The sequence below is a fragment of the Leopardus geoffroyi genome, chromosome D3 (genome assembly GCF_018350155.1).
Source record: "Leopardus geoffroyi isolate Oge1 chromosome D3, O.geoffroyi_Oge1_pat1.0, whole genome shotgun sequence".
NCBI lineage: Eukaryota > Metazoa > Chordata > Mammalia > Carnivora > Felidae > Leopardus > Leopardus geoffroyi.
The window spans coordinates 88,750,356-88,822,444 of NC_059339.1; the positions used below are offsets into that span (position 1 = coordinate 88,750,356).

Consider the following 72,089-nt stretch of genomic DNA (forward strand, 5'->3'; position numbering starts at 1 on the left):
ACAGACATAGAGGAAGACGTCAGTGGCTGTGAACAAGGGGGAATCTGGTCTAGACATGGAATGCATCTTCAACCCCACGTGTATCGTCCTCGCTTCATGTGTCAGACGATGCAGACGCCCTTTTATCTTATAAGGTTCCTTCCAGCTCTTGTATTTTACAATGACATGACTGGTCTTGTCTGCTCATACTAGATTATTCGAGGCATAGGATACAAAAGAAAGAATCCAGGTAATAAGCCCAGTTTCTAGAATCAGACTCAAATCGTCAACAAAGCTATATATTCTTAGCTGCTCAATTAAATGTTCTAAGTTCTTTATGTTCATCGAACCCAAAGAAAGACCCAAGGTCAGAGGGTGATACGGTCTGAACTAAATGAGAGGAGTTGCCTTGGCAGTAAATCAATGCATCCAGGAGAAAGAAAGTAAGCAGGTTATTGTACGGTTGCCCAATTCAGTGCGCTAAACCAAAACAGCAAAACCCCCCACCACAGCCACACAGCAAAGGTGACACAAAGCAGGTGTCCTTGCCTAAGGGCACAGTGCACACCATGTGAATAGGCCATGTGGAAATCAGATGGCAACGGACACTTGACATTTGCTAAACATAACCAAGAACAAGGTAATTAATTTTTTCTAAATTTAATTGTGAGCTGACTACTTCAGAGGGAAACACATTGCTCATACACACTGCTGTGTCTCTGCTTATGATTTTAGAAATATTGTTAATGGTCTTTGCTTTTTAATTAACTTTTGGTCTGATAGCTGAAAGCAAAAATAATATATTGGTCTTTTAGAGTCTCAGGTCATACTTGTTTTGATCTTATCGTTATCAATTTGTTTATTTGATTTACCATTTTCCCTGGGTGGTTGACGTACTTGCTTTTCCAATACCTACAATACTGTGAAGTAAGAAAGAATATTCTCTTTTCCCTTTTCATAAATCAAGAGTATTTACTGGTTTTCATATCAGCTTGGGCTGTCATAGCAAAATATCACAGACTGGGTGGCTCTAACAATGCAATTTTTCTCACATTTCTGCAGGCTATAAGTCCAAGGTCAAGATGCCAACATATTCTGTTTTTGATGAGAGCTCTTTTCCTGGCTTGCAGATGGCCACCTTTTCCCTGTGTTATCACATGATATTTCCCCTCTATGTTCATGTGGAGAGAGAGTGATGTCTCTTCTTCTTCTCAAAAAGACACCAAATCTATGGGATTAGGGACTATACTTATGACCTCATTTAACCTTAATTACCTCCATAAAGCCCAACTCTAAATCCAGTGCCATTGGAATCTGGAGCCTAAACATGAATGTTAGGAAGACAGAATTCAGTCTATACCAACTCTACAATGAAATATTTACACGATTCAAACTTCTCAAAACTCAGTGAAAATTTATGAGGTCCCTTGTTTAGGTAAATGGCATGGAAATTCCACAGGCTTAAACTCTGGGTCAAAAATCCCCTTCAATTAATCTTGTAAGCCTGTTGTGATTAACGTGTGTATCTTATGGCATTAAAATGTCTAAAAGAAAAACAAATTAGCACAATTTATAAATTCACCTTATAAAATGAAAGAATCATTCACCATAAAGGAGTACCTCGTGTGTGAATGTAGAACCAAGTAACAAAGAGATGTATACAATAGTTAGCTTAGGCACCAAGAAGGGTGGCAGATGGCTTTGGCGAAGAGAAATGAAGGGCTGTTTACAGTGACACTGAGGGGGCAATTCTCCCAATTTATTGTGTCTCTTTGCACAGTGACAGAATAGAAAATAGATCAATACAACAGAATGAACATGCAGAAATGGATCTCTACAAGGAGAGTCAACTGATCTTTGGCCAAGGGACCAAAGCAACACCATGGCACAAAGAGAGTGTTTTCAACAAATGGTGTTGAACAACTGGATATCCACATTCAATCAATCAGTCAATCAATCAATACATCAACGTAAGCACAGACCTTGTGCCTTTCACAAAAATTAACTCAAATGGGCCACAGACCCAAATGTCACACACAAAACTATATAGCTTCTAGAGAATAAGACAGGAGAAAACCTAGATGACCTTGGTAGGGTGGCTGAGATTTTGGATACAATAACAAAGGCATGAGTCCTGAAAGAAAGAAAGAAGGTGCACATCATTAAAATAAAACTTCTGTTCTGTGAAAAACAACATCAAGAGAACAGGAAAACAAACCGTCAATGGAGAGAAACTATTGCAAAAAACACATCTGAAAAAAGTCTGTCATCCAAAACATACAATGAACTCTTCAAACTAAACAATAAGCGAACAAACAACTTGATTAAGAAAATAAACAGATGGTTCAATAGACCCCTCAGCAGAGATGATGGACGGGGAGGAAGTATACGAACAAATACTCAGCATCATAGGTCGTTATGGGATTCCAAATTAAAACCTCAGAATACCACTACAGACTTTAATTAATGACCCAACTCTGGACCGCTGACAATGGCCAATACTGGCCCCAGTAGGAGCAAGAGGAATTCACATTTATTGTGGCTGGGGCTGCAAAATTGTGCAGCCACTTTGGAAGGAACTTTGACAGTTTCTTATAAGATGAAACGTATTCTTCCCATGCTTTCCAGCAATTGTGCTCGTTGGTATTTCCTCAAATGAATGGAAAACCTGTGTCCACACAGATACCTTCGTATCGATGCTCATAGCAGCTTTATTAATAACTGACAAAAGTTAAAAGCAACCAAGATGTGTTTCAGGAGGTGAACGGATAAATAAACTGTGGTCCATCCAGTCAATGGGATATTTTTTGCACTAAAAGGAAATGAGCTAGTTAAGCCATGAAAAAAAGGAGGAACTTTAAATGTGTATTATTACGACGTGAAAGAAACCAATCTGAAAAGGCCACCTCTTATGTGATTCCAACTCGATAACATTCTGCAAAGGGCAAAAATATCCCTCATTCACATTTTGGGGCTTTGGGGAGGACTTACCCCCTCGTTTATTGAAGATACCCTCAGCTTTTTTGTTTTCACTATGTTAACTGTTTCTTTTTTCTATTTTGAATAAATAAGTAGACAGTGAAAAAATATATGTATATGTATGTTAATACATACGTGTTTGTATATATATGTGTTCCTGCCAAGATTTGTTGTTTGACGACCGCAGATCTCAGAGCCTTCACGCCTTTTCTCTAGCATGCAACTCTGAATCTGAGCATCTGAGCGAGTGGCACTGCACTAACAAGGTCACTAATAGGGCCGGAACGTCCCCTCAGCCTGAGTACACCTTGCACGGGCTTCTTCCTGTCTCCAGCCCAGACTTCCCTCTCTTTAGAGCATTTCCTCTGGAAATCTTGCAATTGTCAATTCTTTGCTCCTTGAGATGGAAGTCTCCCAGCCTCCTGCCAGTTTTATAAGCCAGGCATGTCATGGTCAGGGCCCTGGGAGCAATCCCCTTGAAATGTAAGCATCTAGAAAGATAATCCCCTCCTTGCCCAGTCACTGTGGCAGGGTGGAACCCCCACAGTGGTGAGTACCAATCAGCAGAGCCGGCCGCTAGCACTCCCCAGCCTCCCCTCGAAGTCCCGCTCAACTGGTTCACCTGCTCATCCCGATCGCTTGCTCGCTGGTTCACCCTCCCACCTTCTCCTTCAGGGGAGCTGAGTTCAGTCTCTCTCCGCTGTTGCAATAGCCTTGAATAAAGTCTTCCTTGCCTGTTTAACTTGTCCGGAACAATTTTCCTTCCACAAAGAAGATCCTTCACAGGTTTTAAAAAGCGTAACGTGGAGGACTTTTATCTCTGCCTGGCCCTAAAGGAATGATTTTGCTTTCATGAATTTCTAGTTCATAAGGTCATTTTCAGAAGATTAAAGGAAAGTTTTCCTTGAATTTGGCAGCTTGTGTTTCTCTTGGATAAAGACCACACCAAAGACTTAATTCTCTCAGACTCTTTTTTTTTTTTTTTTTTAATTTTTTTTTTCAACGTTTATTTATTTTTGGGACAGAGAGAGACAGAGCATGAACGGGGGAGGGACAGAGAGAGAGGGAGACACAGAATCGGAAACAGGCTCCAGGCTCTGAGCCATCAGCCCAGAGCCCGACGCGGGGCTCGAACTCACGGACCGCGAGATCGTGACCTGGCTGAAGTCGGACGCTTAACCGACTGCGCCACCCAGGCGCCCCTGAATTCTCTCAGACTCTTAAGTCCACTTACAGTGTCAGGGTGAATCATGTGCCAAAATGACTACAAACTATACTAGATGGGCCACAACTTCGTGTTTTTGGAAGTGAAATATCTTAATGAGATTGAGTTGAACTGTGGGTCAGGATATAAAGTGATTCAATTCTTTAAGTTGTTGTGCCCACACCTAAGCAATCCCTTTCACGTATGTCTTGAATTTTTAACGTACTCGCAGGATCAGCCAACAATATCAGTAGTACAAAAGGCACGCACACACTCTGAAATAAAATGAAAAGTGTGCTTACAGAGTTTCCATCTGACTTTTGGAAATCTTTTATGAGTACCAATCACGGGATCACACCTGGCAGACAATTTTATCTAAATTAGCTTTCCAAGCCCATCTTGACAAAAATAACTGCTTTATAGCTTTAGAAGAAAATAGGCTGCAGGGCACCTGGGTGGCTCAGGCTGTCAAGCATCTGACTCTTGATTTTAGCTCAGGTCACGATCTCATGGCTCGTGAGGTCAGGCTTCATGTCTGGCTCTGTGCTCACAGCACAGAGCCCGCTTAGGATTCTCTCACTTCCTCTCTCTCTGCCCCTATGCGGCTCATGTGCTCTCTCTCTCTCTCTCTCTCTCTGTCTCTTAAAATAAATAAATAAAATAAACTCAAAAAAAAAGAAGGAGGTATGTTGCAATTGCTATTTTAATGTAAAAACTAAGAGAAACTCCATTTGGAAGGCAGGTGCTAGGTAAAGCAGGAAGTGATCCATTTTTCTCTCCTTTTCTTCCTTACTTGCCAGAACTTTCTCAGAGTAGCTGCTTCATCTCACAACTGCTCTACACATTTAGACAAGTGAGTCCTCTCAAACTGTGGGTGAGTGTATGTGATTCCGTGGCCAACTTTGTACAACACATCGGATTTCCCTAAATTTATTTATGATGTGGTCAGACAATTGTTTCCTTTTTAAAGGGAGGCAGTAGGGGTGACAGAGCCAGCAGCCACTTTCATTTGGGGAATGTAATAAAAGAGACTGTAGAAGGGCTTCTGCATCTCATTATCAAACATTCTACTAAAGTAGTTCTTTATAATGGAAAAAAAAGGAGTCTTTCTCCTGACACTATCCAAAGCACCATGCTGTTCATTAAAAGGGCTGAACAGAGAGGTCTCACATCTTTATTCAAAACCAACATCAGACAAGTCTTTAAAAAAATTATTAGAGCCCTCTTTGTGACCAATGCTACCTCGTTTCTTTAACCTCGTCCTCTGGCTGTGCACAGGTCCCTCCAAAGGGAACACATTCAATTCCTCTTACTACAAATGAAGGACTTTCTGCCGTGTCCCATGAATATTAACCAGTCAGTGAACACTGGCGGTCTGGAAGTGTGTGCTGACTTTATTTCTTTTCACTTCCAAAAGAAGCAAATCCATTAAAAAGAGACACCCCAAAACGCCAGACTAGGGCATCTGGGCTCAGGAACACAAATGATGAGAGCTGTAAAAAGAGAATTAAAAAGAGGTGTAGAAACTAAACATATTCTAATCTTGCCCGGCTGTGATGAGAACAAGGTGTCAGGTGACAGGAGGGGTCAGGCCAAACTCATCGCTCATAACAAAGTAATGCCGCTCTTTTCCAGTTCTGACAATGAGACGGTCTCTTAATAAACAGTTGAAATTAACAATGCCATTTTCAGACTCGCCGGAGGGTGGATAATCAAGTTCATTTTCACCCAGGTGAAGCAGCCAGTCCCCTTGGCCTTTTCCCCGATGCCTAGAACAACAATCCATGTCCGTGAATATAAAAGCAGCTGAAGATAACATATTCCATGTAATTACCATTGAAACTGCTGAAAACCCCACCTGGGAAAGGTTTACACCCAGAAAAAGACTACAAAGTGATCGCATGCTGCTAGCAGCAATAATCTGGAGCTCCACTGTTAAATTTAGAGAAATGTCAAGGCACAGGGTCCATGCATAATGAGAGAAAAATCCGACTAAGAGCTGGTTGGTTTTTAATACTCTGTGCTAGTGTGGACACATCTGGGGCGGAGATTTGTCTTTCAAATTCTGCTGGCTTGTAGGCTGTGCGTGGGGGCAGTAACGTGGACTCTAAAACACAGCAGGCCCGGGATCAAAGACTGATCACCACCCCCTCTCCCTTATTAACTGAACAAACAACTTACTTCACCTTTCTGTGAGTCGGTTTCCCTGTCAAGGAACAAGGCATAGGAACAGTTTGCTTCTGGCAGGATTGCTGAGATGAAATGACTTCCTAAATGTGTAGCTCTTACAAAGATGCCTGGAACGTTTTAGCACCCCATAAACTGTAGCTATTCTTTCGATTAGCTTGGGTCTACAAGGACACATGTTCTTGCCCTCTTCTTTACTTTTGATTATATAAGTAACAACCATTGCAAAAAAATAATAATGATGCAAGCGAGTAAAAAGAAAATAAAACCACCCCACATCCCACCATCCAAAATATACAGTGTTGTGGAATGTTCCTGTCACTGTATTCTTTTTCATTACCACTACCCCCTCTCATTGATTTGGGAGGGAGGGGCTTCTGTACGTATTGTCCTGCCTACAAGCAAATGCCCTGCCTTCCAAGATGCTCAACGTTAGCGGCTAAGAAAGACTGCTTCATGTATATTATGTGTGAATACATGAATGCAAACATACATACATCCATACCTGAACTATTAAGTTAGGGAAGAGCGGCATGGAGAAAAATGCCCAGTAGGTGAACCGTGAATGATGAAAAGTGATATTTTCAGTAGGGTGGTCAGGGAAATGCTTTCCGTGGTGATCTTAGAACAGAGACCAGAATGGAGTGAGAAGGACTATCATGTCGACAATCTATGGAAGGAATTCTCCGGGCAGAGGAAACTCGGGGTGGAAAAGTGTGTCTGCATGCTTCTTGTATTTTCGGTGCAGGACAATCGATGTGCCTGGAATTGTGTAAGATGGGAGGAAAGGAGAGATGCACTTTGGAAGGGTCAGTGAGCAGATCATGTTTGGCTGGATTGTAGCCCCTCTGTCGGGACGGGGAATTTTATTTTAACAGAAGAGATAGCATTGGTGGGTTTAGAGTAGGAGAATGAACCTATTTATCAAGAGTTAACAATAATATCCTGCATGTCCTTTATACTCCAAGGGTGGACAGAAGCATGCACGTAGTTAGTCATCGAAACGGAGGCAAAGGAGTGTTCTATGAAGAACATAAATTATGAAACGAATATAGTTACGAAACTAGTCTGAGACGAGGTATAAGGTGGAAGTTTCCTGAGCACTCGGGACCCAATACCTAGATAAGCCAATTAGCCTGTGACTTTCACCACAGGACGTCCTTTCACGAACTTGTGGCAATTGGAGTGACAGGAGAGGCAATGAGGCTCTACAGGCATGGTTTCGCTTACCTGATTAAGCCAGGGGAAGAGTAGCAAGATAGTATGACCCAGATGTCCTCAAGCAGACAAGCTCAATATATACACACATCCAAACTTCATCCCTTAGGACAAACGAGACCATCTGTTGTCACGGACCCTCTGTTCATTCTTCCTTTTATAGTATTATTTTTTATTTATTATTTCGTTTTGTATGCATGTACTTTGGTGATTATACAAGGGTAGCTGATGCTCACAAAAGCATGCACTTATTGTTGTGATAAACACTGCCAACTGGATGATTTTCACTCCTACTTAATTTCCTACTCCTTCTATGTAAATATTGTTGATCATTACTAATCAATGAGACACGTGTCACGTTTTATGTTGTTTTTAAAACTTTTTTTCCACATTTATTTATTTTTGAGAGACAGAGAGAGACAAAGCAGGAGGAGGGGAGGGGCAGAGAGAGAGGGAGACACAGAATCCGAAGCTGGCTCCAGGCTCTGAGCTGTCTGCACAGAGCCCGACGCGGGGCTTGAACCCACAAACCGTGAGATCATGACGCGGCCCGAAGTCAGACACTGAACTGACTGAGCCACCCAGGTGCCCCAAACATGTCACATTTTCAACTATTTATTTACCTTTATTTTTAAGTTTGGCTAAGACAACATGCCTCTAGACACTGTATTTGTTCACTTCTGAAGGGCCTGCTCCACTCCTGTCTTATTGACATTTACACAATATTGGCTGCTTATTTCCTTTTGACATCTCAGGGACCATTTGGTTATTGTAGTTAGTATTCTGCATATTGATGGCCTCAACATTGACTTGTGCTCAGAAAGCCTGTCCTCTATCTCATGATTATATAAATATATATTCTTTCATATTTTATTTTTTTAAACTTTATTTTATTTTTTTAATCTTTATTTTATTTTTGAGAGAGAGAGAGAGAGAGAGAGAGAGAGAGTGAGAGGAGGAGGAGCAGAGAGAGAGTTGAGACCCTGACTCGGAAACAGGCTCCAGGCTCCAAGCTGACAGCACAGAGCCCGACTCGGGGCTTGAACTCATGAACTGCGAGATCGTGACCTGAGCCCAAGTTGGATGCTTAACCGACTGAGCCACCCAGCTGCCCCTGTGTTCTTTCATAATTTAAAATGTTTTTCTCAAGTTACCTTTGCATTTAGGTCTTGAACCAGTTGGAAATCTTTTGTCTTATGATATAATGTTGGGATCTGGCTTTTCTTAATTACCGCCTTCGAACACATGGTTTCCCGGGCTAGTGGTGTTTCTGGGGCTCCCTAGCTCCCTGACCTCCAGTCTTTAGTGTCCCTCTCCAGGCAAGTGTTGGAGAAACCTGACACCCAGTTCCCCAGGCCTTTGGTGGCCCAGCTTCCTCAGACACCCTGTGTCTTCTTTTTTTTCAAGAGGTATCTTTATTATTATTATTATTATTTGAGAGAGAGAGTGCAAGTGGTGGAGAGGGGCAGAGGGAGAGAGAGAGAGAGAGAGAGAGAATTTTAAGCAGCCTCCATGCTTGGCACGGGGCTTGATGCAGAGCTTGATCCCATGACCTTGAGATCATGACCTGAGCTGAAATCAAGAGTCAGATTGCTTAACTGACGGATCCACCCAGGCGCCTCTATTTTTACCATTTCTGAGAAGTTACGTAGCCATTGTTGTTATCACTCCCATAGTTATGAGGAAAACGATGTCTTCTTTACTCTTCAGGGATTCATGATGATTTTACCAAATGTGTATGTCTACTTGAGATAGTACCTTTGTATCATGTTCTTCCCGTAGATCTGTGCCTTCTACGCTCCAAGTTTGGGGGCACCTGGGTGGCTCCGTCGGTTAAGCATCTGACTCTTGATTTTGGCTCAGGTCATGATTTTGTAGTTTGTGGATTCAACCCCCCCCCCCCATTGGGTTCTGTGCCGACAGTGCAGATCCTGCTTGGGATTCTCTCTCTCTCTCTCTCTTTCCCTCTCTCTGGACCCCTCCCCTCTGCTCTCTCTCTCTCTCTCTCAAAATAAGTAAATAAATATTTTTAAAAATTAAAAAAGTAACTCCAAGTTTAGGCCTAGCTTCATACTTAAGAGTGGTCCTGGGCTTCAAGGAAAATCAGGGATGCGTCTGAGCCTTACTTCCAGGTCCCCCAACTGTCTGCATCATTGTCATTCTGATGGTCAGGAGGCCTCTGTGCCCACAGCTCACCGAAGGCCGGTATTCCAAAGTAATGGAGAATTTTATGGAACCTGCAACACCATCTGCATTCTACCATAACCCTAATTATCAAGTATTCACTAACCGGAGGTGGTAATAACCAGCATACTGACGAAGAACCTGGGAGTCTGAATGTTCCGGAAACTTACCTAAGTTTCAAAAATAAATAAAGATCATTGTCTGGATTTGGAACCGTATCTGTCTGGGTCAAGATTGTACATTCTTTTTTTTTTTTTTTTTTTTGCTGGATTACTCTGCTAATTCATTATCTGTAAATGGTCGTCTGGCACACTGCCCATTGCGTCACCTGATGACATCTATGTGACCAAGTGCGGCCAAAAAAAGGGCTCTGTCTCTGAAGAAACAAGTGTGCTGTTTCCTTTCTGATGAGCTGTGGGCCCCTCACATAGCCTTTCGTTCTGCTCTAGCTATTGAAGCTCTTAGAGTCATAGTTCATGTTTACCGGGGCAGCCAAATTAACCTTTCCTTGAGGCATATTTGGTTTCTCTTTCTTTCCTTGATTGAAATTTCTATTTTCGTTTAATTTTTAATAAGTTAACATTCATGCACGTGAGCTTTGCTCTAAATTACCTCAAGTCATTTGGAGAGTGGAATGATGTAAGTAAAGAAAATAAAGAAAAAAAATGTTCTTTATTTTCAATAAAGAAAATAAAATCTATACAGTTGTGGCTTTCTCAGAATGTCACGTAACCGCAACAACACAACTCATATCGAGCCTTGAAATACATCAGTAAGGCGAAGGAAATAACAAAAATCCTCCTGCGTTAAAAATATGGAATTGCCATACAACACGTAACCAACGTGCTTTGCATCGTATACACAGGCTCCAAACCAATGGGGGGAAAAAAGCACTTCTTGGAGTCGGACTAAAGGGAAAACTGATAGAGGAAGAGGAAAGCTGACGAAATGGCCATGTTGGGTTGTGGAGTTCAGGTATGCATATGCATGCATGTGCATAGGGGTATGTACATGTGTGTGCACGCATGTGCGTGCATGAGTGTGCGTGTGCATGCATGTGTGTGAATGTGTGCATGTGCATGCAGGTGTGCATATTGGATTCATTCTTAGTCGTCAAGAATGCTGATTGTTCACATCCGCTACGACACGAGAAGACATCTTGGGTTCATAGGAGGCCAGGACTAGAAACAAATTTTCTGGTCTATTAAACCTGCATTTTTTTTTTAATTTACCATTTTTAAAATTCATGACCAGCGTGATCAGGGAAACCCTAAGCTGAAAAATGAACCCAAACATCAAACTCATATTGGTAATGTTTCTGAAGTAACCTGATGAAACCACCTTGGTGGTATAAACTTTTAAGGTAGGTTGCTGAATGTTTGATGGAAAAACCCTCCTGAAGATGAAGCCACGATCCAAAGTATAATTCACATAATGAGGTGATTTCCCAATAAGTGTGAGCAGCAGGCATATTAAAAGATGGAATCAAACCCGAATAACTTCAGATGACAAAAACTTTTATGGGATATCCATAAAGTGTCATCTAAATGATTACAGCTAAAAAAATAAATAAATCAAGCATGCAAGAAATTTACAAGACTCAAAGAAATAGAATCAGTAAGCTCAAAATAAAAGAAACATAGTAACTAGGGATAAAAAAATGTAGTCGGAAATAAAAAAATCCATCAAAAGATAATAAAAAATAGATTATATAATATATAGTACAAATAAAACTTTCACATCAATAGAAGGCAACGTGAATACAAAAATTTAAATAATTAAATAGAAAACAGGAAATGGGACTAAGATGAAAAGAGAAAAACTTCTGTAAATGAAAAGCACAAGAAAAAAATATATATATATGAAAATAAATTATACCGGGAAACTGTAAATATAAACTGATTAAACTCCTATTGAACATATAAAAATAAAGATTTTTCGTATTGGATTTTGTTTTTAAAAAATCAAATTAGGGGCACCTGGGTGGCGCAGTCGGTTAAGCGTCCGACTTCAGCCAGGTCACGATCTCGCGGTCCGTGAGTTCGAGCCCCGCGTCGGGCTCTGGGCTGATGGCTCAGAGCCTGGAGCCTGTTTCTGATTCTGTGTCTCCCTCTCTCTCTGCCCCTCCCCCGTTCATGCTCTGTCTCTCTCTGTCCCAAAAATAAATAAACGTTGAAAAAAAAAATCAAATTATATGCCATTTAAAAGACATCTCAAATTTAAAGACACAGGTAATCAGGAAAACACCAACCAAAAGGAAGCTGGGTGGCTCTGGTAAATACGAGTCAGGGGGAAAGCATTAGCACCTATAGCCCAACTCTGGACCCTTCTTCCTACTCAATGGCTGGCTGGTGACAGCATGACTCAGCAAGAACACAGTGGTCAATACACTCTGTGTGACCTTGAGATCCTGGACCAAAATTTCTCCCAATACTGTTCCAGACAGTGCTCTCGGATTTAGTGTGTATGCTGCACCCTAGATGACGGTGCCTCATCCAAGCTGGCATGTTCGGTGTGCCTCCAACTGCCATTTTAATGCTTGACCAGTGAGCTACATCCTGAGGATGCGTCACGGGATGTGATCAGCAGATCCCACGATCCCGAGCCACTTCTTCACATCCTTCTCTCTGAAGGTGTCCCCTGAGCAGACGCACATGGTGCGGGGTGGGTTTCATGTCTGTGGATCAGACAACGTCAGCCTTCAGTTAGTTGACTGGCTACCTAGCCATACAAAGGTTCCGTGGGCAGGAAAGGCAAAACTATACCCAGGATAGGTATCTCTTCCTCTGATGATGCACCATCAGCTTTTCTAGGATGGAAGGGGTCCAAGTCATCAACTTTCTTTTAAGAAGCTGGTTGGTATCCTTGAGGATACAACTGCCTGTTGTTGACCGTGGACGTTTCAGAGGCTGCGGGAGTGAGCTTGCCTGTTACCAACCTCCATCTCTGCCATTGTGGCCAGCCCATTCCAGCTGGCAGCACCGGGGGAGTTGATGGGAAGGCTGGATGATGTCACATGGCTGAATCACTGGTCTGATTGTTTAGCTGTTCAGTGACTCTCCCAAGGGGCATGTCTCTAGAGGGCGTTGGATAGGGCTTGTGACACCAAAGTCCTCACTCTGGTGCTGACGCCCAGGTGTTCACCAACATGTCCTTCCTCCAGACTCCCTTATCTAAGATCTGCCGGTCCTTGTTCTCCCAGGTCCCTGGCCAGCCATAATAGATAAAAATGAACGGCCATGAGCCCAAATGGGAAGGGAGAAGATTTTTGAAACATTATACAACTGAATAAAAATAAATATGCACGTAGTATGAGGAGGCATTGCTAATAGAGATACATACAGATGTACTATTTGTTATAATCATACAACAGAATATAACGCCAACAGGGCGCCCGGGTGGCTCAGTCAGTTGAGTATCCGACTTTGGCTCGGGTCGTGATCTCACTGTTTGTGGGTTCGAGCCCCGCGTCGGGCTGTGTGCTGACACCTTGGAGCCTGGTGCCCGCTTCGGATTCTGTGTCTCCCTCGCTCTCTACCCCTCCCCCCCACTTGCACGCTGCCTCTCCCTCTCTCAAAAATGAATACACACTAAAAAAAAAATAAAAACAAAGAATATAATGCCAACAACAACTTTTGCTAGAAAGGGAAAAATAGTAAATACTTTAGACTCTGTAGGCCTTGAAGTCTCTGTCACAGCTATTCAACTCTGCCTTGGAACAGTGGTGCCAAGAAACCACAGACAGTAAGGGAGTGAATGACAGTGACCGCGTCCCACAAAACAGGACAGAGGCAAACTTAGCCTTCAGGCCACACCGTTAAGTAAACGACTCAATTCTCAAAATGATCCGTAACTTATTTAAAGTTTAAAAAGGAAAAACCCCAAGTATTTTAACATATTCAAAGATTTTTAAATGCAGAAAAACACCCCGTAAACTCACCCACAGGTATTTAAAAATAAAAACAAATATTCACAAGAACTTGGAGGAGAAAATGTATGGCATATCTACTCACAATATCCCCCAAAGGATCAACAGCCAGGAGTCCGTCAATGGCAGAATCGGGAAACAATGTGATATATTCATACTATGGAATTATTGCTATACAGCAAAAACAAATAAATCGCAACATGAATAACTGTCAAAAACATTCTGGTAAGTAACAGAAGCCTTATAAAACTATGGTATGTAGACTGCATACTTTTGTTTATGTAAAGTTCTAGGACAAGTGTCACTAATTTATGGTACAAAAAGATGGAAATAATGGCTGTATCTCAGTGGGTGAATGTGGCCACTGACTAAAAGTAGATGCCAGGGGTGATAGAGATGTTCTTTTTTAAAACACATTCTGTTTTTTATTCTTTATTAAAGATTTCATTTTATTTTTATGTTTATTTCTTTTTGAGAGATCGAGAGAAAGAGTGGAATGGGGCAGAGAGAGAGGGAGACAGATAATTCCAAGCAGGGTCTGTGCTGACAACAGAGAGCCCAATGTGGGGCTCGAACCCACAACCCATGAGATCATGACCTGAGCTGATGTCGGCTGCTTAACCAACTGAGCGACCCAGGTGCTCTCAAGATTTTATTTTTACGTAATCTCTATACTTAACCTGGGGCTCGAACTCACAACCCTGTGATCAAGAATCATATGCTCCACTGACTGAACCAGACAGGTGCCCCTATTGATGCTCTTTATCTGAATAGGGTTTTGAGTTACACAGGTATATAGATGCCAAAATTCATCAAAAGGTAAATTTAAATTGTGTGCATTTTATTGTTTTTCCCCTCGAAAGGAAAAAAGTGTAAGCAAGTATTGAGCCCTAGGTTATACGCTTACTAAAATGTTTGGGGGTGTACTTACTGATGTCTGCAACTTACCTTGAAATACATCAGAAAATACAGTAAGTCGATGAATGGATAGACCGATGTGTAGTTGGATACATATATGATAAAGAAAATTTTAGAAACATAGTAGTCATAAAATCTAGATGGTTTGTGTATGTGCATTCACTAAAATTATTTTAATGTTTATGTGGGTCGAAAATGTTCATAGTAAGATATTAGGAGAAAAATAAATAGGTATTATGAGCATCTTATTCAAGATAATGATATTTGCCATCATGGTTTTGCTTCTGCTTCCTAAATTATATTTTTGAGGAAATATTAATGCATCAACAGTGAATTCATAGAACAATGATATGAACCTATAATTTTTACATTTAGCTAAATTTCCATCAATATATTCAAAATAAACTTGCCTACAATTTATTGTCCATTGACTATTAATCTCTTATTCATGGGTTATGCATAGATTCCAGAAAGAGTCTGTTAATTCATCTGTATTTTAAAGCATTTTTTCCTAGTATTTTTTCCCTAGAGTTTTTTCCTAATACATAAATGCATTATGCATTTTCTTATAGTCATATATACCAAATTTATTATTATACTGACCTCTAACATAGTTCGTTGCTCTACTATAATAAGCTTGCTCATGTTATCCCTGTGAAGTACATAATAGATTCTACAATGGCCTTTAATAAAAGCATTTATCTAAATACGACTTACTAAAATATTTATATAGGTTTTGTAATCAAAGTAGTGATGGAAACATTTCTAGCAATGAGGTTGATGTATGTTTAAAAAAATCACAATCGTTTAACTTATAATTTGGGTAGACTATTTATTTTTTTTCCTTTTTCTTGACACTGAAGTTCTCTAGAATTTGAAACTTCAAATTTTCTAAATTTAAATATATCTAGAGCATTTTAGAATAATGAGAGAAGGGTTGGTTTTTTTTTTTTAGCAACACAAGTTAAGATCTAACCTTAAAATGACACTGTATCTATTTTTTTATTCAAACCTTTCTCAATGTTGATTTATTATTTAGAGAGAGAGACCCCAAGCAGGGGAGGGGCAGAGAGAGAGGGAGACGCAGAATCCGAGGCAGGCTCCAGGCTCTGAGCTGTCAGCAAAGAGCCCGACGTGGGGCTCCAACTCGTGAACTGCCAGATCATGATCTGAGCCCAAGTCAGACGCTTAACTGACTGAGCCACCCGGGCGCCCAGACACTGTATCTAATTTAATATCATCTATTGGTTTATATTCTTCTAGATGCTTAAGGTGTTATTGAATTTGATAACTTCATATTAATTACTGTATTTCATTGGGTCCCCCTTCCAAAGTCACGTGTTGAAGTTCTACCCCTACCCAGAGTACTTCAGAGGGTGACTCTGCTTGTGGGATAGTAGGGTCTCTAAAGAAGTAATAAATAAAATGAGGTCATTCGGGTCAGCTCTGATGTGACCGGTGTCCTTAAAGAAGAGTAGCTTAGGACCCAGACACACACCCAGGGAAGACCACGTAAAGACACCGGGAGAGAGGAGCCATCTAGCATCTGGAGAGGAGCTTCAGAAGAAACCAATTGTGGGGCACCTGTGTGGCACGGGCGGGTGAGCGTCCAACTTCTCTCGGGTCATGATCTCGCAGTCACGGGATGGTACCCTGCGTGGGGCTCCATGCTGACGGCCAGAGCCTTCTTGGGATTCCCTCTCTCCCTCTCTCTCTCTGCCCCTCCCCCACTCAATAAGTAAGTAAACATAAAAAAGCAATTATCCCGAAGAATGAAAAGCTCTTAAAATGTTTTGGATTTTTCTCAAATTGGAATAGATCTCTTTTGCTTGGGAGAAGTTGAAAGTATCTATTTGGAGAAGATACAGTTGGAAATGGGATCAATACAGGGCCGTTTCAGAGGCTCACCCGGGACTACGGATAGAACGAGTTAAAACAGGACACGGAATTGCAATGTGCATTTGTTGGTTTTTCTTCGGGTATGTGATTTCAGTTGTAGAATATTAAAGATTAGCTTCACAAATAGAATAAGGAGCAATATTGTGTAAACTCCTACCATCCCAATGGGTGTCGCGTCTGGATGTCAAAATATCTAGTGACAACATCCTATGCAAATTGAAAAGGTTCCATAAATCAAACGGCTTAGATGGAATGAAAAAAAATGTAGTCTGAAAAAAAATGGGTTCAATTACTCACACGGATCCTATAGATGCATGTGAATAGCTTGCATAAAATTATTTTGTGTAAAAGTGGACATATGTTATATCTCTAAATTAATATGCCATTTATATAATATGGTAATTAAGTGCACACAACAAAATTAATAAGCCTTAAAATTAGACATTCATCTATTTCCTCTGCACCCTGAGAATTGAGAGTCAAGTTCACCAAAAACCTTCTGTGTATTAGTGTAGATACGGTGTAAGCATTTGAAATAAACCTGCTAAAATACACATAAATGTATATTTACGCTAAACATCTGTCATTCTAAATAATCTGATGCATTCTTTCACCTTTGTAACCAAGGAACTTGTTCTGGTTATTTTTTCAAAGGGAAGATAGTGAAATGTTTGAGGAACAAAAAATTAAAAGTGCCTGAGAACAGCGTAACCTATGCGATTGTAAATCCTTGCCCCCCACCCCCTCAAGTCTGCAATTCCCGTGAGCTTTGCAATGGCCACAAGCAGTGCTAGCTTTCCCCTTGTGCCAGTCTAGACATAAGTGACTTCACTTTCCGCTCCTGGCTTGCTAGTGTAGCACAAAGGTAATGGGGAGAATTAATGGATGGATAGTCTGCCGTTTCCGCTCTTTGCTTTGCTCTGCACACTTTCCCCTTTCCCCCTAGACTTTGAAATCCCCTGACTCAGGAAAGGGAGGATGTGGCAGGAACAAAAGGCAAAACAGGAGTTAGTGCTCCTGTTTTGAGGTTTCAAAAGTCAAGGGCGTGACCAAACCAACAGCTCTGAAGGCCAACTAACTCCTTAGGAGCCCTGGCCCCTCGCTAACCAACAGGGACAAGGGATCAAATGCTCTCTGCTGGGGAGAACAACAGTGAACAGCTATCAAGGATGCCAAGAAGTTAGCTCCTCTGAGAAGGGACTTGGGGTCCTAAGAGTCATGCCCCGGGCTGAGCTGGGGAGGAATGATAAAAGTAGCCGAGAAAGTTGGTCATCTAAGGTCACGCTGAAGGCTTGTCATTTTTCTTTGCTGACCTTTGGGAGAGTGAGTGGTGACTGTCCTTCACGTCATCCCAGCAGCCTGCAGTGGCAGTGGGACTCAAGACGTGTCACTGCCTTCCGCCAGCAGGAATCCAAGAGTGACACAAGCATGGCTGGGGCTCAAGGCAGAGCCCACGAGGCCCCCCAGGGGGTGGACACAGACTCCATGGATCCACTAACAGAAAATTGTGCGATGCAACAGTGTTACAGGTTGAGCAGAGGAGGGGATTAGGACCACACCAGCGAAAGGGCAGTGAGACAAACTCCACTTTGCGCCGCCCCCCCTCCAAAAAATAGACGGACAAACAAAACAAAGTTGGATCTAAACCATAAAACGGATCCAGACAACCTTGAAGTTATCGGAAGCAAGAACCACAGACCCAAGGGTCAGCCCATCATCGTGCCACAGTCTTTTGGACTCCCTTTCCTTGACTAACTGCTCAGTAGCTGCACACAGATTGTGCAATGCGTGTGGCTGGCGTCTCCCCCCACCGGGAAGCCACCGCCAACTGGGACACGCCCCTACTGAGACTAACCTGGCCGCTCTGATCATGTCTCATTGGTGAAGAGTAGCACCGCTCTTGTTGAAGAGAAATATCAGAACGCTTATGCTCACGGGAAAACTGCAACAGAAAGGTTGTATCACGTTGTTCAGATACTAATGCTGGGTGTTAATTATTTGGCTGCCGGACCACAGACCAAGGCAAGGCCATTTGTAAACGTGCAACTATTAAGTAGCAAGGTTATTTATACACACACAAACCCAGTCCACCTAAACACACATCAATCAGGCAATTTATTAAAGCAGTTACTTGGTAGGCTTCTTAGAAAATTCTGCATTTGGGGCACCGGGTGGCCCAGTGAGTTAAGCGTACGATTTCGGCTCAGGTCATGATCTCACAGTTCCTGGGTTCAAGCCCTGGGTTGGGCTGTGCACTGACAGCTCAGAGTCTGGAGCCTGCTTCAGATTCTGTCTCTGAGTCTCTCTTCCCCTCCCCTGCTTGTGTGCGTTCTGTCTCAAAAATATGTAAACATTAATAAAAAAAAAAAAAAAAGTAGAACCATCTAGCACGGCTTAGCATGCCCTGCCTGTTAACCCCTGTCCGGCCTTAACTCAGACCACTTGCTCATGGGTCTCTGTCCTCCCCAAATATTGGCCTTTTTTTTTTCTCTAAGTTTCTCCAAAGTCCACTGTTCTTTCCTATTTGCTCTATCTGCCAGAATCATCGAGCTCTTTCACAGGTGCCTTCCTTTCCTTTTGTGGATCCTGGACGAACCTCACTTGTATCTTCTCTTTGCCCCTCCACGTCCCCATCCCCGACTGTCTCACACGCCACCACCATTCACTCCATCCCCAACACCTGACCAGTTTACACACTCCCACGGCAGCTGGTAATCATTTTCACAGAACAAAGCCGACGTTGAGATCATTGTGTTTGCAGAATCGTTACTTGTTTAATATCTATTATCTTCTCTGTAATTCGGAAGATTCTTCATGGATCTTAGGGTTTATTTTGTTACCATTATTTCTAAGCGTTGGACATCTGATAGATGCTCAGTGAATATTTTTCCACATTGTCTTAGTTTGGGCTTCTGTAGTAAATGACCATAGACTCTCTGGAGACTTGAGGTCCAAGATCAAGGAGCTGTCAGCTCCACTGTCCGGCGAGGGCTCTCTCCCTGGCAGGCGGACAACCGTCTTCTCCTTGTACCCTCACCTGACGGGGGTCGGAGACAGATCGTCACTCTCACGTCGCTTCTTATAATGTTGCAGGGCTTTGTTACCTCAATGGCCGGAGTTTGTGGTGTCTGCACTTCGAAGAACAAAGAGGTGGACAAAAAACGAGCACCGGGCAAAAGTTACTAGAGTCTAAGATTAGAAAGTAAGAGTAGTAGGAAAGCTCTCTTTGCAGAGAGGTGACTGCCTGTGACAGTAAGCAGGGGTCTTGGCTTCATTAGATTTTGGTCGGGCCTCATTCCTTCTCAGGATCTACCCCTTTTGGCTGGAAAACTCTAGGTGCTGGGTTGTCCTTTCCTGATCGGCTCGACTCCATTGTGTGAGGAATCAGACCATGGTCGTGCCGTCCCTCCTATAACATAAGTGTTATGGGTTTCTTTTTTTTAGTTAGGTATTTTGATTGTCACATTCCTGAGGGGCACTGGAGAGGGAAGAGGGGGTGTCTGTCACATTCTTAAGTGGGACCTTACGCCCGAGGGGTTTCACTGTGGCCAGATGCTCCCAGCATTGTTCCAACGTGTGCGTTTTTCCCACTCAGGGACCTCAGGCCCTAACATTTCCCTCCCTCCCTATTTTATCCTACATTTTCCCCATCACAAGAAGGGCGCTATCCTCAGGTTTCAATCACCTCTGGGAGGTCTCACCTTCAAGTACCACCACATTGGGGATTTAGGCTTCGATACATGAATTTTGGAAGGAGAACACATTTAGTCTATAGCACGTATAGAGTCAACATGGCAACATAGTCAACATAGTCAAATGGCAAATACTACTAAAAATCTTAGATGTCTCCATAAATCTCTGAGCTTCTTAGGCCACATGGATGATTATTGTAAAAGCACTTTGAACTGTGAAAATCTGACCAAGGGAACTGTAGAGCGAATAAAGCATAGGTGGAAAGAAACCACAGGAGTGTCCTCCATCGGGCCTCTCATCCTCTCCGCCACCAAAGGTTCTGGATGTCAGCGAGCCTCAAACATCTCACACCACCCAGGGTCAATGAAAGAGCCAGTAGGTCTATCCTGCCTTTGGTTATTGAGAATGGCAATGACCTTCATTGTTAACACAGGGAAACCCAAGTGCCAAGACAAGGCCCGGACATCATCCTCAGGTGAGGAAAAGAGAAACGTGTAACATTCTGGAAATACTCTTTAGGATTCAAATACTCTTTAGGATTGAAGTAGCTAAGAACTCAATTTTATAATTTAAACCTAGAAATTCATCCTGTCATCTAATTTTTGCCAAATGCTTTTTATGTCTCCCCCCCATAAGGATCATTCTGTTCTTACTTTCTGAATACCTAACATTGGTGGTTCATGTATTCATTTATGTTTACATGATTTTCCCCTTGGAGTTTACCCTCAATTATCCATAGTATTGGCCTATCACATTAGGTTTATAGTTGCAGATAAGTGGCAATGATACTTTCGATAAAATAAAATAAAATAAAATAAAATAAAATAAGACAACTGAAGCTGCCTAGTATGATTTCATATCAAGAAACAAATATTGATTAACATGCCTTTTATCCATACCTTGTTCATCTTAAAGAAGGTGCAGGAGAGGGAGTGCCCAAAATAGGAGAGGAAAATTAGAAGAAACAACCTTATGGGTTTAAAAGAAATACACAAGCAATGCATAGACTGATGTGGAAATGTTGGGGTTCAGGAGCGAATGGTCAAGAAAGAATCCTTGAGATGTCTTCGGTATAAAATTGTGGTTTTATTAAAGCACAGGCACAGGACCCGTGGGCAGAAAGAGCAGCACTGGGTTTGTGAAGAGTGGCTGATTATATACCTTCAGGTTGGGAGTGGGGTAGGGACAGCGTAAGTCTCTAAGGAACTTGTAAGCAAGATTTCCGGGACCTTGAAGGGCTAGCTGTTGTTAGGAAAAGGTCATTTATTACTGTCTAATAAAACCTCAGTCATGAGACTCTTCAGATGTCTGTCAGTGGGACATATATTTGGAGGAGGGGGGTAGAGATAAAGGAAGTTTCCAAGGGAATTTTCATATGTTAAAGGATACTTCCAGGATCCTGGAGGTCAGGATAACGTTAAGCTAAGATTGCCTTTTTCCCGTAGCAAAGTATTAACGTTGGAGGCCATTGAGTTCCTAGAGGAAGGTCACCGCCTGTCTCAAATACTTGTCAATGAGCTGTAAGTTGTAAGGAAATATAATTTTTTTCTTTTGCCTTCGTTCCCCACATCATAGACAATGCACAGTTTCCTGGGACTATATTTTGTGCCCCTCTTTAACATTTTTAACATCACTGTCTTGCATTTATGTATGTTTTCTCGAGCGTTCATGACAGTTCTGGCCACCTCTTGCCCCAAGGTCACCTTTTCTGGAACTATAATCTAATCTTCTTAGTGTCTCATCGATTTATTAATTCACAAAAATCAACCCAGCTTTCAGACCACCATTTTTGTAACAAGGCAATAGATCATTTCAGGCAAGGGTGTGTTGTCCTATGATGCAACACAAAGGGCAGTGAGAAGTCAAATTTGTCTAAGGCAAGATTACCACAGAGCACTTGTGTTAAATCCCCTCTCCTGCCCACGGCCATTTGTGTTTAACAAAAGAACACTTCTTAGGTAATAACAATATTTAAAATAAGGCCATTGTCATCTTGTTTGTTGTTTATTTCATTGACAAATCCACTCTCCAGAGGTCAAGGAATTACCTCAGAGGGTGGCATTGAGACTATAATGGTCTGTTCCATTTTAAAAGCATTTGAAAACACCCAAAGGAGCTACAGAAATATAAAATATTATTCTTGTAAAGCCATTTTTATCATTCCACACTCACTGCAAAGGTAACCATGGAAGTCAGACTAATGCCAAAGGCAAGATAAACCTCACTTGAACAGGCAAGAGTTTCTGCATGAAAGACTAATTGGAAAAGGCCAACAAATCAAATATTCAAGCAGGCAGGAGGCAACCACAAAAGAGAGGAAGGGACAGGGAAGAGAAATTAAGAGATTAAGACAATTGGGAACATTGTTAAATGTAGCTCAGGGTGAAACCAACCATACATTTCACAGACATGCCTTTGTGTACATGAGGCCAAGTGTGGAAAGGGTTTTTACATAAAGGAATGGATAATGGGAGGCTTGCTTATTGTTGTTTGAGTTAGCTTCGTGTGCTACACGCTGGTTGCCATTGGTCCTTTGGACCCTATAGTCAAGAGTGATGGGGTTTGGGGAGTCATGGTGGGGTCCAGAGCCAATGGTCAAGAAAGAATTCTTAAGCCTTCTTCGGTGCAAAAAGGTGATATTATTAAAGCATGAGGACTTCACCCGTGGGCAGGAAGAGCTACCCTGGACCTTGAACAGAGACTGATTATACACTGTGGAGTTGGGGGAGGTAACATCAAGGGCAAGTCTTCAAAGGGATTTTCATATGCCAAAGAAGATTCACAGGAAACCGGAGGCCTGGCTATTGTCAAGCTCAGGTTCTTTTTCCTTCTAGCAAAGCATTAACATTAAGACAATAGGGAGTTCTGGAGAAATGTTCTACTCTGCCAGCCTCAAGTATCTGTCAATGGGCTGCAGGTTACAAGGAAATTTAATTTTATCTGCCATTTCCTTCTGCCTTTGTTTCCCACATCAAAAAGGAGCACACATTCCCAGGATCCAGGGAGCACTGGCCTAGCCAACTCTTCCCACATCTCTCCAACAAAGACAAACGCAAAATCGTCATCACCTTGTCCTAGAGAAGATCTGGCAGTGGGGTCGAAATGCTTTCCTCACCCTTGGACTTAAACTCGTAGTCGAAATACCATGCTTCTTGTGCTCTGAGCAGACAAATACACAATGGAACTTGGCACATAGTGACCGAAAATGAAATGGGAACCATTCTGTTGGTGTGACACAGTGATAACAAAATACGCCTGGAAAAAGACAGTGGTAAATGCCTCATGACAGGAAAGCATTCTTTGTAAACCTTGAATTGACTTATTTTTTTTTTTTTTTGTCTCATTCCAAGAAAGGGGAAAAGTAAAAATGCTGTGATTAAGGGCTCAGTAGTGGGCGGTAGATAAATAACATCCAGAAGGATGTACTAATGATGGGGTCTTAAAATAAGTAAAGGCAATTTTTTGTTGGCCAGAAGCCACAGCCTATAATTTATTTCATTCTAACAAAACACCGTGTGGCATGATTCATTAAGAACAGGGAGAAGGAGATGTGACGTCAGAAAGTATTCACGCTGAACATTAACCCCGAAGCTGATTGTTTGACGGAAAATCACTCGAATCGTGCCACAACCATTTCTATTTGAAGCCACTGGCTGAATTCAGAGCAAGGCTGCTGTCACTTCCTTGCTTCTTGAATAGGAATAAAAAGACACATTCAAAAATTAACTCTAGACAACACTCTGTTACAATAACTGACACCTTCTGGCCATTGACCCTCAGATGTTGTGCTTCTTAGTAAATTTCCGAGGTTTCTTCCACATGTTAGTGGATTCTGTAAAAATTTCTTTAGGTTACATTGAGGTTTTAGAAGGTCTCCAGGAGAACAGTATCTGTGTATATTTGTCTCAATTTGCATGTGATGCGTGTGTTTTAATGTCACCACTCAACACCAAAATACCAACTTGGTGTTTATGAATGCTAATATTATTATGAGCGCTAATAGTAAATAAACTGTATTATTAAGTGACATGAACTTTAAAATGATTTCCAACCAAAACAAATGTGTGCTTTTCATCCTATCCTTCCCGTTGACCAGGTCCCCCAAGAATCTGCATAAAGTGCTCTTGACCTTCCAGCGTACGACACCACCTCTTTGTCGCTCTTCTTTCTGGGAGTAGTAATCCCTGGAGCTTTTTATAGAATGGATAGTCCTGGAAAACTGTTTTATTTAGATTTGTCATCTTAAACGTAAACAATGGTTTCTCGGCACTGCTCACTTTGTGACCACTCCACTCTTACCAAAGTTTTCTACTTACATATGTGAAATACACAGCGTAGAACAGGTTAAGTTTTGATAATATTGAATTTAGTCTGTCGGTCAACTTAGGTGCAGGTGAGAGCAGAGGCTGAAGAAGCTCAGAATATTTTGAGAACACTGTTGTTCATTCAGACCTAAATCAGATTCCTAATGTCGGCCTCCATTCATTCATCACTTTACGAAATATTCACTGGAGGCCCAGGTGTTCCAGGGATCGTGTCATTGCTCAATGGGCAAAGACACAGACACAGACAATAACAAACTATTATTTTATTTTTGTCTTTTTTTTAATTTTTTTAAGTTTATTTATTCATTTTGAGAGAGAGGGCACAAGCAGGGCAAGGGCAGAGAGAAGGAGAGACAGAATCCCAAGCAGGCTCCATACTATCATTGAAGAACCCGATATGGGGCTTGAACTCATGAACTGTGAGATCATGACCTGAGCCCACATCAAGAGTTGGACACTTAACCAACTGCACCACCCAGGCATCCCTATTTTGTCTTTCTTTATTCAGCTTCCTGTATCTGAGTTATTTTGTAGGAAATTACACAGGCAAAATGAGGTAAAGCAAAAATCGTCACTAATGGCTTTAACTTAAGAGACAAGGATCAATATGGTCTACAAAGTTTTTTAGGTGTTGGGGGAAAAAAATCTCAATAGTTTCTGATATGAGGGGGAAAATATCAGATTTGATATTATTTTGTAACATCTTAGTTATAAAATGGCAGTGAGTCTTTATTTCACTAAAGTTTGACAGTCTTCTTAAATGTATCTTGAATTAATACCAATAAGCAAAAAAAAAAAAAAATCCTTGTGCTATTTAGTACTTACTTATACTTGGCTATAATAGTATACTATAGTAATTTTGAAATAATTGAATTATTTTTCAATAGGTCTTTTTATGTGAATCTTGTGCTGGGACATACAAAAAAAAAAAAAACTTAAAAAATTTCAGCTACCAAAAATAACTTGATTTGTTGTTAACTGCCTACTTAAAATATATCAGACTATTTGCAAATACTTTGAAGAAAGAAATTCTATGTTCTGGGTAACATTTCTCCTGTTGTTGAATTTTCTGTTATTTTCTGGGAAGCACCAAACCCTATTTAAAGGAATTAATTACAGCTTGTATTTTTTTTAAAGGCTTAAAGAAATGCTTTAACTTACATTCTTAAGATTTCAGGGAAATGCTCAAAAAGTAAGATTGGCCTATAAGCCAATATATCAAGTAACCTACAGTCCAATGATGACAATACGAAATCAGTCCCTCCCTGTTGAATCACGTAAGTGGAACCTGGGCAAAATGTAAAGGGAATGTGAGCATTGGGTAAAACGTGCACTTTGGGGGCGCCTGGGTGGCGCAGTTGGTTAAGCGTCCGACTTCAGCCAGGTCACGATCTCGCGGTCCGTGAGTTCGAGCCCCGCGTCGGGCTCTGGGCTGATGGCTCAGAGCCTGGAGCCTGTTTCCGATTCTGTGTCTCCCTCTCTCTCTGCCCCTCCCCCGTTCATGCTCTGTCTCTCTCTGTCCCAAAAATAAATAAAAAAAAACGTTGAAAAAAAAAATTAAAAAAAAAAAAACAAAAAAACGTGCACTTTGACAGCCATGATTTCAGTCTGCATGTCCACAGAATGTGCTGACAGCGGGTGAGAATCAATAATAAGAAAAATATTTCAGAATTTGCAAACACCTTAGCACTGTCGACACATGAGCTGGTTTGATTCCTGCCAAACAGCATCACAGAAGGCGTTATCACAGCGCTATGGGCTGAAGGTGTGCGTCCCTTCCCAAATGTGTATGGTGAAGGCCTAATGTAATGGTTTCAGGAGATGAGGCCGTTGAGAGTCAGTCACGCCATGAGGGTGGAGCCCCCACAAGGGGACTGTGTCCTCATAGGAAGAGGAAGTGAGCTTGCCCTCTGTCTCCGCCATGTAAGGACACGACCAGAAGATGGCTGCCTGCAAACTGGAACCCAGTTCTCCCCACACGTAGCTGTCAGCACCTTGATCTTGGACTTCTGAGCCTCCAGAACCATGAAAAATAAATGTTCATTGTTTAAGCCGCCAGGTCTATGGTATCTGGTTACAGGAGTCTAAACTAAGACCTGTGATTTAGCCAAAGTGTTCGTGTCATCAATTATTCCAAGAGCTTCATGACATTTAGACTTCCTGTTCTTCGGAATCTGGGCCGACTTCAAGTGTCTCCTTCTACCTGCTCTGGATACATTTTGTGTCATAGTCAGTGATTCCCCTTTCCTAAATTACTTAAATTTTCTGTTAAAACAATTTTCAATAAAAACAATCTGTGAAATGGAGAATAAAATGCTTTCATATCTGATACCAAGAACAATAAAAATAAAGCTGTTTTTATACGGTAGAAAATTTCTTAGGATGGCAAGTTCCCCTATAACAGAAGCTGAATGTCATCTTATATAACTGGGGTAAATTATGCTTAATTCATGATAGACAAAAATACTCACACTTTGATCTGTCCACATCAGTTTAACACCATTGATTTATTTTAGCACCTTTGTGAAAAACATGAGTCTTCCAGTGAAAAGACATGGCATATTTGTTTTATTTAGAGTAACGATTATGACAGAGAGCAGAAGATTGTATGCGTTATTTTATAAACAAAAAAGTATGTAATTAAATATAAGTGTTATGGGGGCGCCTGGGTGGCGCAGTCGGTTAAGCGTCCGACTTCAGCCAGGTCACGATCTCGCGGTCCGTGAGTTCGAGCCCCGCGTCGGGCTCTGGGCTGATGGCTCAGAGCCTGGAGCCTGTTTCCGATTCTGTGTCTCCCTCTCTCTCTGCCCCTCCCCCGTTCATGCTCTGTCTCTCTCTGTCCCAAAAATAAATAATAAACGTTGAAAAAAAAATTTTAAAAAAATAAATATAAGTGTTATGTATTTATTACGTAGAAACTTACATATGTTAGTTTTCTTTGTGTTACTTTGAGCTGTAATTTATCATTTATACAAAATTCTCATATTTTAATATAGTTTCATAAATTTAGTAAGTATATATAGTTATGAACCCATCACCCAACCAACAGTGCCAGATCCCTAAAAATTCTTTTCCTTCCCCTCTGCATTGGTCGTTCTCCTTCCCTGCTCTCTGGCCCTGAGAAATCACTGATCTCTTTCTATCAAAACAGTTTTTCCTCTTTCAGAATTTCATAAAACTGGAATCAGAGAATATGGAGTCTTTTGTGTTCAGCTACTTTATTCACTTGTGGTTTCATATATTAATATGTTCCATTTCATTGCTAATTGGTATTCTGTATTATGAGATTCTAATAATTTGCTTATAAATTCACCAATTGGTGGTCGTTTAATTTTTTTTCTGTTTTTTATCTTGTGAATAATGTTGATGTAACATTCATATGGAAGCTTTTCCGTGGACGTATATTTTGTTTCCTCTTTTCTCTTGGGTAAGTAGTTAAAAGTGGGACTGGGGGGGGCAGAGGATGCATCCCGGTGGTTCTCTAAGAAAGGAACCCCCAAATGGTGTTAAATAGGCAGTGCTAGTACTGGGTACATTACCTGTGTGAAGGAAAAGAGGCAGAAAAGCAACAGGGAGAGAGCTTGAGAGACATCTGAACGCAACAGAAGATTGCACCAAAGTGAAGGAGAGAGGTGATATGATTTGGCACAGCCCAAATGCTTAACCAAGCCATTGGTGAGTTCCCGGCCAGTCTGCTGGGGATGGGTATGCCTGGTAACCCTGCCAGGCTCTGTCACCGGCTGGGAGCAGCTGTGGCACAAACACAGTGGTGGAAATGAATGCACAGTAAGGAGGCAGTTGGCCAACTTCGCTCCCTGTCACTGGAAGTCTTGAGAGGTTCACTCTTATGGCTCCCACGCGTGAAAAATCGTATTACTATAGGCTCTCATTTCCACTAGCAATATATGCGGGCTCCAAGTAATACGCGGGCTCCCATGCGGGCTGCATATCCTCACTGATCCTGGGTATGTGTGCCTTTTTTGCTTTCCCATTTTTGTTGGTTTCTAGAGGTGCCTGACTGTGGGTTTGGTTTTCATTTCTCTGATTATTCCATACGTTGCACACCTTTACACATGTTTCTTGGATCCTTGTGGATCTTCTTTTATGAAGCGTCAGGCCACCTGACATGCCTGTCATCGTTATTGCAAGAGTTCTTTGCATATTCTGGAAACAGTGTATTGTCAAATTAAAATGAGTCACTAAACACATATGGTTAGAATTTCTATTTTCCCGGGGCGCCTGGGTGGCGCAGTCGGTTAAGCGTCCGACTTCAGCCAGGTCACGATCTCGCGGTCCGCGAGTTCGAGCCCCACGTCGGGCTCTGGGCTGATGGCTCAGAGCCTGGAGCCTGTTTCCGATTCTGTGTCTCCCTCTCTCTCTGCCCCTCCCCCGGTCATGCTCTGTCTCTCTCTGTCCCAAAAATAAATAAACGTTGAAAAAAAAAAAAAGAATTTCTATTTTCCCAATATCAATAAATGCAAAACCCTCCTGAATCACTGTAATACTTTACACTGTAAAGGACAGCAAATCACAAGGCAAAAGTTTGAGACCCACCGACTTAAGCTGATGTAATAGTTATATAATTCGTAAGCATCTGGAAATATTTTTTAAACATAGTTAATAGAATTTGTTTTTTCTTTTTGATGACTGGATTGGGGATAGGAAAGAAAGAGAGGCTTAAACGATAACTCCACAAAGCTGGTCTGAGCCACGGCAAAGAAGGAAGGAGTCTTCCTGAGAAGGCAGAAGAGGGAGGGTTGACATATGTGTGAGGAGTGGTGTTGGGTTTTGACATGTTAAATTTAAGACAAAGATTTGATATCCAAGTGGGGAGTTTCAGCATGCCCTTGGATATAATAGTCTGATGTTCAGACAAATAACTTGCACTGACTTCTAAATTTGAAAGTTGTCAGCAGATTGGTATTTAAACAAGGAGTACCTTCGTTCATCTTGGGGAGGATATAGTTGAATTCCATAAACACAAAAATGCAGTATCCCCACCTTCACACCATGGATTGCTTACAAGTGCTTTATCTACAACGTTCCAGTGGTTAGGCTTCAGGTTGATTTCTTTTCCTCTCTCTCTCTTTCTCTCTCTGTCTCTCATGCCATAAGACCTGTTCTTCTATCATGATCCCTCTTTGGAAATGCAACCATTGCAAGTTAGGCTCAAATTTATTTTCATTTCTCCATAAGTCAAGTTCTGTTTTTCTGGGTCCTGGGGCAAGTCATAGAACTGGGTTACACTTCTGGGTGAGCTCAGTCTTAGATTTTTATCAAATTAAAGTAATTATCCACAGACATACAACATATATAAACATATGTGTATTTATTATGTATACATACACACACTATTTGTATAAACATATCTTATATGTGTATATGATTTGTTATGTATCTAGTTAGCCACTGAAAGTTCTGATTTATGTGGAAACATTTTTATGAAAAATAGGAACGATTCTGCTTCTCTCTGCTCGCGTCTTTCTGTATAAATATATTTTTAATTATTCCAGGCATGAATTGTAAGGTTTTTAAAGATGTCTAAAGGAACACTTTAAAAACCCTTCTAATGTTTAATGAAGTTCATTTTCTGCAGTCTTTAGACTTTGATTTAAGCTAATTTTCTCTTATTCCCTCAAATACTATCAATAATGTTAAAACTGTTATTAACAAATATATAATTATATTTCATAACCTAAAAATTGTATGTTTTTTCATTTCTTATCTAGGCTGAGCAGCTCTATTTTTTTATTATTCTTCATAAGTGTGATTCTCGGATAAGACTTTCTTCAGTGTCTTCTCAAAACCTATCCATCTTCCTTAGTCTATCTTTGTCTATAAAGATTACAATTGAAGTGTTGATATCTGCTGAGCCCAAAGAAATTGCATTTCTCCTACAGCAATAGGGATTCTTTACAATGTAATTTTCTCCTCATTGTAATTCATAAGGAATTCACTAAGTTTAAAACACTTAAAGATGTCCTTTTGAAAATATGCAAGATTGGCACTATCGTAAGAGTTTCAGAATTAAAAATATATATATATATAGATATATAGATATATATCTATATATATATATATATATATATAGGTATATATATATATATATAGGTATATATATATATAAAATAAAACTCACACTTAGCCAGGCTATTCCTTATTGAAAAGTTGTTCTCCCACTCCTAGACTAAAACCATGCAGTGTTTTGGTTTTAAAGCAGAGCGGAAAGGGGCGCCCGGGTGGCTCAGTCAGTTAAGCATCCCACTTTGGCTCAGGTCATGATCTCACAGTTCGTGAGTTCGAGCCCCATGTCAGGCTCTGGGCTGTCAGCACGGAGCCTGCTTCGGATTCTGTGTCTCCCTCTCTCTCTGCCCCTCCCCCGCTCTCACTCTGTCTCTCAAAAATAAGTTAAGTAAACATTAAAAACAAACAAAAAAAATTAAAGCAGAGTGGATGGATGAGAGATTTAAATATAAAAAAGACTTGGAACTGTAAAAATCCTGGGAGAAAATATAGAGAAAAGGTTTCTTGACCTCGGTCTCACCAGTGATCTCTTGGGTAAGGCACCAAAAGTGCAAACAACAGAAGCAAATCTAGACAAGTGGGACTACTTCAAACTAAAGAGCTTGTGCACAGAAAAAGAAACAACAAAATGAAAAAGCAACACACAGAATGGGGGAGAATATTTGCAAGTCAAATGTCAGATAAAGGGTTAACATTCAAAATATATAAGGAACACTTACAACTCAGTAGCAAAAAAAAAAAAAAAAGAAATTGAGAAACCAAATAATCCAAGTAACCAACGGGCAAAGCACTTGAACAGACACTTCTCCAAAGAAAAGACACAAATGTCCAACAGTTCTCTGTAAAGATCATCAGCATCACTACTCATCAGAGAAATGCAAATCTAAACCACAATGATGTATCCCCTCACAGCAGTTAGAATGGCTTACCATCAAGAAGACAAAAGATAAAAAGCCTCGGTGAGGATGTGGAGAAATCGGACTCCTATATTGCTGGTAGGAATGTAAAATGGCGTCACAATGGAAACACCGCAGTCTGGAGGTTCCTCAAAACATTCAAAGCACAACAACCGTATGATCCGGCAGTTCCACTTCTGGGTATATACCCCAAAGAATTGAAATCAGGATCTTAAAGGGTTACCTCCACTCCTGTGTTCACTGCAGCATTATTCACAATGGCCATGTTATAATGAACCCAAATGCTCACCGACAGGTGAATAGAGAAGGGAAATGTGGTGTATACCCACAATGGAATATTACTCAGCGTGGGACGGTAAGAACATTCTGCTGTTTGTGAAAACACGGATGAACCTGGAGGACATTTGCTAAATGAAACAAGTCGGTCACAGGACGATGAATACCACACGACTCCATTTATATGAGGTACGTAAGAGAGTCAAATTCACGGAAGCCAAGAATAAAATGGTGGTCATTACAAGGTGAAGAGTAGGAGAAATGAGTTGTTATTCAGTGGGTGTAAAGTTTCAGTTATACAAAATGGATTACTTTTAGAGCTGTGCTGTGTAGCATATCGCATTCAGTGAAAAGTACTGTGTTGTGGACTTACAATTTTGCAAAGGCGGTAGATCTCACGTTAAGTGTTTTCACCACAAAAACCAATAGGCAAACAAAAAACCCCTCAAAGACACAAGGAAGCTTTTAGCAGTGATGGATAGGTCTATTACCTTGATAGAGATGATTTCACGAGGGTGTACATGTGTCCAAAGCAGTCAAATTGGACACATTAAATATGTAACTTTTCTGGTATATTAATTATACTTCAATAAAATGGTTGCAAACAACAGCACACACACACACAAAAGCAGAGTGTCCGCATACACAATTCATATTCCATTCCTATGAAGCACATCCTCCTTCTCAGGTCTAAAACTCTTCAGGAGGACTGTCCTGTGTCCATGCCACATTGGGCCCCAAAAGACAAGACAGTGCCCTGACGTTGTCCCAAGTTGGGGTCTGTGTATGCGGCTGGTCTGGAGAGAGGTATATAAGTCTCTTTGCCTAGAACTTCCTCAAAATGAAATACCTGTAGACCACCTCCAGTCAACGCAATCCACATTTAGCTCTAGATGGTGATTTAAACCCCATGTTACTTTTTATTTACCACTTCGGTTGTATTGTTCTATGGAAATCTTGTTAAAGGAAATGATTGGTTCCCCAAACCAGCCTAAAAGAGTAGTTACCCTGTCACATATCCTTTTCAATCCTGGCAACAGAACACCCGCCTTCATGACCCACATAGCCAAGAGGAAAAAGATAGAACTTACATCAAGGGTTGTGAAATCCATAAATAGTTTTAGAGAATTTGGGGTTCTTTGACATCTTCCTCCATGCCAGTGCTGGTTTTCCAACACCACCATGTAAACACCCAAAGGCATGTTTCTACATCAAGAAATGGATGCTGTTCTCAGGCCAGTTAGTCTTGCAATAAGTGATAAATTGTTCTTATACTGTAAACCAAGACCACAAAATTCAAATGTTTACACATGATTCAGGCTAAGATTTCAAACGTCTCCCCTTAATGAGAACATATGCGGACACAAATTTTCTGCAAATCTGTAAAGAAAACATACATGAAATGCACAGAAGTGACTGCTGACAGGTGGGGAGGCACCCAGATGCACCTACATAATTCATAATATCATGTCTTGGATTTATTCCTATTCAATCCCACTGCATTTTATAACTTTTTTGGGGGGGGGAGGGGGATCTTGAACTGCTATGAAGAAGGGTTTCATAAGCCTTTCGATATTGTTAAACGGCTGTTATTCCAATCCACATCACTCAATTTTTTTCAAGACTTGCATTGTTCTTGACTATTGTTTTCCTTTCTCACAGGGAACCAAATCCTTCAGTGCCCCGAGGCACTGGAAAAAAAAAAAAAAGCCTGATACATGGCTTTGTTTATTTAACAATTTCAGTTAATTAAAAAAAAAAAAAAGAAAAAGAAAAAGCGAAAGAAGAGTGGAATGCTTTATGTTAATGTTCAGACTAATTATTTGACTCAATGATTCAGCGCACATTCACCAGTGAGGCTTCCAGAGAGGTAAGCAGCTGTGAAAGAACTCACCAGATTCCAAACTGGAAAGGCAAGTGGAGAATTTTCTCCCTTTGAGAGATTTGGAATCTGCAAACTGGGGCAGTCAAGTCTGACCACGACCATACTGAATGTTGCTCTTTGGTCTTCCGTGTGTGTGTGTGTGTGTGTGTGTGTGTGTGTGTGTGTAACTGAGGCAATGCTCAAACATCAGCTGACCATGAGGTAAACGCTTTGATGCTCAGGCTCTTGCGTGGCATCCCTTACGCAAAGACCCCTGTGAGGACATATAACATTGCTTGAGTGACATGTAAAATATCAAGCCGTCTGCAGTATAAAATACTGTTTCCATTAAAAATAGGTAAATTTTCAATAATAATAGGTACATCCTTAAAACCTTACAATTTTTTTTCAGTTAACTTAAAATATACCTTTCCCCCCCCCTAAAATGTGTTTCATGAGTACTGCATACTCTATTACCCAGGGCATGTCCGGACTTTTTTTCACTTTCTTGGGTTTCTGTTATTTTTCCCCTAGAGAGATATGTGCGATCCTTTGTAATAAAAATAATCAATCTATTGTGGCCAAGGCAATTACAGAACGTGAAGGAGATCAATCAAAAGCTTAGCGGCAGTGAATACTGATGAGTGTGTGTGTGTGTGTGTGTGTGTGCGCGTGTGTGCGCGCGCGTGTTGCACAAGCTCACGTGCGTCTTCAGTAGCAAAATGTCTATAAAGCTCAAGGAAAGGATGACATAAATGCCATCTAAAGTCGATGTGCTCCAAGGATAGGGAAGCCCTTCTCCCGGATGCCCAAACCCAACATCCTACCTGCCTCAGTGTCTGTGTCTCAGGATTTTCCTCTCTGCTGCTATGATAGAACTGCGGCTCTCATCTTCAGCAAACCGCTGCTTCTGACATCCGAATTCCATCCTATCCTCCTTTCTCCAGAACAACGTTGCCACCATTCTTTTCTTTCTCTTGGAGCTTTACTATCTGCGGATGAAACATGCTCTAACATGGACTGTATTAAAACTGCCTGTCACCCCACATCGCCCTCAACTACTAACCCATTTCTCGGCTCCCCTTACGGGAACGTTTGTCCACACAGGCTGTATCCGTTTCCTGCGTTCTGTTCTCTCCCCCAACGCCTCTCGGATCCGGTTCCTGACCTTTGTGTTTCACAGACAACCCTGTTACCAGATGCACAGGCTCCAGCCGCCCACTCCGCGGGCCCTTGGTACTTGACACATCTCTCCATTCAGACTCAGCATCTTCTGCTTGACCCGTTCCTCCTTCTTGAAATGCTTTTCCTTCTGAGAGAAGCCTTTGCCTGTATTTCTTTTCCTTTTGAATTTTCGCCAATGCACTCCTTTTGGTCTCTTTGGAAACATTCATCAAACCGGTCTAATCAGACTCTAACTATTAGAATATCCTCCACTTTGTCATGATGTGTTCCTCTTTTCTACTTTTTCTTTCTTTCTTTCTAATTTTTTTTTAATGCAAGTGATAGCATCAAGCTGCCTGGCTTTAAAGACTATGAGCCTATGTGCTAAATATTCCCAAAATATCTACTTGGCATTTCCACATCAGTGTAAAAAAGGAGATCTCACATTTAATCTATCCAAAACAGAACGCGGGGTGTGTCTGCTCCTCTCAATCCCCGTGCCCCCCTTCTGCCTCAGGCACCCCCATCTCAACGTGTCGGCACCATTCAGCTCAAACCCGAAACGTGAATTTTTCCCTTCTTTCCCACATCCCTCAGAGTCGACCCAGTGTGAAGTTTACCTCGTTTCTTTCTATTTTCTCTGCTACCCCCACAGTCAAACCTACTATGTTCCTTCTCAAGGACTGTTGTGCTGTTCCCTTTGCAAGGGATCTCCTTGCCTCGGCTCCTGCCCCGGACCAACAGTTCCCCACACGGCGACATGTAGACATTGTCCCGGGAAAGTTCCCTGGAACTGAGACTCCCTTCCTAGAGCGTGAATGCCTCCCTCTGTTGACACAGCTTTCTCCTCTCCACATTGTTCCCTAGGCTCCAGCCACCGCTGGATATTTTCTCATTCCTCAAAGAAACCGACGTCTTCCTTCCTCTGCAATGTTGCACGTGCGGTTGTTGGCTTTCCTTTTCCCCAAATCTTTTTTTTTATGATCTAGCCTTCGAAGAGGTCCTGTCTCCACTCTCATCGCAGGGTGCCGTGCAATTCTTTTCATCAAGTGTGGATGTGGCTTCTCCTGGTCTCACAACCTGTGTTCTAAAGGACAAGTCATTTTGCCCTTCAAACACCTGATAGATGGTGGCAGAAAGCCAGGACAGCCATAATGAAAACCACCTTCCAGAAGAAGGAATATGCAGCTCACACATCAGTCTACAGCATCTGTCAAATCTCGTTGGACTGATGTCTGAAAGACTCCCTGCCCCATTAGCCCATCTGTGCCCTTCGTCAAAGTCCCTTTGTTATTGCCGCCTGTGGTTCTGGCTGGGCACACCAGCTGATTCTTCTTTGCCCATCACTTTGTTTAGCCCACAGCGTCCAAGGGCACTCCCAGTGATGTTGTTTTGGGGACCCGATAGCCTTTGAGTCCTCCTGGTTCGGGTTTAGGGACTTGGGGATTATTTGTAGGGATTAAGAGCCGCAAGAAGTTGCAAATCAGGCTTGGAGCTGCTTCGGCAAAATTCTTTCAAGAATTTTGCAGGCTCTGGTCTGATTGATTTCAGCCAGTTTCAGCTGCAATAAATTATAACAAAAGATCTTTCCTAGACTTCATCACTCAGGCCTTAAACTTGGTTTCTGAGCTCAGTTTTCTCTGTCTCAGAGTTAAACTTGTTCCTGCCTGGGTAATTAAAACAATGGGTTGGAATGGGAAGGCAACACCCTTAATCTGAATTTTCCCAGTAGGCCTCCTTTCCGCTCCTATTACCAGTGACCGCTTTATAGCCTGCTTTAATTTGGTGACTAAAACAGGTTTTGTTCTTATAAAGTTCCCAGTTGTATGGACCTCAATCAACCTATATTATTATACGTTACCATCCTTTGAAGGTAAATTTCACGAGAGTGGGAAATTCTTCTCTGGTTTGTATGTTGGTTTATACCAATTACTTAGAACAATGCCTGAGACAAAGGAGACATACAATATGTATATGTTGACTAAATGAATGAAGAAATAGGTCTGTAATCTGTGATTTAGTAAAATATATCATGTGGTAAATGGATATATTTATATGTAACAATATTACAAAATATATCCTGGAATAATAGATAGCAGCTTTGGGAGTGATTACCATTATGCAAGATGGGAGAAGAAAGGATCTAGGGAGATCGAGTTTTAGCTGTGTTGTATTATTTCCAACCTATGCAAAATTCCAATTCTCAAAGCTACTACTCCATTGTACTAAAAATGTATTTAAAGGAAACATGGAAAAATGTGAACAAATATCTGCAGATGCCTGGTCATTCCAGATATCATTTTCTCGTTTTCTTTTTCTTTCTTTTTTTTCTGAGATAGTCCCAGTTTAATCATTTTCAGCTGTGTTATTCAGAGTAATGGACAGGACTGTTCCTACATAAACATCTTGATAGGCTTTGACTTAACGAATCCACTGGTAAAACTCTTACCGAAACCAAGATAATGAACGGTTGCATCGGCTGTGAGAGATAGCTCATGACCTTTTTTAAAAGTCATTTTCTAGGATGTCAAAATAATTTGAAGCAGCAAAAAAGGAAGTCACAAGTCTCTGAAAAGTTCTGGAAACGCACCTCACTGGACATCTGCGCCAGCTCAACAGGGCTGAGCGGAGCGGCTTCAGCTTCGTGATGACCTGAGCCATAATGGTGGCTCTGATGTCTGTGGGTGATGAGGATGGGGAGCAGGAGAGCTTATCGGATCACTTTCTTCTCTTCTTATATCTGTCACTGTCTTCCCTCATTTGATCTGCTGCCCCGTCTGCGATTAGGAGGGGTGGCCATGCATCAATCACCCCATTTGGAGAAGACCACAGACTGGGCCCTCCACACAAAACACTACTCTTCCTACTTGGGCCCTATTTGGATTGAGTCTTCGTAAAATTCCTCACTCTGTTTACTCTTTGAGGTGTTTTAGACATACGGAATTCCTCCAGCCGACATTTGCTTTGCTTGGTTTTCCCTCGAGTAGAAGGTGAGACAGGTCTGTTATTAGGAATGAGGCAGAGGGAAGTCTGGAAGGTGTTCAGGGGCACAGGTAATGGACTCACTATTGCTGGGCTCTGTCTGCATCCCCACAAGAGTTCACGCCCCCACTCCCAGACGCGCGTGTGACATGTGGCTGAAACGCTCTCCTGAGCATCTCACCCATACTAGTGGAACTAGAGAAGGACTAGGATACAGACCAAGTGACACACAGGGCAGTTGAGGCCTGGTCCCGTCCGCCTACAACTTTGGCATGGCAGCAATGGCCATTAGAAAGGGTTGCCCGGGCTGAAACCATCGTCAAGCAAGAGTCTTAAGGGTTTTAAGCTCCCTTAAGAATGTGATTCTATTTCACTTACTCCATAAGCAGATACAGGTTGGACATTTTACTAAACGACAATGTAACTTTTTTATCATCTTCTAAGGAGTAGTATTATTTTGCTAAAAGGCGTTCAACATTTAGATTATTCTAGCCCCAATCATTCCTTCTCACATGAAAATCATCACGTCCAGCTAACATAATTCTTCCTGTCATGTGGCAAAATATCCGTTGATGAAACTAGTCATTAATTAGTTTGATTAATTATAGTTAATTATATTGCCAACTGAGAAAAGAGGCTGAGCTAAAATGCAAACAAAAAGCATTTATTTGGGGTGTCAGAATTGCAATTCGGAGAACTCAGATTTGAGCAGCGACCCCAATAGTAACCCCCCTTCCCAGGAGAAAAACTCAAGACAAAAGTTTTTAAAGACAAAAGTGAATCCTTTATACGATGTTTGCAAATAATTTTGATTGGATATGGTGACAGAAAACTAATTGGCTGCATATAATTAGTCGCTAAGTCTATCACTACACAAAGTCTCTTGCTGAAGCGAATTACAGGTGTTCAGGCTGAGTCCTTGGGGTATTTGCGCTTTGGTCCTGTTCAAGAGTTCATAGTTCCACCTGCTTGCATACGTGCGTAAGGCCTACCTCTTCAGTGGCCTCCTGGATCCATTTTGAAGCCCTTCCACGTAAGCGGCCCCATTTGATTTCACCTTTCACAATATAAATTACCATATTTATAAAATATTAGGCGATTAGAGTTTCATTAAATAAAACACGTTGTAATCATCGCTCACCATCAATAAGGAATCTTATAGCAAAAAGTAAACAGATCAATCGTTTTTTCTTTTTTTTTTTTTTTTTTTTTTTTAAGTTTTTTTATTTTATTTTTGGGACAGAGAGAGACAGAGCATGAACGGGGGAGGGGCAGAGAGAGAGGGAGACACAGAATCGGAAACAGGCTCCAGGCTCTGAGCCATCAGCCCAGAGCCCGACGCGGGGCTCGAACTCACGGACCGCGAGATCGTGACCTGGCTGAAGTCAGACGCTTAACTGACTGCGCCACCCAGGCGCCCCAATCAATCGTTTTTTCAAGAGACAAAAGGAATGACCACAATCACACTAATGTTGACCATCTCTGCACCATTTAATTTGTGCTGTTGCAAGAACTTTACGTGGAGTAACTCATTTAATACTAATAATAACCTACGAGTTGAGTTGTGTCAGTATCATTATTTTCAAGATAAGTAAACCGAAATACAGAATGATTGGTAACTAACATTTTAGGGGAAGAAGATGAAATAAAATGGAATATGTTATAAACCATGACACCATCTTTTTTTTTCTTTCTTTTTCTTGTGGGAGCAGATCCTGGTGGTTATGGGGTGGATACAGGAGCCCCTCTGTCTAGTAGCTCAGCTAATATCCTAACTCTGCCCCTTACTAGCTGTGTAACATTGGGCAAGTTGCTCTTCATTCCCTTCAAAGTAGTATTAAAAAATTGTGCATGAACATAAATACCATTTTATGAAAAAAAAACAAACAAACACATTTCCCAAAACAAAGAAAGTAGAAAGTTGCCATTGTTTTACAGTTTTTGCAAATATGCTGGGTATCAGCCTCATAGAAGAAAGCTGTAATCTTCTACTGGCTTCGGTACCCAATCTGTTGTGATGTTACATGTTGCTGGCCTCTGGAAAAGGCCACTGTACCCATGTGAGAGAATGAGTGAAAAGGCAACCAACTAACGTCTCACAGTTATCATAAAAATAACTTTGACTTCGTGAACGCTCAGAGTGTCTCAAAGACCACCAGGGATCCCCAGGACCTGCTCAGAATAGTGATGCCTATATATATATATATATATATATATATATATATATATATATTTGGTCAATTTAGACAATTCACTCAGAAGTACAATTCCCCAGAGGAAAGCTATCAAACAAGTCATAAGATATTTTCTAAAACAAACGCAACAGCTGATAAACTACACTTTTCACTTGTCTAGTGACTTTGTTTTATTTACGCCTATATGTTGAAATATTTTATGAAGATAGTATGGGCCATCTAGTTTTCAAAAAATGAATCTAGAACATTATATTTGTAAAAGAAAATCATCTTTCCATGGGATATTGAGATACAAAACAAGAAAGTTCCAAATGCTCTCAGAATTCCGTAATTCTTGGCTTACCAATAAACACACACACACACACACACACACACACACACACAACCCCCAAAACTTAGCTATTTCTCTTGCTGAGGAACAGACGGAATGTGGGTGTCAGGATTCCATGTCTCATCATACTTGTGCAATAGTTCATTAGGTTGTACGTATGAGAATCAATTAAATACTTATTATTGAAGGTCAACAGCCGGGTACAAGCTGCAAATTCGTTTTCCTGCTCTTGAGACAGAACATAAAGAGCCTCATTTATAAGCTCATATTATTATCAAGTACCAAATATTTTTTTGAATATCTAGTTTGTTTTCTTTTAAAACAAGATAAAATATCAATTTACCTTTTTTGGTATAGGCCAATTTCTCTTAAAATGTTTAACCCTTTAGAGTAAAAACATTTTCCAAACAATCCTGTTTAGAGGTCACGGCTGTTTTGGTTATTAGGAGCAGCTAGCCTCCCCACCCTTAATTCTCAACCTTTGCGAATTGAAAGAAGCTAAACTTATCTCAGCACTTTTAATGCAATGAATGTATTATTAAATTGTATTAATCAATTGATTCTCTTTATTATTGCAGCACTCGCGTCAGCTCTGCATTGTTTTCAGCCCAGAAACTGCTCTCGGCGCTGTTTTGTCAGCATTGTGAAAAGACACGGAAGCCTTACTGGCTCTGCTTTCCACCATGATCAACACCTTGGAAAAACAACTGCACATTAAAGCAAAATATAATTGTATAGTCTCAATTCCACCAAATGTTTCTGTCATTTTTGTTACTAGCCTGACATCCTGCAATTCATAATTCTCCTATGTGGTCCTAGACCGCATTCCTTCTTTCTTGTCTCCCAACTTTCTGGAAACATTCTTAAGCCATCCCGTTGGAGAAATGGATGGATGGAGTGAGTGTTCCAAGATGGAGTATCTCATAAACTGAGCATCTCCCGGACTGAGCCACACCACATCTTCCCCAGTCCTTCCTATCTCTTTTTTTTTTTTCATGTTCTTCATTGCCAATAGTTTTCCCAGATTAAAAAAAAATCCCGTTTTAAAATTTTAATTAAAAGCTTCAGGTAAGAAAAGATCATAAATATAATTGTGATCTTTCAAAGATAGGAGGCAATTTTGTTCACCATCGATTTCTCTAGGAATTATAAATTGACGAGTGAAATAAAAGTTGTAAAACTCAAATAAGCCGATGAATTCGGGATAAGTGGAAAACACTGTCAAGCAATTAATCAAGTTTTCAGGGATGTTAGTGGGGTTCGTGGGGTCCAGAGCCGACGACCAAGAACGAATTCTTGAAGACATCTTTGGTGCAAAAAGGTGATTTTATTGAAGCACAGAGACAGGACCCGTGGGCAGGGAGAGCTGCCCTAGGACCCTGAGGAGAGACTGGTTATATACTATGAGGTTGGGGGAGGTAAAGTCCAGGGGAAGTTTCCAGTGAGATTTTCATATGCTAAAGGAGCCTCCCAGGATAGTGGAGGCCTAGCTATTATCAAACTAGGGTTGTTTGCCCTCTAGCAAAGCATTAGCACTGAGTTCCTAGAGAAAGGGTTTACTCTGCCAGTCTCAAGTATTTGTCAATGGGCTGCAGGTTATAAGGAAATTGAGTTCCATCTGCCATTTCCTTCGGCCTTTGTTTCTCACATCCCTATGGAGGGGTGATGTTGGGGTTCCAGGAAATGGAGTCTGTTGGTTTCTGGAGATTGTGCTATTGATAAGAGTGCCTTTTTCTTGTAATTTACTAAGATATTTGTAAATGGATGGAGACTCGGGTCCTGAGGGACTATGATCGCTATCAGTTAACCATTTGTTTTTCAGCTTTCCTTTGTTCTTGGGCAGTCAGGAGGGCCTGAGGAATATCACACATATCCCACCTGGTTGGGAGGCTGGGGAGGGGGTGGGGGTTGAGCCTTGTCAGCTTGCCTTAGGCTCCCTCAGCAGCAACCACCGCCAATTAAGAAATAAGACAAAGGCAACTCTATAGACAAGTTCTTCTTTCAACCTTTAGGAAATAGTAACACCATCATATTTAAGCGTCCTTGAGCGTGGAAAATGTCAATGGCTTCAAAATTTGTTAGCATAATGTCAATAGAAAACTATTTAAATCGTAGTAGAATTAATACGTAGTAGAATTAATAGAAATAATTCTATTTTTAAAAGTAGATACAAAGCCATCAAACGTAACCCTAGCAAATCAAAACCAGGACTGCCTTAGGAGAACTGCTATGTTCAAAGACACCTAAGATTTATTATAGGAATGCAGGGCTGGTAAAATTTTAAGAAACCTTTAAAGAACAAAAACTATTTTGATGCTGACATGGAAGTTAGTGAAACGCAATCTATATTGGGTGAAATATACAATTGGTTGTATTGTACAACTGTTATGCCCAGAACTCGTGATCCCCAAAGACCACCAGGGAGCTGAGTCCGATGCAAAACCAAAGAGCCTTTATTCGAGCTAGCTCGAGCTCAATCTCCTACCAGTGAGATACTGGGGAGAAAGAGCGGGTTTCAAAAGCACCAAGATTTTATAGGGGTCTAGGGGCAGTTGGTGAGGTAATGGCTGTGGCCTCGGCCGATTGGCTGGGGAAGGGTCGGAGTCCTGTTACGCAGGTTGCCGGGCGTGTTTTGATCAGGAAGTTTGAACAGGTGAGTGGGAGGTTGCTCAAGGGGAGGAGGCGTAGTCAAGGTGAAGGACACAGAACAAGATGGAGTCGGCGGGCGTAGGTCTGCCCTTTCACAACCTCTGGTTGAAAGAAACATTTTAGGGGCGCCTGGGTGGCGCAGTCGGTTAAGCGTCCGACTTCAGCCAGGTCATGATCTCGCGGTCCGTGAGTTCGAGCCCCGCGTCGGGCTCTGGGCTGATGGCTCAGAGCCTGGAGCCTGTTTCCGATTCTGTGTCTCCCTCTCTCTCTGCCCCTCCCCCATTCATGCTCTGTCTCTCTCTGTCCCAAAAATAAATAAACGTTGAAAAAAAAAAATTAAAAAAAAAAAAAAAAAAAAAAAAAAGAAAGAAACATTTTAATAAAATAGGAAGAAACATATTCTTCCTTAAGTCATGGTCCCACCCATTTGAGACAAGTTGCCAGCAGGACACGTCGTAGCCACTACTCACGTTAAAGCAGAGGCACTGTGCTATTATTTCTGCTATTATTCACAAATAAGCAATAATAATAATAGATATGAGTATCCATCTCGCAATTTCCATGTTACAGGCATCATGCTAAGCTTTTCTGTAGGGTCGCCCAGCAGATCCTCATTCGGCACCCCTGCTGTTGGTGCCACTCATCAGTTCAAAAAGGAGAGATGGAAATCACAGCCCTGTGGAGTTGACATCAGGCCTATTAGGGAGTTATTATGCAGCGACCACATTTTACAGATGAAGAGGCAGGCTTGAAGAGGCTAATTAATTTCCTCACAGTTACGCAGTCAGTGGCAGGATGAACTCAAACCCAAGGCGATTTCACTCCAGAGTGCAATCTCTTGTCCCTCCCCCTTCATTCCGTGCCCTCCGTTCTTTGTCAATTTCTAGTAAATTCTGCAATCAAGAAAAGAACAACGTGCGTAAACTTTATAAAGCAGCCCCTGAAAGCAGGGGTGTGACCTTTAATGCTCCCCTCCTATCCTCCCGTGGGAGAAAAGGAAAACAAAAAGACCCTGAATTTCCAGGAGGGCCTGGCCGTGGGACAAGTCAAAGAACACAACATGCGCAGGGGGATGTTTCTCGAGGAAAGATCACCCTCTTACCAACTTTAGTCCTAAGAAAGACTTCTACGTGGCCACATTTGACGATATTTTCCAGGTCGTACTAATAGGACTTTTTTCTTGGGAGAAAGTATAGTTTATCTCCAGCTCTCTACTCTTCCCTGTCTTTGTTGGAATCCGTCTCCTTTGAAGCAGATGTTGCTGTGAACGTTCATTACCTTTGGCCAAGAAGGTCCAGGCCAGGCTGATGATGAAGGAACACATTTTCTCTAATGGTTCTCATGCTCCGAGGGTCAGTTTTAGGACCAATACTGCCTCTGGTTTGAGCTAAAGACTTGGGTGGCAGAATCTAGCCCAGATAGATCACTGACGGGCACATGACGCCCAGGTCCTAATAGCAGAGAAGAGTTTGGGCTGGGTCTTCTAATCTGCTTATATGGTTCACTTTCCGAACTTGCAGAAATAAATGGAGAACTAGGGGCACCTGGGTGGTTCAGTCAGTGAAGCATCCGACTTCAGCTCAGGTCACGATCTCGTGATCCGTGGGTTCGAGCCCCACGTCAGGCTCTGTGCTGACAGTTCAGAACCTGGAGCCTGCCTCGGATTCTGTGTGTCCCTCTCTCTCTGCCCCTCCTCCACTCATACTCTGTCTCTCTCTTTCTGTCAAATAATAAATAAACATTATTTTTTTTAACGGAGAACTAAGGACAGGACTCTGATCTTGCCGGGGTCCCCTGGATAAATATTATCATTATGTCAACCCATTCGTTTACAAAATATGAATGATTACATTCACAAAGTCCCCCAAGCTCCGTATCTTCAATTGCTTTATAGTGACTACAGAATTACTTTCCAAATCCTTAGCTCTGATATTTGTGGCCATTTGCAGTCTGGTGTTGACCCACCTTTACATTATTTCCTTCTGTAACTTTAATTCGGCGAAAATGGGTTTATTTCTGTTTCTGTACCGTGTCTAAGGTATACCGAATCTTGTTTCTTTGCTTAAGTTGTCGTCTCGATTTGGTGCGTTCATCATTCGTTTCGTTTCATCTCATTCTGCCCATTCTCCTAGTTTTAACACTCCGAGTCAGACTAGAAAGCCTCCTGCTTTATTTTCCCCAATTTAAAAAATTTCATTTGATATCTAACCATGCCTTTTCTAGATCTCCCTGTATTCCCTGAATGTGGGGCAGTGCCTTCAAAATATTAGGGACTCATCAGTTTTTATTAAAATAGGTAATATATGCATGTATGCTGTGGTGTGAAATCTGATAGTGACGAATACAAATTGTACAAAGAATGTTTCTTATAAATACCCAGAAGCTACTATCCCATTTAGACAAAGAACAGTTGATGGTGGTGGTAACAATTTCAGAGAAAGAGATTTCTGTTTATTTGAGTGATCCAGCTAGTCACAGAAAACTTCATCTTTTAAAGACCAAAGTGATGAGATATCAAAAAACTAAATGCCACGCGTCCAGAAGGTGACTGAATTTAAAAGTTTGGGTTGCCAAGCAGAATGTGGCATTTTCACAGAAACTGCACCAAGCATTGTCCTTCAGGATGCATGCCACTAATTAGGCATCTGTGAGCACCTTATGGTTGATGAATTAAGCAAAAAACAACTTTTATTTCTTATGGAAAATACACCCACGGCTTCCAAAGAAAAATTATCCACTTCTAAAGAGTTCAAGACTGCCCCAGTAATGAATTTCATTTCTTATATTCAAGCTGCTGAAGATTGTTAATGTTTCCGTGAATGATTAAAACCCACTGTCATGAGTAACGATACTTCACCTTTACTAAATGCCCCAGCATGAGAATGAACTCTTCCCACTGTAAGATGGTTGCAGGTATTCATTTTACAAGGTCACAAAGCTAGTACGTGACAGATTTGGGGTTTGAACCCAGGCAGTCTATTTCCAGATTCTGTGCACTTGACCACCGTACTGTATTATTGAACATAAAGAGGCTGTATTCATTCAATAGAAAATTTATGGCAGAGTGATGAATCACACGTCTGAACACTAAATTACCATCGACAATTTAAAGAGAACTTATTACACCTTAAAGCAAGTAAGTGCCCAATGAACTGCAAACACTAAATAGGTGACTAATAAAATTTCAGTATGGAAGACAGTTGTTTTTGTTTTGTTTTGTTTTGTTTTGTTTTGTTTTGTTTTGTTTTACATAGGAAGTATAGTATTTTATGAAAGACAGTAGCAGATATTTGGACTTCTTATATTTTACATTAGGAAAAGATTATACAATCAAGCTTGGAATTTGAAACAACTGGAAGGATCAAAACAGGATATTATATACTTTGGGGGGTGTTTATAATATAGAAAACGCCAAGCTAAGTGTTTTATAGACAATTTTACCTAATCCTTCCCAAACCTTAAGAGGCAGTTATTACATTGAAGCCGTATTTTAGGCAAATTTTATATTTTTAAAAACTTTTCATTCAGTTGGAACATTTGACAAGCCATAGCACAAACCATAACATACGCTTCAAAGATTTTGATAAAATGAGTACAATCCCCGTAACCGGCAGCCATGTGAAGAAACGAAACATAAACCACCCGTCATTAGACCATCTTCGGGACCCACTTAGTAAACACCTGCCTTTAAATGTCACTATCCTGGGGCGCCTGGGTGGCGCAGTCGGTTAAGCGTCCGACTTCAGCCAGGTCACGATCTTGCGGTCCGTGAGTTCGAGCCCCGCGTCAGGCTCTGGGCTGATGGCTCAGAGCCTGGAGCCTGTTTCCGATTCTGTGTCTCCCTCTCTCTCTGCCCCTCCCCCGTTCATGCTCTGTCTCTCTCTGTCCCAAAAATAAATAAACGTTGAAAAAAAATTTTAAATGTCACTATCCTGTTTTTTTCAGCAGCACAGGTGAGCTCTCCCTTTTTTTAAAAAAGATTTTATATCAATGGCATCATATTTTTAGACTCATACATTACATAGTTTGCTTACCATGAAGTTAAGCGCCCATCCATAGTTTTACGGTTACTAGTAGTCGTTCACTGCTTCTTACCGAAGGGTATTTCATCATATGAATTCACTATACTTTATTTGTTCATTCTTACATTGGCGAACCATTTAGTCATTTTTAGTTTGGGACTATTATAAATAAAGTTTCTGTGAGGACTGTTATACACTTCTTTTAGTGCACATATGTGAGCACTTGTCAGGGAGAGCACACACCTAGCAGTCTGGCTCAGTTCGGTAGAGTTTTGACAACTAGTCTAGCAAAGTGATTGCATCGACTTACGGTCCCAACACTAGTGTGCGGGACTTCCATTTGCTCCACATTCTTGCCAGATGCTTACCACTTGCCATCTTGTTTTCAAGTGTCGTGTCTTACATGCACAGCATTCCTTGCTTTAGAGTCAGATGTAGAGTGACAGAGTCTTTGGACAGTGGAGTTTCCCCCGAGGATTTTCTACAGACTTTCCTTTGGCAGTATTCGGTGGGACCCCACGGACCAGTAGGTGCATCCTTGAGGTTCCTTTTCCCCACAATTTAAATAGGCTGCCAACCTGTGGCCAGGCAAATCTGTTAAAAACAAGGTGGGTTCTGCCTTCTTTAATTGATTCTAGTTTTTGAATTTATTTTATTATCAGAGAATTTGTTAATAACACTCTAGGATTTGAAGTTGCACCATTTGGTAAATACTCTTGCCATCAGCCTATTGAGACTTCTGTCACTTGCTCTGTTCTTACGGGATGTTTGTCTGTTTATGTGGCCTGGTCTCATGTATTTTGATTTTTCCTTGAAGGTCTTGAGTGTGCTGAATCTATACAGGAGTGTTTCAAAAAGAACAGATGACAGTCTCTAAATCTCCTCTTGAAGCCAAGCCCAGTAACTGCTTGAACCCATTAAAGAGACAATCAGATTATGCAACAGTAATTGTTCAGAGGTTGGGTTGGAACGCCCGTGAAATCTATGATTTTTTTTTTTTTCCTTTTTTCTCTGGTTGCTTCTAAGATTCCCTCTTTATCATTGATTTTCAACATTTTCAGTATGATATATGTAAACCAACTTAGGCTTCTCAGCGCTTCTTTTAACTGTGCTTTGCTGTTTTTTGTTACATTTGAAAATTATCAGCTGTTATATCTTCAGATACTTCTTTTTTTTTTTTTTCCTAAAATTTTTTTTTTCAACGTTTATTTATTTTTGGGACAGAGAGAGACAGAGCATGAACGGGGGAGGGGCAGAGAGAGAGGGAGACACAGAATCGGAAACAGGCTCCAGGCTCTGAGCCATCAGCCCAGAGCCCGACGCGGGGCTCGAACTCACGGACCGCGAGATCGTGACCTGGCTGAAGTCGGACGCTTAACCGACTGCGCCACCCAGGCGCCCCTTCAGATACTTCTTCTTATCCATTCTTTTTTTTTCTCTTCTCTCTCCTCAGATTTCAATTTCATGCATGTTTAATCATTTGATATTGTCCCACAGCTCACGAACACTCTGCCTTTTCCCTCTCTTATTTTCCTTTTAGTTTGTTCTTAGCTTCAGGCAATTTCTATAGATCTGTCTTTACCTCTACTCCACTCATCCTTTTCTCGGTTGTGTCTGGTATAATGATGTTAGATTCGTGTGCAGGTATTTGAGAAGCATTTTTCTTTTCGTTATCATATATATATATATATATATATATATATATATTTAATTTTATTTCAATCCTTCTGCTCAAATCTTTTAAGGTATATTGTCCCTTTTTTCACTATAGCGTTTCACATACAATGCATAGTTATTTTAAATGCCTGTATCTCCAAGACCTGAGTCATCATTCAGTCTAGTTTTGTTGGTTGCTTTGTCTTTTCACAGTGGATTGTTTTTGTTTTGTTTTTTCCCTCTAAGCTTGCGTTATAGAATTGACCTGATTTAAAGTCGAGTGATACTTTAGGTCATTTTAGCCTACCCTGAAGTTACCTCTGTATGAAAGGTATACTCCACCAAGGGGTTGAGCTGAGTTTTCAACTCAGAGCCAGTTGGGATCAATATAGTCCGCATCCCCACAGGGTCGTGAACACTAATCTTTTCTCCTTGCCACACTTAGAGTGACTTCTCTGTAATTTAGGAGTTTTCAACAAAGCCCTTTAGGCTACCACCCCGGACAGATTTGAGATTCTTGAGTAAATGTCTTGAAAGGTAAACTGATCATGTTTTTGGTGCCTCTCTTGCCATTCCAATACCCAAATATTGCAAATGTTGTGGGCATTTCTCTGTCCTCCAGCACCAGCTTTCTTCTCAAAGCTAGACAAGGATTGCAGCCCCCTGCTGACACCCGGAATGGTCAAATACCCGCAAGGACGAAGCGGTTGCAAAACATCACCTTAATCCTACAAATTCTCTCTTCTTTGGATTTTTAGATTCTCTTGTTCTTGTTGTTTTAGCTACTTTCTGATGCGTTCAAACAAATGAGTTTTCAACTTTTGGTCAGTGGAAACACTGGTCTGCCTTTAAATACTCCATTCTCTCTCGCAGCAGAAAACGATAGTGCTAGTTTGAAATAGGGTGTCTGTCATTAATGGTCTCATTTTTATGAGACAATTGTCAATCATAATTTCATCCCCGAAAGGTTAAAGTCTTAATAAATCATAATTCGTAAGTTGACATACCTTCCTTGGAAGTTGTAATTCGTGTCGATATCTTTACAATATTATTGTGCTTTTTCAGTATTAAACATAAATTATTTGGAGACCAGCCATTTATTTGCATGACATCTTTTGTCAGGATTTTGGTTTTTATGATAGCTATGAGTATTTAAATTATTTCAATCTGTATGAAATGTCATATAAATATTTTCATTGTTCATAATTCTAGTGTTAAAATCTGTGCTCCCGAGTTGATTTCCCTGCAACAGAACTGTATGTGATAAAGTGCAAGATTATGGCCAAACAACCTCTATATTATATTTCCCTCTTGTTTTCTAACAGGGAACTTAAAAATCTGTGAAAGATAATGTCAAGATAATAGACGGCAGCATTAAAGTAAGATATGCAGCATGTGGATAGATTTTTGCACTCCATTGATTTTCTTATTTACAACAAGCATTCCTTCTGAAACTCTAGCAGAGACCTACATGTAATTTGAATTACATAATATTTTTAGAAATATGCACCCTGGAGAGAACAGTAACTTAGATGTTTTCTTTCTTTTATAGGTAAGAAACATAAAGCTCTTTGAAATTAAATAACTTGCTGCCTGCACCTAGCTATCATACGACAGATATAGTTGACTTCAACGCCCATGCTTTCAGTCATTATGATGTACCAGATTTCTAGTCATGTTCATGGTTATGCTCCATTGGCATATGCAGCAGAAATTTACTGAGCAGCTACGAAGTTCCAGAAGCTATGATATGGCTGGGGATACAAATATGACTAAGACACATTTTCTGCCTGTATTGAGCCAAGAGGCTATTAGAGAAATTCAAAGTCTAATAAGATGTCAAGATTTGATTCTGCTCAAAGGACCATTAAATAAAAAGAGGGATAATTGGATTTTTTCCCAGAAATTATTCTTTGGGACTTGGAAATCAACCAACACTGCTGCAAAGTGGAAAGTTGTTACATTTGTGTAATGATTAAAAGTATTTAAAAGATTAAACATATCATTGGTCGTTTTTAGCATGAAAATAAATTATTTTTCAGAATATTAGCAAAAATACTTCCCACTTCAATTTATTTTTTTTATCACACCACATCCAGGTCCTTTACACTGAATTCATGTCAAAACATTTGGAATTCATTCAGTAGACAGTCAAACCTCGGTGCATGGGTTCCTTCCTTTTCTTCCAGGAATGCATTTTATGTTTTGTCCATCTGTAAAATAGCTACCCATCTTTCAAGAGTCAATCCAAAGGTCATTTCCAGGAAGCCCTTGAATCAATCCAATGTGATTGCCAGTGAAACACAATTGAGTCTTTGCTGTTTTAGCATATCTACCATGTTATTGCACTATTTGTTTTCAAGTTTCTCTGTGTAAGTGTGAAAGTACCATGAGGGAAGGGGCAATAACTCCTTTGTCTGGATATTTCTGACACATAATACAGTTACATTTCCCGTAGGAGGAAATTAGTATATTTTGAAAGGAAGTTATTTCTCTTCTAGGTGTATATCCTGGAATTTCTTTTCCATGTTTCTCTATTACGTTAATATAAGACATTAGAAGACCTGCATAGAAATGTTCATAGTAGCTTTGTATATGGTTTGAATGGAACCAGCATAAATTCATAGCAAGAAGAGAACGGTTAAATACATTTTGGTAGAGTCATACAATAGGATTCCGTGGGGGCACGAAAGAGAACTAGATTAGGTGTAGATGAGTCAACAGGAATAAAAATAACAAACACAATGTTAAACACCAACAGCAAGGAACAGAAAATAAAAACCAGGCAATATCACTTATATGACGTATAAATAGTTTTATACATATATGGTGGAAATACACTGTGGGAATAATAAATCCCAACGACAGAGCAGTAGTTACCTCGGAATGTTTCAGGGACAAGTGGGTGGAGGTGTCTGTGTTCTAAAGAGAGCAAACAGAAGGATTCACCTGGCAGGTGGGTATGTAGGAATTTGTTACCTTTTATAGCTTTACAACTTTGTTTCACGCACACTTCCTAATATATTTTGTAAAAGATTCACTATTTATGATGAACTTAATTGAGAAATCCAAAACTTAATAATTTAATTCTTCTTCTCTCTCCCTTTTTCTTTATGATAAGGGAATACAACTAAATGAATATGCTTAACAACAACTTACCATGTCGCTCTTTATCCTGCATTTCTTTGACCACCCTTATTCAGCCATGAGACCAGAATTAAGAAAAGAGGGTACTAAGATATACAGAAAGGCAGAAAGTATGAAGAATGCACCTCTTTTTCCTAAAAAAAAAAAGTATATTTATTTTGAGAGAGAGATCGCACAAGTGGGAGAGGGGGAGAGAGAGAGAGAGAGAGAGAGAGAGAGAGAATCCCAAGCAGTCTCCGTGCTGTCAGTGCAGATCCTGAAGCAAGACTCACACTCACGAACCCTGAGATCATGACCTGAGCTGAATTCGAACCTTAGCCGACTGAGCCACCCAGGCACCCCTGAGCACTGCACCTTCTGGTCCAGGGTTTTGGGGCAATGTAATTTGGGCTTTGGAAGTGGTAAGGAGGGAAGAGAGAAAGACACAGAAAAAACACAGGACAAAACACTCAGCTTCAGGTTTTCCCTTTCTAGGGTTTAACTAGGGGATAAATATGTCCATTATATACTGGCAGGGGAACACTAGCAGAATGAACAGCTGCCTCAAATCATCTTTAGGATTCTGGGAGTCTTTTAGACTGTCTACAATGTCGATCTTCAGCCATGGGAATAGAAAAATGAGAGAAAGGATAATAAGCCATAGAGAAAAATAGAAAGAATGGAGCATGCTCTTTCTGGTCTGGGGAGACTGGACACAGACTGAAAATATCGATTTTAAGATAATTAACGCCTTTGTTATGTTAAGGCTTCCAACCCACGAACACGATATGTGTGTACATTTATTTAGGTCTTCTAAAATTCCATTCGCCAGCATTGTGTAGTTTTCAGCATACAAATCTGGAATAAGTTTTCTTGGATTTACGACTTCAGCATTTCATTTTTCGAATGATTGCAAATGGTACTGTGGTTTTAATCTCAGTGCACATGTATCCATTACTAGTTTATAAAAATGCATTTGCTATTTTCTCTCTGAGTAAAATAAGCTTCATAAAATAAATTGGGATATGTTCTCTTTTCTATTTGGTGAGAAGATATTGTGTAGAATTGTTCTTAATCCTTCTTTAAGCATTTGATACAATGCTCCAGTGAAACTTTCTGAGCATGAATATCTCTTTTTGAGAGTTTTAAAGTTATGAATTGAATTTCCTTAATAGTTTTGGGATTACTAACATGATCTATTTCATATTTGGTGGCAACTTGCAGTTGTTTGTGATTTTCAAGGAACTGGTCCATTTCATATGACTTGACGAATTTGCAGATGTAGAGCTGTGCATAGTATTATATATTTTTTTATCCTTTTGATGTCTGCATTGATAGCCATCGTTTCCCTCCTGATATTAGAAATTGTGTCTTCCTTCTTTTTTTTTCTCTTTTGTCAGTGTTGTTAGAGGTTGTTAGATGAATCTGATTCATCTTTTCAAAGAACCAACTTCATTTCATTGAATTTCTCTATTTTCAATTGTGTTCATTTTCCTTGTATATTTATTATTTCCTTCCCTTTGCTTTCTTTGTGTTTATTTTGCTCTTCGTATTTTAGGTTCTTGAGGTGAAAGCTTAGATCATTGATTTGAGACCATGTGCTTTCTTAATGTACTCATTTAGTGTTACAAATGACCACAGCACTACTTTGCCATACAAATTTTCATATACTGCATTTCTTTTTTATTCATTTCAATGTGTTATTTTTTCTGGAGATTTTCTCTTTGACCTATGGGCATATTTAGATGTATGTTATTTGGTTTCCAAGTAATTGAAGCTTTTCTGTTATCCTTCTGTTCTTGATTTTTAGATGAATTCCATCCTGGTCAGAGAAGATATATTGCATGATTTATTCAAGTTGACATTTAAATTTAAATTTGTTGAGGTGTGTATATATCCCAGGACATGTTCTGTTTTGGTACATGATTCATGGGCACTTAAAAAAAATGTGTTTTCTGCTGGGTTTTGATCGAGTTTTCTTTAAATGCTGATTAGATCCTATTGGTTGAGAGTGTTGTTGAGCTCATCTACATCCTTGCTGGTTTCCTTCTAATTTTTCTATCAATTGCTGAGAGATGGTAGTTCATGTAGTTAACTATAATTGCAGCCTTGTCAGTATTTTGGCACATACACATTTAGAATTGCTTTATCTTCTTCATGGGTCAACTGCTTTGTTATCATTTATAACTTTTTCTTTGCTCTTAAATCTACTTTATCTGATATTGATATAGCCATTTCTTTCTTTTGATATTTACAGGATATATTTTTCATCTTTCTACTTTCAACTTACCTTTATCATCATATTGTAAGTGATTTCTTATATATAGGATATAGTCGAGTTGTTTTATTTATTCTAGTCTGCCAATCTCTGTCATTTAATCTGTGCATTTGGATCATTTACATTTAATGTGATTATTAATACGGTAATTCTCAAGTCTGCCATTTTATTTTATTTTTGTTCTCTCTGTTTATTATTTTATTATTTGCTGTTTTCTTTTTCTTGGCTTTATGTGGATTCCTTGAGCCATGTTTAGAATTCTATTTCAATTTTTCTATGGGGCTTGGAGTATATTTTCCTATAAGCTCATTTTGCAATTGTTCCAGATATTGCATTTTATACAAACAGGTTATTACAGTCTATTGGTACCATTATTTTATAATATAAGTTCTAGAAGGGAAGTGTAGGGACTGTAGTGAGCAGAAATTATTTTAAGAATGAGTCTCTGAAAATTTAGTAGAATTAAAGAAAGTACAAGTGATCAGGTTGAAAAGGCCATTACATTTACAGCAATAAAACTAAAGCCACTCTCAGGCACACCTTGATAAAAATGCAGAGCATACAAAACAAACACAAAGTCTGAAAGGCATCTGAGAGAAAGGACCTCCAAGGGAACTATTTTTAGCTTGGTGGACATTTCATCAGCAGTGGCATATGCAGTAAGAGGATGGAACACACAGTTAAAGTGCTGAGGAAACATAACTGTCAATCTAGAAATCAATACCCAACCAAATTATAATTAAAGCGTGAGGGTGAGGTAAGGACGTTGAAAAACACAGAGGTGAAGAAAGCCTTGTGTGTTAAAGGTTACAGTGACTACAGTTTAAATTTTGTAGAAGAAATTTCGGAGGGATGAACCTAGTGAAGTATGGATAGTTAAATAAAACCTTAGCTATTTAGATGCTGTAAGACCTTTCAACTATCTTGTGTATGTACACAATTAAATAAATGAAATATGTATTATTATTTGAAAAACATGTGTCCCTTGACCCTTATTTAAGTTGCCATCTGACATTGTTTTTAATCTTAAATTTGAACACTGGCAAAATTATTCTTGGAGGACCGTACATATTGTCATTTTAAAGTGAAACTGTTATGATACTATATTAAATGCATGTAATGTACCCTTAATACCATGAGCATTTTAGAATTTTCAAAAACTCTGAATGTCATACTTCAGAGCTAACACATTAGCCTCTTACTGTTTCAGGAACGCTGGCGGAAGGCATGGTACTTCTGGGTCCCAGCAACCGTGCAGAATGAGCATCATATTTGCATGAGTCTCCCTTGCCTCCAAGTCCCAAGAGAATGATGCAGAGACAAGATCTGTTGTGCACCCTATAGTCAACGGGTCTGTGTTACTGCTGATGAACCCCTGTCTTAGAATATCCTCTGTCTTAGATATCCTCTGTTAGGATATCCTCTGTCTTAGAAAGAGGCTGCTGGTCTGCCTGCCTAACCTCTGGCCTGGAGGGAGGCATTAGCTTTCCTGGTCAAGAAATCCACTCTCTGCATTGGAGGGAGATAGTCTCTTCCATCCAAGGCTATTTGCTATTCAAGTATTGAACAGATGATTTGGGACAAAAACTTGTCAGCGTCTCTTCGGGAAATGTGGCGTTTCTGATCTTCATGGTCTGGTCCATGCCTACTTCTCCAGCTTTATCTTTGGCTGTCATTCAACACGCACGTAATACATACCTGCTTGAAATTTCCTAAAAAAGCCATGCTCATATTTACCGAGTTTCCAGGATCTTGCTAGTGCTTTCCATAGCTTATCTCTGATATTTTTTCACAACTCAGCCAAGAGTCACTACCTTAAAAGATAGATGAGACAACTGAGATTTTAAGAGATCAAGCTGCATCCTTAAATGGCTTGAGCATGAGATTCTGCTCACAAGTCCCTACCCATTTCCAACTCCCTCTCGGCTCCTTTATGTAATTAATCCCTACTCACATGTTAAGCTTCAGTTTACGTGTCATTTCCTTAGGGATTGTTTGAATCTCTAGGCCAGTGAGTTATGCCTCTAATGAGCTCCCATCAAACACTCCTACACCGCTCATCACACTGTTTACATCCGTCTTATCACTTGCCTGTATTCTTCATTTTAATCTTCTTGATGGCAGGAGAAATGTTTGGTCCATCTTTGCACACTTGTACCTTATGTTCTATTGGTCATAGTAAGTATTTTATAAAAATTTGCTGGTTGATGGGACGCCTGGGTGGTTCAGGTCATGACGTCACTGCTTGTGAGTTTGAGCCCCGCTTCGGGCTCTCTGCTGTCAACATGGAGGAGCCTGCTTTGGATCCTCGGTCTCCCTCTCTCTCTGCCCCTCCCCCTCTTGTTCTTTCTCTCTCTTTCTCTCTCTCTCATAAATAAATAAATTTTAGAAGTTTGCTGGATAAAGGTACGCATATCACCCCACTTAGTTTTTGATGAATCTTCCATTCCCTGTTAGGACAGAGGACTCTCGGTTTGTCCTTCTTTAAGGTAACACATAACATAGCACAGAGGTTGTATAACAGAAGGACCTACACAAAGATGCCATGTAACACAAAATGAATTGAATGGCTTTGATTTAGATACATATATTTGTGGCATTATTTAGTCTCCAGTCTGAGGCTTTTTGAATAGAGAAAGAGAATATATTTAGCTCATATATATATATATATATATATATATATATATATAATTGTTATTATCACATTAATTTGTATCATTAAAAATGAAATCACTTGATTTCCCCAAAGTATTATATCCCACTAATGTTGTTTCTTTTATTTCTTTAAGTCCATATATTATCTTTGGGAAAATATTCAGGAAATTCTAAGTAGTAAATGAAGCAAAGACTCATTCATTTGTTTTATTTCTATTTTTTCACTTCCTATGCTATCGATGCTATCGATGCTTCTCAAGTTAACTCTAAAGGTTTTGCTTTACTTTTTGTAATTTGGGTGAGGAAGAGAACCGTACATATAGTTTCTATTACGCCTGGCTTAAATAAAACTTGTAGAAATTTACGGCAGCAATGTCTCCAAATAGTGACCCGGGTCTTTTGATGTTAAATTGGCAATAAATCCATTAAACATTCCTTATCCTAAAGTTCTTTACCTTTAATTTTTATGCACACAGGTGAGGGTAATGGAATTGGTACAGCCCCATGCAGACTGCAGTACTACCCCCTTCTTCTTCCTTTCTTTCTTTAAGTATCCATGTGACATTGAAGCTCGTTAGAAAGTGTCAATCAACCTTGGGATTGTGCATATGTGTGTGTGTGTGTCATCAAGAGAAATAGAGAAATAGTATTCTAAGTACGCAGATCCCAGGGGCCAGAGTGTTTGGGTCCAGCCACTTGCCTGCTGATTGACTTTATAAACATTGCTTTAAATTGTTTCAAGTGACTTGGTTCTTTTCTTTTTTAAATGGAAAATAAAAATAGTATCTGTCTTAAATATATATGCATGTGTGCGTATACGTATACACATACGATGTATATACTAAAACCTTATCCAGTTAGCACATAATAAATATTAGAAATATTATTTATTATCATGAAAGCATATGATAGCCATATAGATCAAGAACACATAGAGAGAAACAAAATCTTTCTTTTAGCTTTTCAACCAGGTTTCTGTCCCCCTGTGTAGTAACACAGCAACGGTTCTCCATGTTATTTCTTGACGCCTTCTCTCAGACCAACGTCCTGTCTCATGACTGAGACTTCTAATGGAGGGATCAGACAGTGGGTTTATTATTTCAAGTTGGCATCCTCCCTTTGGTTGAAGCAGAGTACATAACCTGCACAGAAGAGGGGCCAGGTGGGGAACTGTGATGAAAAACCCGAATCAAATGATGTTGGAGAATCAAGATCAAATACGGAGCGTATCACAATCAACTCCACTTCCGCTCTTGACATCACTTCTTCCATGGTCATCTCCTACGTGTTTGGGAAGAGTCCCTAATGCTCTCCTTTTTCCATTAGGAGGTCCCTCAGCACTTAGCTGTCATTATATTTACATTAGTTCAATGGCGCACTTTCAAAATGCTCAGTTGATGGATTCAACTCTCAGTATAGCTGAGATGTGTTAATTTGATTCTGGTGACTGCTGGTTGGCCCTCGTCTTTCTTTGGCATTCAGGTTCCTCTCAGGTCACAGTAGGGATCTCAATCTCAGAAGAGTTCAATTTCTCATCTTGCAGTCACTGCTGAAGTGATCCAGAGCCATAACAATTTTCCTCTTTAGTGTGAGGTACCATTAACAGAGGCATTCAGTTTGTTCTCTGCCAGGAACTGAGGGTGGGATTAGTTGTATAGCGTATTCTATATGGCTTATACTTCAGGCTTCCATGAAACAAAGTCACCACTCAACAGAACTTTAAATTAGCATACTCAGGAAATCTGGAGCTCCCAATGCAATTAGCATACAGCTGCTAATTATCAAGTGAAATGCTGCATTGAAGAGGGAAGGGAGTTTACTGTTGATTTGGGTGTTAACATGAAGAGATAATTATTTCAAGCCACTTTACTTTGACATTTTGGTTATTAAACATATGTTTCTAATTTTTTAGCGTAAAATTTTGCTGGAAAAAAATGTACGTGGCAACTGTTTCTTAAAGTTCATTTGAATATTATTCAATACATTCATTTGAATTGTGTATTGTGCTATATACATCTGTACCCTTGCAGACGGAAATATCTAAAACGTATTCTCTCATAAAAATTATTGATAGCTATTGTTAAGGTGCTTCATGAGTTACAAAATACTATGCGTAGTACACACATAAATAAATAACTCTCAATAATATCTTTATAACAGAACCAGCTTCTCCAAATATGTGGCCAAGTATTTCATCCATTTCATTTTTCCCATTTATCACTTTAACACACATCACCTTTGTCTTGCAACTCGAGTGTTTCTCTTTTCAATGCCCCTGCCTGGCTGTCCCCAAACAGCAAATGTTGTCCGACCATTTGTAGGGCTTATTCTATTCCAAAGTATGTTTTTAGAGGAAACTTTGATCACTTGAGGGCTGCCTTTGCTCCATCCTGTCCCCCATCTTGCCATTGACCACCATCCCTAATGGACCTTTCCATGCTGCAACTAGGCCTTTGATTAGACACCCCTTGTCCCGGCTGCAGGCTATCCCATCATTGGATCCCAAGCCACACCTGTCCTTTTCATAGCCACATGGTCAGCCACTGTTCACAGTCTCATGGGTCTCCATGGGTGTGATTGAAATATGAAAAATATCGGAAAAAGAAATAACGGTCCGAGTTAGGTCGGTATGGTTGAAATATAAAGCTTAAGAAAGTTTGTGGCAATAGATGAGCCTAAACTGATGAACCTGTAGAGACTTCATGTCATGATGGGTTCTTTTAAGCCACGGATATTCTTTGAGAAATAGGGGAAAATTGAATTTTTTTTTTAATTGAAATGTTTTAAACAGTGGAGTAGCACTTTCAATTTGTATTTAATGAAGTTAATGCAAACAGCTGGGTGGATAATAGATGAGAGAAGGATAGATGACAGTAAAATATCCAGACAGGATGCTACTGCAGTAATTCATGTGAAAGGTAATGACAGAGAAAGAAGTGGGTTTGGACAGATGGGTAAGTGCTGTTCACTGAAATAGGGACCACGAGAGAAAGAGTAAGTTATTTTTCTCAATAAAATGAATGTATAGAATCTTTTCTTATTGAGTCATGGACAAGAAAGCAACAAATCCCATATCCATGCATAATTATGGCAGTTTTAGTCTAGCACGATTAAGTATCCTCTTTGCAATGGCAGTTTGTAGTACAACTGAATAATTATATTCAATATATTATTTCAATATATCCCACTTATATTTTTGATCTTCAAAGAAAATCATCAAGGTCAACTGCACATTCTGTTCTCATGTTTTACAAATATCTTCACTCTGCCTTTGAGGGAACCATCTAAGGCAGTTTATTTTACACGATCCAAATCATATCTCGGGTAAATATCAACATGCCGAACTGAGTTCTGGGACTAGAACCCAATTTTTGGATACAAAAGACCCTCTGATTTTTGAGCTCTTATATCACATAGCCTCTCAAAAGCAGGAGGCCTGCCCAAAGGTCACATATTTTCTGACTCCATCAAAGAATTAGATGGTTCTATGTAAAGGTTCACATTTGGCATTATCAATCCAATGTTTTACTATCTTTCATTCCCAAACCTCTACCCATTTTAATTTTTATATGAAAATGTAACTTTATTAATATTCCATAGATAAGACTTTTAACTGTACCATTTATATTAGCTACTGTTATTCTCAGTGGGATTAAGGAGAAAAAATAAATCTTAAAATGTTTCCAAACATTTGGAACTCAGCAACAGCAGAGGTAAGATTGATGGAAGAAAGATAAGAGTAAATATGAGTTCAATATTTCCAAAAAAATGCAGAAATGGGGTGCCATTGACAAAAACAGGGGAGCTGGGAGGTGGGACTGCCTTTACAGGTGGGTGGTGCATTTGATTTTATACATGTGGAAATATATGGAATCGAAAGTCATGAAGAAACATTAAATGGAAAGATGACTAGAGTTAAAGACATTTGATTCAACTGCACAAAGAGAAAAGAAAGACTTACGGAGTGACCTAACATCAAGTAACATACCAATTGTTTTATTCAAGTTTATTTTCACAATGACCTTACAGATGGTTACTACTATCCCATTTTCAACGATAACATTAATAAGGGTAATAGGAACAATGTGAACTATCGGTTACAATATTCTTAGCATTTGTGATTAATGCACTTAATACTTAAGAAAGCTTCAGAGATAGGTTCAATTGTAATCTCATTTTCTACAGGAGGACACTGAGGCACACACAGATCTTAGTGCTTGCTCAAGATTACCAACCAGTGAATGCTTTTCACAAGATTCAAATTCAGGTTATAAAGCCTCTTCACTTAACCAATGGGCTTACTTAATGACCTTTTTATCATAAAGGTGCTGCAGTGATGATTGTAGTGGCTTCATGATTGGTCAAAAATAATGTGTCCATGCACAGGAAAGTCGTGATTAAAAGCTAGTCTTTTTAGATGTAGGTTTCCTTGTGTTCTTCATTCCTTCAGGCTTGCTCTTAAAAACACTTTAACCCAGAAAATCAATACAGCCATGCACGTGGCCATGTATTGAAAAGAAATGCTACGGTGAAAAGGGCAACACCTGGTGGGTAGTTCAGATAAAAGGAACAAGAGCGACAGGGTCACCAAAGGAAAAGAAAGAGTAGCTAAGAAGTAATGAGAGATCAAGGAAAGTCGCTTTGACAAGAATTAATGAAGAAAGTTCCCTGCAGAGAGAGTAAGTAGAAAACAGTTGTCAAAGCCATGGAGACAGTACTGCATCTCCGACTGGGCACATGCAACACGCTGTGGTATCCTAGAGACAGCGTCATCCGAGAAGGACCAGGCTTACGCAAACATCAAACCACAACACAGAATGTAAGCGTTTCCCCTGCGCTAGATCCTTCCAAGATGTGAACGCTATTTTTAGACAAATAGAGCTATCTTTGCCTCTTGAAGTTCTTATGATTTTTTAGAAAACAAAAGGGTCGCAGAATTTAGGAAACAATAAAATCAGCAGAAGCTGTGTTCTCTGTACTTGTTCAACAGTTACACGTTAGCTTTACCAACTGCAAATAGAACTATTATGTATGTTAATGTAACTGCAGCTTCTAAATCATACTTCTGATGACACTATTTTTAGAATGAAGACCTTTAAGAACACTTTCCCCCCTTTTATTCTAGCTCCTCCAACATCGCTACCAAAAGTAGCAATTACTGTCATCAGTTAATTGAATTGATCTAGTCGTGGGGGTTACAGCACACTCAGGAGAGGGTGCCAACATGAGCCTCATAGGTGGTGTCTCAAGTGCTGGGTTGAGAAGGATTTCTGTGATCATCTTTCAGTTCAGAAAGAAAAAAAAGTGTTAATTGATTAGTGGCATCATTTACAGTGGAGGGAAGAAAGGGGGGTGTATAGAGGGGGCCATAAATCTACCATTCTAAGATTAGGTACTGCTGTGGACTGAATGTTTGTGTCCCTCCCAAATCCATATGTTGAAGTTTTGGTCTTCAATGTCATGGTATTTGGAGGTGGGGTCTTTGAGAGGTGATCCCAATTAGATCAGGTCATGCGAGCAGGTGGGCTTAATGCCCTTATAAAAAGAAGAGACTCAAGACCTCTCTCTCTCTCTCTCCTTCTGCATGCTCACACTCAGGGAAGGCCATGTGAGGATAGAAGTTCAATATCGACTGCAACCAGGAAGAGGGCTGTCATCAGACATGACATCTGTTGGTGCCTTAGTCGTGGACTTCCCAGCTTCCAGGACTGCAAGAAATAAATGTTTGTTGTTAAGCTGCCTAGTCTATGGTATTTTCTTAGAGCATCCCATGCTGACTAACACAGGTACGTAGGGCCTAAAGAGTAGTAACAGTAGCTTCCTTTTAGGTTTAATTCTAAAGAATTCTTCCATGTAACATGGGATGTAGCGGACGAAGCTCTGTAGAGCTTAGCTGAATGAGACCTGCATGCAAACACGATCTACCCCACGATCACAGCAGAGTTGAGACGAATGGTCTGCACAAGGGACTGAGGGTGAATCACCGGACTGTGAGAGTGGTAACGTATAAGTAGAATTACTGAGCCCACCCCTGGTGAGAAGGTGGGCATCCCCAGTCCAGTTAGGAGGGTGTCTGACACATAGGTTCCGAGTAGGGAAGAGACTTTTTATAGATAAGGAAAAAAGCTTGAGTATATGGTACATTCATTAAAGAAAGAAAGAAAGAAAGAAAGAAAGAAATCCAAAGGATCATGCTAACTCATAAAAATAATTGCAATGAAAACTATTATTACAAATATTAATTTTAGCTAATATATATTGGTATTTACAGCACAACAGATGTGGCGTTAACTCTATGTATACCTGTTCATTCATTCATTTGACAATTATGTGACTCTTGCTATGTGCCTGGCTCCACTGTAATAGACCTTGGTTATTCAATGTGAGCAGATAAGAACTATAGTTCCTTTACCTTTCTCTGAATCTACTCTGATATTGTTTATTTTATTTAAAACATTTTCGGGGCACCTGGGTGGCTCAGTTGGTTGAGCGTCCGACTTCAGCTCAGGTCACGATCTCACGGTCTGTGAGTTCGAGCCCCGCGTTGGGCTCTGGGCTGATGGCTCAGAGCCTGGAGCCTGCTTCTGATTCTGTGTCTCCCTCTCTCTCTGCCCCTCCCCCATTCATGCTCTGTCTCTCTCTGTCTCAAAAATAAATAAACATTAAAAAAATTTGAAAAAAAAATAAAACATTTTTAATGTTTGTTTATTTTTGAGAGAGAGACAGAGACAGAATGTGAGCAGGGGAGGGGCAGAGAGGGAGGGAGAGAGACACAGAATCTGAAGCAGGCTCCAGGCTCTGAGCTGTCAGCAGAGAGCCCAACACGGGGCTTGAACTCATGAACAGTGAGATCATGACCTGAGCCCAAGTCAGATGCCTCACTGACTGAACCACCCAGGTGCCCCAGCTCTGATATTGTTTAAAAGATCAATCTAACCAGAAAGTTCATTCAACTTACTCAGTGGAACAACAAAATGAGCTCAGTGCATGGTTCAAATAACCCTACAATTCTCAAGATTTTCTGAAGTTTGAGGTGTGCCAAACACTATCGATATCTATATTGATAGCTATACTTTGGGACAGTTAGATGAGAAGGAAGGAAAGAAGGCATATTAACTGCTAAGTCAGCTTATGTGGCCCATAGTTTTCTAATTAGATTTATTTTGGTTCTCCAGGCATCTTAAATGGCAAAGTGCTTTCTGAACAGTGACTTCAAGAGTCGGTTCTAAATATTATTCAGTTTGAGTTAAATAGAAGATCCAGAGACATTCAATCTTTAAATAATTCTTGATAATTTGAATTTTCTTCCTTCTTTATTTAAAACATTTTTTTTTCCTATTCCAACATGATATCTGAGAATCAAAATCTGAAATGTATATTCAGCTTCACTTAAAAACCTTATTTGTGCTTCTGCAAAATATCTTGTGAAATGAGCTGGAAAACCACAGGCAGAAATGAAATCCTAGGAAGAAAGTAGCTGTTCTAATTAGTGTTATTTTCATTTGAAATAGTTTATTTTGATTTTGATAATAAGAAGAAAATGAAATAGATTGAAGTTCCAAAAAGTTATTTGCATTTCCTTTCTAAAAATGGTAAAGTGGGGTGCCTGGGTGGCTCAGTCGGTTAAGCGGCCAACTTCGGCTCAGGTCATGATCTCGCGGTCTGTGAGTTCAAGCCCCGCGTCGGGCTCTGTGCTGACAGCTCAGAGCCTGGAGCCTGTTTCAGATTCTGTGTCTCCCTCTCTCTGACCCTCCCCCGTTCAGGCTCTGTCTCTCTCTGTCTCAAAAATAAATGCTAAAAAAAAATTAAAAAATAAAAGTAAAAAATAAAAATGGTAAAGATTTGCCACTTATTCTCATCATTTAATATGTGTTTCTAGATCTAAAGGAGGCAGAGAGTGGATAAAGAAGGTGAAAGGGCCATGTAGAAAATGAGGCTGAAACAAGGCAACAGGAGACACCCGAAGCCTGGCAAATGTATTTTCCAAAAAGGACGACCTGATGAAGGCGGTGAGGAAAACAGGTGCTGACCTACCTTGGGAAACGGATGGAGTCTGTGAGACCAAAGCCAAAAGGAATTGCACAAAAACAATACTCTCCAGTTGGTACAGTTTCTGCAGGAATATAGGTTAACAATTCTGGGGCAACCATACATGTATACTGAAACTGAACACTTCAGTAAATCCGTAGTGGGGTGGGAGCTGGGTTTTTCACTATTGGAGTCAAAATTAGAGATGAGCAAAAGAGGGAGGTTTGAATGATCCGTGGGATGATGCGCTAGAGTTGGGGACATCAGCATGGACTTGTGTTGAGCTTAACAAATACAGACGATCACATACAGAAATGCACGTAGATATGTGCCCGTGTAGGACGTACTATAGACACACATACGTGTATTATTTCTGCTGCTGACAGAGCCCCAACCAGTGACATGCTGTGACATAAATTACTTCTGACATCCCTCACCCTAAGTCTCATAATGCGCTGTTTGATTTGTATAAGCATTTTTGTTTAATTTCAATGTAGAATTTATCTGAAAAAAAATCGTTATCAATGCAGTTTAATTTTCAGATCATGAAAGACTTCTTGTAATGTTACCATTCCTGTTTGGTGCCAAAATGTATATCAGGATTTAGAAAACTGTTTTGGATATATAAATACAAATTCTGCACATTGTACACCATGAGTTTAATGTGCGTGTGGTGTGGTGTGTGTGTGTGCATGGTGAGTATGAGTGTGTGTGTGTGTGTGTGTGTGTGTGTGTGATTTTAATGGACCTGTTTGCATTTACAGGGTTCAGTTTGCGAATGGCTCAATCCAGGGACTCCGATTACTCTTGGAGAATTGATTGAATGATGGTATCGATGTACAATAAAACTCAACACTTTCTAGAGTGATTAAATCCCAAAATATGCCAAAATAAGCTGTAGTCTCTTTAATAAGCAATCATATCTACACAACCTAAATAAAGGCTGGCAGGAACACAATTTCAATTGTAGCCCAACAGCCCTGGAAACACTGGAATTCTCTCGTGAGCGTACACACCTTAGTAAACGTCAAGGTGAGAGCCATTCTAACACTGCCAGTAATCGCACAATACAGATGAGGTCTTTTTAGAGGGATTTCTATCCTGTTTCATGTCTGTGGATGGAAAAAGGAAGAGAAATATTTTAAGACAGAATTCAGTATTGTCACATCTCACATTTGTCACCTCGCCTCAGTCTGCATTTACCTAAAATATCTCACGGGCCTGTTGTCTTGCTTTCAAATGAGCATTTTATTAGTATTTCTTCTCTGAATATACTTATCTTCAAGCCTGCAGCCCACTCCTATGTAACTCGGCAATTACAATCCTCTTATGTCTGCCCAGTAGTGAGAATATACTCACAAATGTAAGCTGTTTTCAGTCGGTAGGATGCAAATGTAATTAGAACGTGGAAGATGGTTTGGAGTCTCACTTTTTAAGGGGAACTTATGGTATGAGATGGAGGAGAATTTTGCTCCCTAATTAATCGGTCCTATTTAGGAGACAGTGAGTTCTTCTGAATGCCGTGAGGTCGACCACTGTCAAGAAATATCTTCCATAAAAACGTCTTTTTTAATCTATTCAGACTAATAATAAACAATCGTCAACTGTTCGGTGCAATGATTTTGCAGCGCTCTGAGGTTCTTGGAAATATTTCAAAAGCACAGGCAAAGAGAGACTCCCCTAAGCTTTCTTCCGTCTCTGTTTTAACAAGTACATTTTAAAAAAACCTCATTGCCAGTCAAACTCTAGGCGCCTGGCGTGAGCCCCCACTCCCACTGGAGGCAGGATCATCAGCCCCATCTTTAAAATAATCGTACTGATACTGATGTCTTCCGATTCCAAGGATTCCTGTCTCATTTGGGGTCCTTTAGGGCACAGAATCTCTCTGGGCACAGTCATAATGAAGATATGAATCAGCGTTCAGTTTCTCCAGAGATAAAGCAAGCTGTAAAGATGTTTGCAGAACTATTACTCTTGTTTTGGTTCCCTTTGCTTCTGCAACTTAATTTTTTTTTTTTTCTGGATAATGGGACAGCCCATCTCTAACACTGCATAAATGTTTATCAAACCATCCTTTCCCTTGGACAAAGTGCTGGTTGCCACACTGGTATACCAAAGACACTGTTTGGCTTACAAGGCAAGGTTTTCCAGAAATTCCCTGAACCAATATCATAATTAACCCAGGAATCTATATAAAGCTCAACTGAGATGCTAACATGAAAAACAAAATGCTAAAAATAAGTTTCTCCCAATGTTGGTTGGTTGGATTTTAGGACTTTATTCACGTAAACCAACCCCCTGGTCATGGTTCATCATCTTCTCTAGAAGCAGTCACTGGTTTAAATTGCCTGCTGAGACCTGTCACAAATGCCCACATAACAGGTTCATGAGAGTTAGACTGGATACTCCAACATTGCAAGGCCTGTTGAGATATGCCTTTAACAGAGACAGTAAACCTATAAGAATGCACTGTTCTGCTTGGAAGATATTAGTGAGCTGCATTCCTAATCAAAAGTGATTGCCAGACCAGAAGTCACTGTTACAAAATTTATCTACACATTGAAGAACAAAAAATAAGAAATGTAACAGACTTTGACAAAGATTTAAAAACATCAGAAACATAAAATGGTCAGAATACTAAATTTCTATTTGTCATCATTGTGTGTGTGTGTGTGTGTGTGTGTGTTTGGTTTGCAAATAAAGATGTAAAACTATGACTTTATGCTTTTGCAATAAAATTATAAAGTCCCCTTCCTTCTCTTTCCTGCCCCCTCTCTTCCTTAGAACAAAAGCTAAAATTCTTGCTCGCTGATCCCTACATAACTACGTCATCCATCTGTAAACAGCCTATCCCATCCAACATGGCCTCTGATGGAGGGACATATTCATGGGTCAAATAACAACAATTCTTTGGGAATTAGCACTGAAAGAAATCTAGCTCCATACTACTCTCTCCAGGATCCACAATGGAGGCTATTACTTGTTAAGACGACTACCGGGGAGTAGGGGTCTGGGACAAGGGGTCTGGGTTTGTGGTGTGAAAGCACCACCAACTTCATTTCCCTTACTGATAGGCAGCCATTTTTCTTAAATCAATTCTCCCTGGGTTGCTGCAAGCCTTTAGTTAATTTCTAGAGTTCTGACATAATTGATTTTGACAACATGTGCCAGTTTTTTCATTGCTTTTATGGACGAGTAAATGTTCAGAGGTCCATACTCTGTCCCCTGGCTGATGTTGCCCTGGTTGAAATTCTCAGCACACGGGGAGCTAGCTCCCAGCTGGGGTAGGGGATGGAAATAACTTCCACTTTTTCTAGTTTCTTAATGCATTGCTTTTCCATGATGGTTTTCTTAACCCAACACACTCCTCTGTAAATAATCTCTTTTGCAAATTATTCTTGTTTAAATCCTTTGGAATGTGTCAATTCTTTCTCATGGAACCATGGACCGATATATAGTAATAAAATTCAATAGAACCCAAACATTTCAAATAACAAATATGTACAAGACAGAGCGCTAAATTCTAGACTGCTTTTAAAGAAAGCCACAATAGATTTTCGATGACAACATAATTTTGTAACTTTGCCTGCTGATAAAATATTTCCTTTAAACCCACTTTGCTTTAGATATAATCCATTCAACAGGCTTTTACTTTCCTTAAAGAAATTGCTACAGATTAAAAAAATAAACATACCAAAACAAATGAAGGATCACATGTATTTCTGTAGTTATTATGGAGATTAATATATCTCATTAGTATTTTGAAGGAAATATCTATAAATACTTGGGGAGTGCCAATTATAAATGTTATTCTAATTTCCTCAAGCTCTTTTACTTTTGTGATACAATATTTAGATAATAAATGTTTTATTTTTCTTAATTGAATACTGTTTATGTACCGAGACATTTTGTTTAGGGATTTAATTTAGAGGAGATAAATTTTTTGAAAGATGCAGAGATTTTCATGTAAAAAAACTTGAAAGAACTTTTAATTGCTACACTGTGTATAAATGCTACTACAATGGAATTCTGGTTCTACGAGTACAGAAGAGATATGTGGTACTTAAAATGCCATTTAAATAAAATAAGTTGTTTGTACATAATAATAATTTAAACATAATAGTATAGGTATGTGATATAATATGTAGTTTTTCTCTCGGTGACCTTTATTAAGTCATTTATTTTATTTCACTGTGTCTCAATCTTTCATCTGAAGGAACAATAAGTTGTATACTTCATATATGTCATCCTAAATTATGGTATCAACTTTTTGAATACTTTGAAATGATTATATAGATTCACAGAAAGTTGCAAATATAGTGCAGAGAGTTCCTGTATCCTTGGCAAAATTTCCTCAAATGGTTGCATCTTATACAATGATAGTACCATATCAAACCCAGGAATTTTATGTTGTTGCAATGTTAATAATATTTTATATTATTTTTATTATTATTTAATATTTTATTATTTTATTTTATTATTATTTATTAATAATATTATTTTAATTTATTATTTAATGTTAATAACATTATTAATATCTTTGTTAATAATATTTTCAACCAAAGCTGTATCTGTCCCATGCCAAGCTTTGATAAATTAAGTCAAGTAATTTAAGTTTATTATTTTAATCATTCACAGATTAGTTCAATCGTAATAGTTGGTTTTGTGATTCCAAATGGAGGGAAAAAAATAGCCCCCAGAAGGTTCTTCAGTTTTTCTTCCTGACATGTTTAAATTTTGCATGATTTTTTAAAGGGTAGAGAAAAAACATTTTAGAAAATTAAAATACTCAGTATTTTCTGATAGGTCAAGCCCTGTGTTTTGATATTTGTTCTATATCAACTATTCATCTACTAAGTGTGACCATATTATAAAAGTAAGCACCATTACATCTATAGTAATTTTCTTAAGTTGGTATTTTACTAAAATATTTCTATCAATAGCTAGCCACAATAAGTTCTTCTGACATCTATACATACAATGTCATTCGCTGGCACTTCTAAGTTGATTTATGCTGCTCTTTTGGGGGAAGGGACCTCTTTTTATTTTACCTTAAATGGCTCTACCCTTTAATGTAAATACTCCGAATATAGTAGAACAAGCCTACAGATAATAGGGTCTTGACATAGCGTTAATTGGAGCCCATGGAAATGTGCAGCCGCTAACATAAGACACAACATATGTATAATTAAATGTCATTTCTCTTTTTTAAGTTCTTGTGCAAAAAAAAAAGAGTTTTATAAATATTTTTTCTTTCTTGCAAAGGAGTGGCACTCATGAAAAAGAATTGATAATTTCCAGCTTTCTGTTGTCATTTCTCATTTACTCCTCTGTCATCAATTTCTTTGTAAGAGGACAATGGATGTGATTTTTAGTTTCTTCTATCAAATAACTAATTTTCCTGGGATGCATACATCTAAAATGCCTAAATTACAATAAGTAAGGAATGCCTAATAGATTTGTAATTTCAGAGTGATCACAAGAAGGAACTGGAAGAGGGGGTGGAGGTCTGTGTTGAGCTCTTTCCTGCTGCTATATTGTCTAAAGATGCAGATCCCTACTGAAATGAGGGATATGGGAGAAACCTAGGGCAGGAAATCTAAACAATAGTGCCAATATGCTAGTTAGATCATCACATCTGTGATTGTGTGGTCAGGCAATTAGGACTGATGTGTTATATGTTACCTGGGTAATAAGAATGAAACATAAGTCAACTAGTGTAGTGACTCAAGGTTTACTTGAAAATTGAGTCAGTCACTTTTTTCTCAATTTTATTACTGTATGAGTTTGTTTTTTAGTTTGATTTTACACATTATGGTAAAGGGGAATTGAAAGGATAATGAAAAATACATACTTAAGTGCATATCAGTGAAAGAATAAGGTTTAAAGGCCTATAATGAATCATGCTTATAGGGGGGCGCCTGGGTGGCTCAGTCGGTTAAAGCCTCCAACTTAGGCTCAGGTCATAATCTCACGGTTCATGAGTTCGAGCCCTGTGTCGGGCTGTGTGCTGACAGCTCAGAGCCTGGAGCCTGCTTCAGATTTTGTGTCTCCCTCTCTCTCTGACCCTCCCCCGTTCATGCTCTGTCTCTCTCTGTCTCAAAAATAAATAAACATTAAAAAAAAAAAAAGAATCATGCTTATAGGACTATGAAAATGCCCAATTTTGTTAAAAAAAAAAAAAAGGATCTAGCAAATATCCTAAAACCATGCACAGAAGAAAACTTTCATAAAAATAGAAGTGTGTTCAGTGATACACATACATTCATGAAATTTAAGTTTACTTCAGTGAAATTTGATATAAGACAGATTCTTTAGATTTACAGACAATTGCCTTTTTGTATCTGTTCCGCCAATCATTGCCTTTTTAAACTTAGTCCCTGCAATCCAATCACTTCAGAATCTGTAAAGATATAAATGCTCCTCTATCAATGTGCAATCTATTGTGTATACATTAAGTGTGCAGGTAAAAAAAAAAAATTCTCAATACAACAAAATACGAAATTCAGTCTCTATATTCTTTGGAAATTAAAAGTGTTCATGAATGAAGAATCCTATACACAACCAGTGTCTTTCAAAAGTATTACAGTGAAATAACATTCTCAAAATTTGTGAGAGCTCACAAAACATAGGACATATGTTCTCTATCTTAGAAAAATATATTGGTACACATATTTCAAGAAAAAAAAAGCTAATCAGTTTTCAATGAAAACTTGAATCTAAATTAAATGTGTTTAGTGAAATCTAAATGATTTTTCCAAATTTGAGTATATAATTACCCCCAAATGTGAATGTTATCTTAGAAAATAATCCCAGACTAAGCAAAGATGGAAAAACATAGAGGAGAATGCGGGGTCACATAAGCCAATGTTAAATTACTACATATTATAAGAAGAATAAAACAATTATTTCTTTAATTCAATTAAAAGTGAGAAGAAAAAAAACACATATTTTAAGAGAAAGCAAAATGATTATAATTAATTTTGTGAATCTTAAACACACAAGACCAAAACTATTTCACATGTATTTATTGTTTTTGCAAGTGCTCATAGAATGTTCGCCAAATAAAGCATACCCTGAGCCAGAAGATAGGTCTCATTAAATGTCAATGGAGGGGCGCCTGGGTGGCGCAGTCGGTTAAGCGTCCGACTTCAGCCAGGTCACGATCTCGCGGTCTGTGAGTTTGAGCCCCGCATCGGGCTCTGGGCTGATGGCTCAGAGCCTGGAGCCTGTTTCCGATTCTGTGTCTCCCTCTCTCTCTGCCCCTCCCCCGTTCATGCTCTGTCTCTCTCTGTCCCAAAAATAAATAAACGTTGAAAAAAAAAATTAAAAAAAAAAATAAATGTCAATGGATTAACATCATACAGACTATAATCCCTACTCATAAAAGACTTAGCTACAAAAATAA

General features: G+C 39.8%; 1 long non-coding RNA gene across 1 annotated transcript; it reads left to right on the plus strand.

Annotated features, from left to right (window-relative positions):
• Window positions 1-23,019: 23,019 nt before the first annotated feature.
• Window positions 23,020-41,918, plus strand: LOC123587967. The gene is made up of 2 exons (XR_006707635.1): window positions 23,020-23,064; window positions 41,821-41,918. It is a non-coding gene; the product is annotated as an uncharacterized LOC123587967 (long non-coding RNA).
• The last annotated feature ends 30,171 nt before the right edge of the window (window positions 41,919-72,089 follow it).